Source organism: Sorex araneus, chromosome 5 (assembly GCF_027595985.1).
Source record: "Sorex araneus isolate mSorAra2 chromosome 5, mSorAra2.pri, whole genome shotgun sequence".
Lineage (NCBI taxonomy): Eukaryota > Metazoa > Chordata > Mammalia > Eulipotyphla > Soricidae > Sorex > Sorex araneus.
Window position 1 is genome coordinate 40,445,939 of NC_073306.1, and position 60,948 is coordinate 40,506,886.

Genomic DNA, 60,948 nt, shown 5'->3' on the forward strand with positions numbered 1-60,948 from the left:
TGGGAACAAGTAATGTTGGCTATGTATTTATATTACAATTCACAATATCTTTGGGTTTTTTGTTGTTTTTATAGAGGCCATTCCCAGCAGAGCTTGCAATGGCTAGAAGTCTAATATAACTATGCTGGGGTCACTGGAGCCATACCTATAAGGGTCACCAAGGCTACAATGGGTGAGGGGGCAACTCTGCAGTGCTGAGGACCAAACACAGGTGCACTCACAGGCTAAAGCATGTGCTATGCCACTTGAGCCACATACCTGGCCTTGATACGCAAAAACTTTGCTCCCTATAGTAGAAGGTCATTTTCTTTATGGTGTCTCTGGAAGCATACCACTTTAAATTTGGATAAAGTCCAACTTTTCATTGGTTGCTTGTGCTTTTTTGTGTTGTCATATCTAAGAAATCTAACCCAAGGTTATGAAGATTTATTCCAATGTTATTGAGCCCTTTGAGCTATTTCCCCAACCCAGCCTTACTGTCTTTTTAAATTGAACCAGACCCTTGGGCTGAGCCCAAGAAGCCAGAAAGAACTAGAATTCCCTGTTTGAAAAGGCTGATAATGGTACAATTTTTCCTGACTTTTCTTTGTTTAGACTTGTTTTGGGGCCACATCTGGTGATGCCCTTAGCATCACCAGCTGTGGTCTATATTTAACACTTTGTGCTCTGTGCTCAGGGGTCTGTGCTCAGAGGTCACTCCTAGCAGGGCTTGGGGGACCGTATGGGGTGCTGAGGATTAAACCTAGTTTGGCCATGTACAAGGCAAATGTTTTACCTGGATATACTCTCTCTCCAGCCATTTACTTTTTTGATCGTCCATCCCCCCAGACCATTTCTACCTTGTGTCTCCTTCATGTGACCATTACTTCAGTCATTACCTCATCTTCCATGATCTCATCTTTGTTCCTTCCAGAAAAATACCATAACTTTTGTCCTAAGAACACAATTTTGTTCTCTTTGAATTTTTACTTCCTGTATTTCCATTTTTAGATCCTAAATAAATGTGCTTTCCCTTTTAATAGCATCCTGAACTTTTAGGTTGTTTCCACCCTCAGCTTGGACACTATTAATTGACTAGAGTAGGTCACCAAACTCAAAACCTTCTTCTCCTTTCCCTCCTTGTCCTCCTCATTTTTAAAATTTGCTTTTTTTGGCCACACCTGACAGTACTTGGGAGCAACTTCTGGCTGTTCTCATGGGTCATTCCCGACAGTGCTCAGTGAGACCATAAAGGTGCCGGGATCAAAGCTAGGCCTGTATGCACAATATGTTCTCCACAACGCTCAGAAAATCATCTTACTTATTTGATTACCAACTATTACAAAGGACATTGGCGCCCGCTTGAGTAAGTTGATGAACAATGGGATGACAGTGATACAAAGGACATTAAAGGATATAAATCAATAGACAAAGGGGCAAGGTCCTGAACAAAAAAGTTCTGTCTTTAGGGAGTCTGGCACTTGGAAGCTTTACTGTTTCCCAGCCTGGAAACTCTCTGAATTATATCTTCTGGGGTTTGTAGAGCTTCGTTACATAGGCATAACAAATTGCTCATTGGTGATTGACTCAAACTCTAGCCTCTCTCCTCCTCCTGGAAATTAGGGGAGTGGCCCTGAAAGTTCCACCCTTAGATTCATGGTTGATACCTTTGGCAACCTAACCTCCAAATTACTTTATTAAAAAAATAAGACTGGGGTTTGGAGTGATAGTACAGAGGGTAGGGCGTTTGCCTTGCACGCGGCCAACCCCGGTTCGATTCTCAGCATCCCTTATGGTACCCCAAGCACTGCCAGGAGTAATTCCTGAGTGCAGAACCAGGAGTAATCCCTGTGCATCGCCGGATGTGACCACCCCCCCAAAAAAAAACCCAACCGTAGTGGGAAGGGATTTATTAAAAATAACAAGACACACAAATCACCCTTATGACTCTAAAGTGATTTCAGGAACTGAGAACAAAAAACCAAACATTGAGGCTGGAGAGATAGTATAGTGATAAGGTGCTTTAAGGCACTTTTCTATTTTTTTAAATTTTTATTTATTTATTTGTTTGTTTGTTTGTTTATTTATTTATTGCTTTTTGGGTCACACCCAGCAATGCACAGGGATTACTCCTTGCTCATGCACTCAGGAATTACTCCTGGCGGTGCTCGGGGACCATATGGGATGCTGGGAATCGAACTCAGTCGGCCGCATACAAGGCAAACGCCCTACCTACTGTGCTATCGCTCCAGCCCCCTTTTTTATTTTTTTAATGTATAAAAAAGTGGTATCTATTGATACAATTCTAAGATTAAAATTGATTAGATAAATTTTCTTCTAAGGAAATATGTTTTGATCATTCTATTAGCAAATTATTGATACTAAACAATATAAAATAAATTATTAAGGGCCTTCATGGGGGCAGGCTTAAGGGATGGTTGGTAAAATTGGAGACAATAGTGAAGGGAAGGTATAATGTTGATATCATTGGTGTTGGAATATTGTATGCCTGTAACAAACCATTGTGAACAACTTTGTAAACCACAGTAGCACTGTAGCACTGTCATCCCGTTGTTCATCAATTTGCTCTAGCGTGCACCAGTATAGTCTTCAGTGTGAGACTTATTGTTACTCTTTTTGGCATATCAAATACAACACAGGTAGCTTGCCGGGCTCTCCAAGAGTGACAGAGGAATTGAACCCGGGTCAGTCACGTGCAAGGCAAATGCCCTTCCCGCTGTGCTATTGCTCCAGTCCAGTAAACCAGTGTTTATATAAAATAAAAGGAGAAATTTTACATACGTAGTCCTTATCTATTCCATGTAAACTCAAAAATATATTAACACACAATTTCTTTAAAAATCTTATTAATGACAGGTGAGATAATTATTACTATAATAAGATCAAAGTATAAAAATAAAATTTAATTCAATATACTTTAGGTTCCAGAGTTGAAAAGGCATATATTTAAATGAGAATAGGCATTCTATTATATTGTATTAAATGGTTTTAATTTTCTCATTTCATAGGTCAAAATCATATAGCAATCACTAATTGGCTCTTACTGATTTATTTTCTGATCATTCTGTTTTCCAGTTCTTAAAGTTTTCTTGGAATAAGCAATATAAAGTAAATTTGTTATGTGCCAAAGAGGTCAGGTTGGGATTTGGAGGGAAATTGGGGATATTTGTAGAGGGAAGATCACACTAATGGTGTTGGAACACTAAATGTTTGAAACAACTGTATGATGAACAACTTTGTAAATCACAGTGTTTTTAATAAAAATTAAAAAACAAAAATATTGATTAAAAAAACAAAGTTGCAATAGATCTAGAAAATAAATTTATGTGAACATTGTTATATCGCAAGGTTGGTTAAGTCCTAGTTTAAGAATTTATTAAGGTTTTTGTTGCTTCAGGAGCTGTGGCATGGGTCCAGATACCTCCAGATCGATGATCCGGGCCAAAGAGTTGACAAAGCAATAGACATGGAAGATGGGCGGGACTGCTGGGGCTTCCAGAAGTATGGTGGCTGGAGGAGAGGCTACCCATCCAGACTCAAACAACAACAACAACAAAAAAAAAAAACCAGAGTTCTCAGTCAGGGTACCTGGAATTATTCAGAGATTTGTGTCTCTGTAGAGAATATTCATGAGGCAGTGGAGTTGAGCCCTTGGCGTAGCTGTAGTGGTGGGAATGGGTGCTGCTGCCAGAGCCTTGGTTAGGCAGGTGTTCTGCCTGCCTATCTCCCTGGGAGATCTAGGGTTTTTAGCTGCAGGGACCTGTGATTTCAGGTAAGATTCAATTGCTTGGTGTGCAACTGAAGAGTTGGTGTGCAACTTGAGAGATTTAAGAGGCATTTGGTGGAGCAAGGCAGTGAGTAAGTCAACATGTCAGCAGGTATGAGAGGTGTGCGGGGCTGCTGGGGCTTCTAAAAGTGTTGGGATGAGGCACTTTTATTACATAAAATTCTTTCATACAGCTGATCCTGGCTTGGTCCCTAGCACCTAATATTGTCCCTATGTCCTGCCAGGAGTGATCCCTGAGCACAAAGCCATGAATAAGCACAAAGTACCAAAGTGCATGGTTCAAAAATCTGCCATACTTACACCCTCAAAAAAAATTTAAAACAAAAGGTGCTCTCATTGCTATTATTTTAAAAGCTATAAGCTAGGAACTATAACCAGAGATAAGATATATTTATTTCTTACAAATTCCCAAATCATAGCCTTGCCTACTTTGATCAATAGACAACTACAGAAGTGATGCCACAAACTTTCCAAGGCCATAAAGGGTCATGTGACTTTTTTTTCGTTGCTTGCTGGAGCTGGAGCATAGCACAGCGGTAGGGCATTCACCTTTCACGTGGCCAACCCATGTTGGATTCCTCCACTCCCTCAGAGCTACTGAGAGCATCACGCCCTCATGGTAGAGCCTGGCAAGCTACCCATGGCATATTGGATATGCCAAAAACAGTGACAATAAGTCTCACAATGAGAGACATTACTGGTGCTCGCTCGAACAAATCGATGAGCAACGTGTTGACAGTGACAGTGACAGATTGTTTGCTGGAGTACTGTCTCTGGGAGCTTTGAACTGCCATGTAAGAAGTCTGGTAACCCCAGGCCACCATGTTGGAGAGGTCTTGTGTTTGAGTGCAAGTTAACCATTGCTGCTGATACCAACTTTCTAGCTATTCCTGCTTGTTGGTTAACATTGGGTTGACCTTGCTCCTCCCCCAGGGAGTTTAAGGTTTATTGAGCCACTCCCACAACAGTGCAACTAAGGCACACACAATTCCATTGATTACTAATAATCCTATACTGCTTTTCTCTTTCCTTTGTGTCATTTGCATGGTTTATTTAGCAATATCCTTTTTAGAAGTGGTCATCGAAGCCCTAGCCAAATAGGGCGTTCAAACTCAGTACATCAGGATCCTCCGCGAACTGTATTACGGATTCACTGCCAGGATCTCACCATTCTACAAGGAAGTGATCATCGAAGTAAAGAGAGGGGTTCGGCAAGGGTGATACAATTTCACCAAAACTCTTCAGTGCCATCCTCGAGAACATCATGCGATGACTGGAATGGGAAGGAATGAGAGTGAAGATAGACGGCAACTACACCACGTCTGCTTCGCTGATGACATCGTTCTAATAACACCAAATATCAGCCAACTGGCACGAATGCTGGCTGACTTCGACCGAGAGTGTGGAAAGGTCGAACTGCAGCTGAATCTCATGAAGACAATGTTGATGAGAAATGGACTAGTTCCTGACGTTCCATTTGCCCTCAACAGAAAGAACATCTCCAAATGTAGCAGTTATGTGTACGTAGGTCAAGAACTCAACATGACAAACGACCTGGCACCTGAACTGTGAAGGAGGAAGAGAGTGGCGTGGAATGCCTTCAAGAGCGTAGAAGTGGTTAAGAGGACGAAGAACCTCCGGTTCCTGTTCCAGGCACATCTTTTCAACTCCACCGTTCTTCCTGCACTAACATATGCCTCAGAGACCTGGGCTCTACCTACAAAAACAGGATGAGAACGCTGCTTGGGTCTCCCAAAGAGGAATCGAAAGAGCTATGCTTGGAGTATCATGTTTCACTCAAGTGAGAGAAGGAATCCGAAGTTCTGACCTCCGTCGACGATCAAGGATCAGGGATGTTTTCCAAATCGTCAAAAATCTGATGGGCTAGACACGTAATGTGATTTGGAGACAACTGCTGGATTAGAGCTGTTACCGACTGGATTCCACAGGATGTCAAAAGACCACGTGGCCCCCCACCTACAAGATGGTCAGACTTCTTTGTCAATACCCTGAATGAATGATATGAACAGGGACTTTAGAGATAAATAGCCCGGTAAGACCTTGCATGCAGCTGACCCAAGTTTGATCCCCTGCATCACATATGGTCCCTCAAACACCACCAGGAGTGATCCCTGAGCACAGAGTCGAAAGCACTGCTTGTTGTTGCTATTGTTACTGTTATTTTTTTATAATGTGATAAAGTACCAGAAACCACAAACAATATGCTTATAGTGGAGGTTTCCCACAGAGGATGCCCATATTATTATCCCCACAAAGGCAATTATCCATAGGTAAATCAGTATATAAATGATATATAGAGATGTATCCTATTAAATACAGATGCATACTGTTAAATTGAATATGCTATAATGTACACAATCTATGTGTCTCGTGCAACCAACAAGTACACAGTGTAGCTGAAAAGTATTTGGCCAGGGGCTGGAGAGATTGCTCAGAGACTCAGGGATCAGGTTTGATCCCTGGCAATGCCGGATCCCCAGCAGATTATCTCAAAATACAGAAAACTATCCGGGCAACTACTCAGTGTTCCGTTTACCTCATACACATTTTTAACATCTTGGTCTTTTGGTCAGGACATTTCTATGAGACCAAGGCGGGGTGTTAACTGCAGAATAATGCTTTGTTTTGTTTTAGCTTTGAATTTTTATTTGTATTTATTTAACATTATTATTTGGTTTGGGGTTCACACTTGGGAGGTGCTCAGTGGCTATTTCTGGCTCTGTGCTCAGGAGGTACTGGAGGGAGCATTATGCAATGTCAGGCATTTGAATAGGAGTTGGTAGGATGAAGGCAAGTTCCTTAACACCTATACTATTTCTCTGGCCCCTGGATTTGGTTTTTATTATTTATTTTGGTTTGGGGGACACATCCTGAGGTTCCAGAGCCCACTCCTGGCTCTGTGCCCAGGAATCACTCCTGCAGGACTTAGGAAACCATATATGGTGACAGGGATTCAACCCATGCGACTATATACAAGGCAAGTGCCTTACCCACTGTAACTAACTTTTTTTGGGGGGGAAGGGGTCATACCCAGTGATACTCAGGGGTTACTCCTGGCTCTTCACTGAGGAATTACTCCTGGTGGTGCTTGGGGGGGCCATATGGGATGCAGGGGATCGAACCCAGATCGACTGCACGCAAGGCAAACACCCTACCCGCTGTACTATCACTCCGACCCTGTACTAACTTTTGTTTTGTTTTATTTTGCAATGCTCGGGGGTGATTTCTGGCTCTGCACTCATGAATCACTCCTGGTGATGCTTGGGGGACCATCTGAGATGCTGGGGATTGAACCCAAGTCGGCAGCATGCAAGGCAAATACCCTGCCCTCTGAAATATCAACTGGGGTATTAGAAGCATAATACTTAGAGCGATGATGCTGGATGAGATCACTAAAGTAATGACTGTGAATCAAGAACAGAAAAGGTCTTGGGATTGACAATTTCCAGGAACTACATAACATTTATAGTTTAAGGCAGGAAATGCCCAGCAAAGGAGACTGTGAAAAGACAATGAGGTAGAAGGGGAGGGGACCGGGAAGTATATGAAATCCTAGAAACTAAGGAAAGCAGGAGTTACATGTTTCTTTGTTTGTCTGTTTTAGTTCTCCTTCCATATTTTTGAGATTTCCTTAAGTGTCTAGAAGGCCCTTCTTTATCCATTAACATGAGAGAGGCATTAAAAGGTTGACTTGAAAATTCTGTATCCACGTGTTGCGTATTTCTTACTAGACATTACTTCAGTTCACTTCTCTATGGCTACTCGGTCTCTCCAGAAAATTCTCTCTTTTTACATTTCTTCCTCAGACTTCTGTCAGAAAGGAGTTTTCCTCTAACAGGTCAAGACTTTTTAAAAATTCATTTACTGTAAAATTACAAAGTTTATTCATGGAGGGGGGACTGGAACAATAGCACAGCAGGTAGGGCGTTTGCCTTGCACGTGGCAGACCCGGGTTCCATTCCCAGCATCCCATATGGTCCCCTGAGTACCGCCAGGGGTAATTCCTGAGTGCAGAGCCAGGAGTAACCTCTGTGCATCACTGGGTGTGACCCAAAAAGCAAAACACAAAACAAAACAAAACAAAAACAAAAACAAAGTTTATTCATGAACCTGTTTAAAGCATACAATGTTTCAACACCCATTCCTTCACCAGTGTCCACTTTCCTCCACCAATGCTCCTCCTCCACTCCTACACCCTCGCATTTGCTTCCCACCCACCAGTCTGCTTCTAAGAGAGGCATTTTTGCTTTTTTAAAATAAAAGTGTTTGCACTGTGGTTTACAGTACTGTTGTTGATAGGGTTCCAGACATAACATTTTATCAGTTTTCAGTGCCACCTCCTCCTCCAGGTTGAGCATTTCCTTCCCCCACAGATGTTTTCTCCTACAAGCTAAGACTATAAAGGATCTAGATCCCTATAGAGCCTTCAATCAATCTTCTTGTCTTCAACCCGTTCTTCTTCCTGGTCTTTCTCCCTGGGTTTCTGGTTTCTATAGTACTTTAATTTTGCTTGAGTTCTGTGGCAGGAAATGGCTTGCTTCTCATTAGCACCACCTCTGCAGACGCTTGGTATGTTGCTTTCTCAGCTCTGCTCATTTTTCCACTTAGCTTTCTATCTTCTCATTCTCTGCTATCTCCTCTCCCACTCTTTTATCCAATTGGGCTTGTTCTGGTTTTATCCATTTGCTCTCATTTTTGTGGGACTCCAAGAAGAAGCAATAAACATCTGTATTCAAGCTACTGTTTTTTTTTCTTCTCAACAATAGCTTTTGGAGACCATCACCTGTAAAGTAATTTTCTAGGTCTTGTAAGTCAGAATTTCAGGAGAGAACCTAAAGAAGCCACATATCTTGGTATATCTGCTACCTCTTATTTTTCTTTTCTTCCAAAAGCTAGAACTGGTCCATCCATTTGCTTTCTCTGACTATGGACCCAACTCAGCTAAATCCTTTAAGGGAGCCAACTCAGTTAAATCCTTCTCTATTGTTAAGCCCTAAATGTCCGTGATATCAATACATAATGTGTATATATACATATAGGAATATACATGTATTATATATAGGAATATATACACAAATGTTCCTGAGAGTAGTGATAGTTATGCAACTTTCCAAGTTATATAAGAAAATATAGTAAACATTTGCCTGAGATGTGGGTGGAGTGGGAAGGGATGATCTGGGCCAGAGCTTTTCACTGATATCATTGTCCACATGTTTCTGACTCTGCCAACATTGATGCTAACAACTGAAAACATTTTCATAGTGCATGTTATAAATTAGTACCATTATAGTTGCTTATAAGATATGATTTTATGTTAATTATATAATCTTCAACAACCCTATGGGATAAATACTATTTTTTCCTCTCCTGATTTTTACTAAGGAGCTGCAATTTATAAGAATGTTAACAATAGAACTTCAGGCAAACAACATTCCAATATCACACCCACTGGAGTGACAGTGTCCCTCAACTAATGTCTCAAGTCCCCTCCTACATCCTCACTCCATCCCCTTGGCAGATTCTGTTGAGAAAGACAGTATTATTATCTCCAACTTACCACTAAAGAAAGTAAAGCACAGGTTGGAGTGATAGTACAATGGGTAGAATGTTTGTCTTGCATGTAGCTGCCCCAAGTTCAATCCTGGGCAAGGTATATGGTCCCCCAAACTCCTCTATGAGTAATCCCTGAGCACAGATACAGTAATAAACCCTGAGCACTTCTGGGTATGACCCAAAGGCCAAAAAAGAAAAAGAAAAGAGGAAAAGGCTCAGCTTCACAACTGATCTTAGAGAGACTGGCAGCTGAAATATTCCAGGTAGGCCTGGCCACTGCCAAACCCAGCTTTCTGGAGCCTTAGTGGGATGGGGACAGAACGAGTTCTTGCCTTGCCAAAGGCCCAGTGCTCTACCCACCCACCCTGGGCTCCCTCTGCTGCCAGAGAAATAGCACAGTTTCACATGGGTCTCAGAGAGCTACCAGCAGCTGATCATCCCAGCTCCAAAGCTCCAGAAGCAAGTGACTACATATATATCCCATGCAACATCTCCGAACTTCACAGAGCTCACAGCCCAGTATAAGCACCAAAAATTATATGTGAAAATTAGTAGAAGTCCACTAAGCTCAATGAGTGAAACCAATAACACAGAAGGCTCAACTCACACCTAACAGCTCGGTAAATCCTCAGGCAATGACTTTAGTAACATCATTACAAGATTTATGTTGTAACAAGCAATAAAAAATAAATCATTTGTGCCTGCTAAGGGAGAAGACCTGAGGGTTAGATAGGAAACAGGGGACATTGGTGGAGACCAGGACACATTGGGGGTGAGACTGGCTGGAACACTGACTACCTGAAACAACTGTATTTTTTTCCTAACAACTGTATTGTTAACAGTTTTGTAAGTCACAGTGTCTAAACAGCTTCATATAAAAAAGTAGAAAAGAAAGCATAAAGATGTTAAATACAAGGTAAAGAAACTATATGCAACTCAGGCCAGAGAGATAGTATAGGGTTTAAGGCACTTATTTGCACACAACTCCCTGCCACCAGAATATGGTACTCTGAGAACCTCTAGGAATAACCCCTGAACATCACTGGCTATGGCACTACCACCTCCATTAGAGAAAGAGAGAGAGAGAGAGAGAGAGAGAGTGACTCTCAGTGAGCACTGCAACTGATGAACAAGCACCATATAGATGTGTGACCCCAAGGAGCCTCATAATCTGGTGTGTGCAACACCTAGTCATTGAGATTGCAGCAACAAATGGAAGGTAGTAGAGGTAATAGGGGGAGAAAGCAAACCAAAGTTTTTCATTATTCTAGCTCAATATTACAGTGTTCAATGAAGCTTATGATGGGAGTAAGTGATCATATTACATGGAGTATAAAATTTCATACTTTATATTCAAGGTTGGCTGGGATCTTTCCTTTAGAGCACAAATCTCTGGTTTTTCCTGCAGAATATCACAATCTGTTCTGTAATCTGCATACTTTTTCCTCAAAGTTAGCTCTCCTTGTTCTGTCTGTATGGGACCATGTTTCTTGCTCCATAGTACAACCAGACAGACACTCTCGTAAATGTTTACTGAATTGAGTTTAATTTACTAACTGCAATATTTCCTATAACTTCCCTTCCATCATTTATACCAAAGTCACAAAATAATTCCCTGAAAATCTTTCTATCATTCCTGTCTCCATGTCTTTACCTATTCCACTTTCTCTGCCTAGAACAGTCCTCTTCTGTGGATCTGGCAGTGTGGCTAAATGGTAAGTGTCTTTCTGGCGAATGTAAGTTTCAAGTTTGATCTCTCCACCTTGTATTATGAAATAAATTTGCAATGAAAACAAATAAAAAGAACTATTTTTAAATAAAATGCTCTTCCTCTTTGCTCATTTCAACTTCCCTCCCTAACTACTTCCTTCCTTCCTTCCTTCCTTCCTTCCTTCCTTCCTTCCTTCCTTCCTTCCTTCCTTCCTTCCTTCCTTCCTTCCTTCCTCCCTCCCTCCCTCCCTCCCTCCCTCCCTCCCTCTCTCTCTCTCTCTCTCTCTCTCTCTCTCTCTCTTTCTTTCTTTCTTTCTTTCTTTCTTTCTTTCTTTCTTTTTACTTTTCGGCAATACACAGGGGTTACTTCTGGATCATGCACCCAGGAATTACTCCTAGCAGTGCTCAGGGGACCATATGGGATGCTGGGAATTGAACCCAGGTTGGCTGCATGCAAAGCAAATGCCCTACCCGATGTGCTATCACTCCCTTTGGTCTTTCTTTCTACAACTTTCTTTTTGGCTTTTTGGGTCAAAGCCAGCGATGCTCTCCTGGCTCTGCACTCAGGAATTACGCCTAGCAGTGCTCAGAAGACCAGATAGGATGCCCGGGATGGAACCCAGATCAGCCATGTGCAAGGCAAATGTCTTACTTGCTGTACTATCACTCCGACCTGCCTTTCTGTTGCTTGACTTTTATGTGCAAAGGGCTTACTCCTGGTTCTGTACTCAAGGGTCATTTCTGGTGGGGTTCTGGGGACCACATGTGGCGTGGAGGATTTGAACTGGGGTTGGCCACATGGAAGAAGCTTAAGCTCTGTTCTATCTCTTCCCCTCCATGACTTACCTTCTTAATGATGCACACCCCCACTTTAATCGACAGCTGCATAGTTTACACTCTCTAAAAATTCTAAGCACAGTATTTTCGATCTTTTGCTTCCTACCTAACTTTCACCCTTTGTTCTGGCCATTCCTCCTCCTACCCCAAACGTTCTTTGCTCTAGTAAAACCAACCTACTTTCAGTTTCTCAAACACAACATGCTTTATCAAGTCCTTACACATGCCTGAAATGCCTTTTCCTCCCTACTTCTGCCTGGAGGACTCCAATCCACCTTGGAAATTTTAAAAGCTCTGGAGTCATCTTGCCAATGATTCCCTCCAGGCAAAGTTCCCGTCCTTCTCTTTTAGGAGCTCACAATAGCTGCACACTTTTACTATTATACTTTTATACATGCTTGTTTGCTTTCCTGGCTCCAAACAGCAATGGGAAACTCTGAGAACAAGAGGTATTTTATTAGACTTTATATTCCCCGTGTTTAATATAAACTGAAAATAGGTGCTCTAATTTTGTTGAATGAACATTATTCATATTTTTAAATTCCCATCTCCTTTCCCTTTGATATATTGTTCAGCTGACTGGGGATTGCACACATGCTCAGCTGTGGGTTTTGCATATTTTTAGCTGTGGTGCTTGCCAGGGTTTTTAAGTCAGGTTGAGGTATTCACATACTTGCTCATGGTGCTAAGAATTGTGGTACTTACCCATAGGCTAGCCACTTTCTGGCTATGGCACATGCTTTTTTTTTTTTTCTCTTTTTGGGTCACACACAGTGATGCACAGGGGTTACTCCTGGCTCTGCACTCAGGAATCACTCTGGCAGTGCTCAGGTACCATATGGGATGCTGGGAATCGAACTCGATATGCTTTTATTTTTTGAAAAATAGTTTCTATTGAAAGAAATTGAGAGAAAGAAGGAGAGAGGGAGAGGGAGACAGAAAGCTCCAACAAGCAAACAAGCCATGTGCACATGTTTTAGTTGTGGTTATTGCCAGGGGTCACATGACTTTTTGAACAATGTGGTGCTTGAACACAACTGGTTGTGATGTAGCCAGAAATCATTTGTGGCACTAGGGAATCACAGATGGTAGAGCTGCCAACATCATATATAGCATTTATAAGATACTAGGGAGTTGAACTCATGAGTATGAGTTCATATTTGCAAGTCAGATTTAAGTCATTGTACTATTCCTCTGGGCCCAGAAGACAAACACTTAATGGGGGTTGAGGGAAGGGTTGACCCACACTGAGCCACACTAAGCCCCTGGGCATCACTGAATCAAACTCAGTGGTACTTATGATTGACTGTGTTCAGGAGTGACCCCTAGCTATACTTAGGGGACCATTACACAGTGCTGGGGAATTTGAACCAGGGTGAGCAGAATGCAAGGCAAGTGTCCTAAAGCACTATATTCCCCCGCAAAAAATGTAGTAAAGGATCTGCATTTAATATAGCTGATAGGAGCCAGAGAGATAGTACAACCGGTAACCTTACACAGTACAACCTTACACACAATTGACCCAGGTTCAATCCCTGGTATCCCATATGGTTCCTGAGCCCACCAGAAATGATCCATGAGTAAGGAGTAAGCCCTGAGCACAAAAATAAATAAATAATAAAACCTCTTCATAGCACAGATTCAGTCTGATCCTAACTTTATCATACTTTGAGAAAGGGCCTCCCATGCTGCCCGGGGAAGGGGAAGGATTTTCTCTCCCAACACTTTCTTTCTATGGGGAAGATGGCAGCAGTAGCAGCAGCAGCACCCACGTGGCATCCGCCATTCTCTAGAACTCATAACCCAGAGGTACGAGCTTATAGTGACGTGGTGCGCAAGAGATCATGGGATGGGGGTGTTACCGCCACGCTCTTCGCCCAGATGAGATCCGGAGCAGCTGCGCATGACATGGCCCCTCTGCTCCTTAAAGACTATGATCTGGGAGGTCTACTAACCCATTTTGGCACCCAGAAACTTATAGAAATGCATCTAGACTGTAAGCTGAGCTAAAACAACAGAAATTGAAAACCGCGCGGCCGCAATAGCAATGTGAACCTCCTATAATCTTCATTCTCAGCAATGGAAAACAAACTATCAAATGATGCTTTTTCAGCAGGTTTGATTGTTGGGGGAAAATTCCAAATAATAATAGTCAGTTCTCTGTTGAAATATTGAATGTATCCAAAGTATAGAGAGAATAAAGTGAAGATCATTAGCCACTCAGGTGCGGGGGCGGGGGTATGGGAGGGGGGTATATTGGGATTTTTGGTGGGGGAACAGGTGCACTGGTGAAGGGATGGGGGTTTGATCATTATATGACTGAGACTTAAACCTGAAAGCTTTGTAACTTTTGTCACGGTGATTCAATAAAATAAAAATTTTTAAAAGAGAGAGAGAGAAAGGGCCTGGTGAATTTTATTTGTTTTTTATAAAGCATTACTTAATAATCTAGGAGGCTGAAGCAATAAATAGTACAGCAGGTAGGACATTTGCCTTGTATGTGGCTGACCCAGGTTTGATCCCCAGCATCCCATATGGTCCCCTGAGCACTTCCAGGAGTAAGTAATTCCTGAATACAGAGCCAGGAGTAACCCCTGAGCATTGCTAGCTTTGACCCAAAGAGCCAAAAAAAAAAAAAACCCACAAACAAACAAAAAAAAAATCCCAAAAAACCCAAAGCCTAGAAATTAATTCAGAACTGGAGAAATAAATACAGGGGTTAGGAATTTGCCTTGCATGTTTTCAACCCTGGCTCCACCGATGGCAGCAGCAGGTATGAACCCTAAGCACAGAGGCAGGAATAGCCCCTGAACACTGCTAGATATGACCCAAACTTTGCCCCCCACAATTGATTCAATATTTATTTATGAAGTATCCATTATGTAACAAGTCCTTTGCCATGTTTAAGGGTACAGGGCACTACATCAAGCAGGAAAACAGCACTGACTTTTAATCAGGGCTCTCTCCAAGGGAAGCTTTATAACTATATGAAATTGTAGTATGAGACAATTGTTTTTAGGCCTCACTAGCAGTGTATGGGGCCACTCCTGGTGGTGGTGGTCAGATTCAGTTGTGCTAGGTGCCACCCTGTCTGTGCTCTAAGACAATGTGGATACAAAAGTAAAATTTGCAGCCTCTAGCTCTTTGAGCTATCTACCCTGTGCATAAAATGAATTTTGGAGGTTATGAGAAATGCAATAATTCACCACATTAAAGAAAAAGATTGGACACTTAAATAATTTTAAAATATTTTTAAAAAAATTGTGAGACTTGTCGTTATTGTTTTTGGCATATCAAATACGACATGGGTAACTTGCCAGGATCAGCCATGCGGGCAGGATACTCTCAGTAGCTAGCTTTCTGGGCTCTCTGAGAGGGGTGGAGGAATAGAACCTGGGTCAGTAGAACAAGTCTCACAATGGAGACGTTGCTGGTGCCTGCTTGAGCAAAGCGATGGACAACAGGACGACAGTGCTACCATGCAACGCTTTGAAAAAATAGAAAAGAAAAAGAAAAGAAAGGTTTTAGGCCAGAGTGGCAACACAACAGGCTGAAAAAGGTATCTTTAACCAGACCATGACATGCCACATGGTGGCAGTGTTTCTCTAGGAATGATGGTTTAGGTGTCACTGACTAGAAAAGCAATTCTCTCTTTATCCTCTAGAGTGATACTAAAAATTTAACATGGTGGGCTTTCTAAATTTGTAGAAACAATTTTGGGAAATATACAATTTAGCAACTTTCTCCAAACTTTCACAAGTCTTTAGGACCTATTTTTGTTAAGAAAAATATATATACATATATATAATATATATGCATATGCTGAGAGCAGAGAAAATACAGTGGGTATTCTTGCCTTGTATGTGGCTGACCTGGGTTCAATTCCATGGCACTCCATACAGTTGCCAGAACTCTACTAGGAGTGACCCTGAGCACAAAGCCAGGAGTAAGTCCTGAGCACAGGCAAGTGTGGCCCAAGCAACAACAAAAATGCTATTGTATTTTAAGCTAATGATATATCAGAGTTTCTTTAAAAGTATTGGCAAAGACGGGGGAAAGTCAAGATAGTAAATTATGATATATAGATTTTGTCACAATAAAAAGAATGAGGGGTTCAGGTATATTGAAGACAAGGTTGGCAAAACCCTCCACGACATTGAAGCTAAAGGTATCTTTATTTTTTTTTATTTTTTTTTCTGAGTATATGAAAATTTATTACTACTGTGCTTTCATCATCAAAACTTATGATCTTGGTCTTTCCTTCTTGCCTTTGTATAAGGCCAAGAGAGACACGTTGGCTACTTTGACAACCTTAAAACGGACTCCGGGAATGTCACCAACAGCATGCCCTTTGCGACCAAATCCAGCAACCAGAACTTCATCGTTTTCCTCAATGAAGTTCAAGCAGCCATCATTGGGTACAAAGGCTGTGATTTTTTTTTGCCGTTCTTGATCAGCTGAACACGGACGCACTTCCTAATAGCAGAATTTGGCTGTTTAGCCTCGACACCAACTTTCTCCAGCACGATGCCCTTGGCGTGGGAGGCGCCCCTGAACGGGTTGGCCTTCAGCGCCGTGCCCAAGTGCGCCTTCTTGTACTGCTTGTCATGCCACTTCTGATCCCGCCGGTGGCTGCGGAGCTTGCGGGCAGTACGGAGGCCGCCGCACTTACCCATCCTGCTGGCAGCGCGGCCGGTCCCGAGCGAAAAAAAGCGAAGCTAAAGGTATCTTTAAAGGTGACACACCATTGTCCAAGTAAGTGGGAACAGATATAAACAAATGGACTACCTTAAACTGAGACACTTTTGCACCTCAAAAGATACAGTGACCAGAATACAAAGACAGTCTACAGAATGGGAAAGGACATTCACCCAATACCCATCTGATAAGGGGTTGATATCAAGGATCTACAAGGCACTGGTTGAATTCCACAAAAAGAAAATATCCAGCCCCATCAGAAAATGGGGTGATGAAATGAACAGAAACTTTCTCAAAGAAGAAATTTGAATGGCCAAAAGACACATGAGAAAATGCTCCTCATCATTGGGCTGGAGCGATAGCATAGCGGGTAGGGCGTTTGCCTTGCACGTGGCCGACCCGGGTTCTAATCCCAGCATCCCATATGGTCCCCTGAGCAACACCAGGGGTAATACCTGAGTGAAGAGCCAGGAGTAACCCCTGTATATCGCCGGGTGTGACCCAAAAACCAAAAAAAAAAAAAAAAAGAAAATGCTCCTCATCACTAATCATCAGGGAGATGCAGTTCAAAACAACAATGAGATACCATCTCACACCATAGAGACTGGCCCACATCTGAAAGAACAAAAGCAACCAGTGTTGGCGTGGATGTGGGGAGAAAGGGACTCTCCTTCACTGCTGGTGGGAATGCTGATTGGTTCAGCCCTTTTGGAAAACAGTATGGACATTTCTCAAAAAATTAGAAATTGAGCTTCCATTTGACCCAGCAATACCACTTCTGGGAATATAACCCAGAATTGCAAAAAAGCATAGTAGAAATGACATCTGCACTTATATGTTCATTGCAGCACTGTTTACAATAGCCAGAATCTGGAAAAGACCTGAGTGCCCAAGAACAGATGACTGGTTAAAGAAACTTTAGTACACTACACAATGGAATACTATGCAGCTGTTAGAAAAGATGATGTCATGAAATTTGCATATAGGTGGATCAACATGGAAAGTATCATGCTAAGTCAAATGAGTCAGAAAGAGAGGGATAGACATAGAAAGATTGCACTCACTGGTGGGAATATAAACTAACAGAATGGGATACTAACCCTCAAGAACAGTAGAGATAAGTACTAGGAGGATTACTCCACAGCTTAGAAGCTGGCGTTGCATGCTGGGGGAAAAGACAGCTCAGATAGAGAAGAGACCACCAAGTAAAGGGTGCTAGGAAGGTCTGTTCGGGATGGGAGATGCAGGCTGAAAGTAGACTGTAGACTGAACATGATGACCACTTAATACCTCTACTGCAAACCACAACACCCAAAAGGAGAGAGAGAGCAAAAGGGAATGCCCTGCCACAGAGGTGGGGTGGTGGGAGGGATGCTGGGACCATTGGTGATGGAAAATGGGCACTGGTGGAGGGATGGGCACTCGACCACTGTATAACTGAAATGCAAGCATGAAAGTTTGTAAGTCTGTAACTGTACCTCAGGGTGATTTACTAATAATTTTTTTTTTAAAAGGTGGGGGAAGAATCTATTTTTGTCTGTCGGCATACTAATAAATAAGTACAAACAAAACTTGAGAAAAGGTTGAGCCCTATCTCCCAGCCCTACTTGACCAGGCTGAAGTGTGTCAGTACTACAAAGTATTTCCTGTTGAGTGCCATCCTTCCAAGTGCTCTGCCAATTAAACCCATCTGAGAATTATGAGCTAATTCAAAGGTTTCTATGTATTTATTTATTTATTTTTAGTTGAATCACTGTGAGAATACTTGCAAAGTTTTCAAGTTTAAGTCTCGGTCATACAATGATCAAACACCCATTCCTTCACTAGTGCACATTTTCCACCACTAAGAACCCCAGTATACCCCATCCCACCCCTCCCACCTGCCTGTGTGGCAGATGATTTCCACTTTACTCTCTCTCTACTTTGATTACATTCAATATTTTGACAACAGACCCACCATTATTATTTGGAACTTCCCCCAACAATCAGACCTACCGAAAAGGCATCATTAGAAAATTTGTTTTCTACTGCTGATTATAAAGAGTATTTGATGATATTGCAGCCGCACAATTTTGGATTTCTGATATTTTAGTAATTAAGTCTGGAGGGATTTCTGCCAAAAGCTGCTGGTTTCCGAGATTGGTTTGTGTGCCCCTGGGATCATGGCTGTTCAGGAGCCGGAGGAGCCCTTTGTGGGCAGCAACTCAGGTGATCTTCTCGGGGCGGGGAGAAGGGTTGGTTCCACCTCCCATCTCGTGAGGCCCCGAGTGTCTCGTCACTGCACTCTCATACCTGACTGTCCAATAGCCTTTGAAAGATGGCGGCCACTGTGCCTCCAGGGGGAAAAGGCGGAAGGGACAATGCCTTTCCCCACCCGGGGTGGCACAGTGCTATAGTTTAATGCACAGTCCAGATGCATTTCTGCCAAAAGCCTCTGGGTTCCGAGATTGGTTTGTGTGCCTGTGGGATCATGGCCGTTCAGGAGCTGGAGGAGCCAGTCATGGGCGGCAACTCTGGGTCTCGTTGGGGCGGGGAGAAGAACGTTTCTATTTTAAAATAAGGAAAATAGGGCCAGGTAGATAGTTCAATACACTGAGTGCATGCTTTGTGTGCTGGAGCCCTGGGTTTAATCCTTGTATCACATGGTCCTCTGAGCATCACTGGAAGCAACCTCTTAGCACTGAGTAAATAGCCTCACTGAGTGTAGCCAAGAAAATAAGGAAAACAAAGCTCTTAGAAACTGAATGATATACATAAGGTCACAAACTCATCTTCTGGGACAAGTTCAGGATAAATTTTATAGGGTTATCTTAACTTTCCCTTACTGCCATCTATCAGCCTCATAAGCAGGACCTGTTATTTTGGGGTTCCTTTTTTTGTCACAGCCAGCTGTGCTTAAAGCCTTCTTATGGCTCTCTGTGCTCAGGAGTCACTCCTGACAGTGCTCAGAGGACCACATTGGATGCAGGGGATCAAACTCAGGGTCGGTCATAAACAAGACAATGCCTTACCTGCTGTTCTGTCTCTCTGGCACCCATTGAATGGTTCGTTCACCTTGAGGAACAAGGGAAAGAGAAGCATCAAGGAGACTCTCAGGTTTCTGAATTGGTAAGAGGTGGGTAGTAGCACCATTCACTAAATCTGAGAACACAGGTCACTAATCCCAAATGCAAGTTTACTTTAGCTGGGCATAAGCAAATATTAAATCAGAGGTTTCCTCTCCTAGCTCACTTCATCCCTAGTCCAAATCAGACCTCTCTCTCTTAGCTTCGTAGTGACGAAGAGATGCTTCCCCAAAGAGAGAAGAACGCTAATTAGTTCTGAAAATGCTAATAGCTCATTTATGCACTTCCAGAGAGAATTTTAAAAAGAATAATATAGTTGTTAAGTGACTGAATTAATCAGTTCAACAAATATTGATTTCCCTACCATGAGCCAGGTATGTTCTAAGCCCTTGGTTCTCAAAGTGTGAGGAAAGCAACATTAGCAGCATTAGCACCACCTGGGAACTTGTTAGAAATGCAAATTCCTGGGATTCACGTCAGATATACTGAGTCTAAAACTCTAAGAGTGGGATCCAACAATCTGTTTTTACCAGCCCTTCAGATCATTCTGATGCATGCTCAGGTTTGAGAGCAATTTTTCTAGATAGCAAGGATATAGTATTCAGGACAACTGGTTGCTTATCCTCTTGGAATAATAATAATATTCAAGGCAATTTAAAAAATTATATTTTTGTGGGCCATGCAATAATACAGTGGGTAGGGTGTTAGCTTTGTAAGTGGCCGAACCCAGTTCGATCCCTGGCATCCCATATGGTTCCCTGAGTACTGCCAGGATTAATTCTTGAGTGCAGAGCCAGAAGTAACCCCTGAGACTTGCCAGGTGTGACTCAAAAAGAAAAGAAAAGTACATTTTGGGGGCTAGAGTGATAGTACAGCAGGTATGTCATTTACCTTGCATGCAGCCAACCTGAGTTCGATCGCCTGCATCCTATATGGTCCCCCAAGCACTGCCAGGAGTAGTTTCTAAATGCAGAGCCAGGAGTAATCCCTGAACCTTGTCAAGTGTGGCCCCAAACAAACAAACAAACAAAAATAACATTTTAGGGGGTGGGGATATAGGTCAGAGATAGAATACATTCCTTGCATAGATGAGATCTTATGTGTATTCCCAGAACACACCCCCCACAAATCAAAGAAGTGCTGTTGCATTTCAGGGGTGACCACAGGGGCCCTCAAGCACTGCTAGGAGTAGGCTCTATTTTAAGAAAATAACATTCAGGGAAAAAAAAGAAAATAACATTCAGACTGGAAAGACACAGTGGGTAAGGTGCTTACCTTGCATGCAAGCCAACTCGAGTTTGGTCCCTGGCACCATATACGGTCCTCTGGTCCTGCAAGGAGTTATCTCTGAGTGCAGAATGTGGAGTCAACCCTGATCACAGCTTGTGTGGCCCCAAACCAAAACAATAATAAATAAGTTATATTTCATGGAAAAGTGTTATCTGAAAAACCAAAAATAGAAGAGAGAGGGAGAGGGGCCCAAGCAGGTAGGGTGCTTGCCTTGCATGCAGCTGATCCAAGTTTGATCCCTTGTATCTCATATGGTTCCCTGTCCTGCCAGGAGTTACCCCTGAGCACAGAGACAGGAGTAAACTGTAGCCCTCCCCACCCCCGAATGACAATAATAGAAGGTAGAAAGAGAATGTTGAGGAACTTAGGCCATGTCTCAGGAGGATGATCATATAGAGCAGGGCATGAATATTGTTACCCGCATTTTAAAGATTTTCTTTCCTCATTGGCTAAATGGAAATATTGAAATGATTTACTTTACTAGATCACTGAAGATAAAATCAGGTTATGTTTACAAAAACTTCTGCAACTATTTCTGTTAGAGGATAATCTGCTGATAAATATTAACCCTGAAAGTACGAGGGAAGGGTGCTGTGAATATACATTTGGGGATCCACATAGAAATTAACAGTAAGGTGGCTGGCAAGATCTTGTTGTTTAGGGCAGATGTGGTTGAAAAGTGCTAAGGAGCAGAGTAAATGAATAAGGAGACTTGCTCTATACCCAGTCAAAGCTTGAAGCTTGGAAAGGAAGGCAGTGCATAAGGTGAAGAGCTACCCTGCTCTGCTTGGGACCAAGGAGATTCCCAAGGTATGTGACTCTCAATAACAAAACTGAAAAAGTCCTGGGAAAATTGGGATGAGTTTGTCACCCATCCAGCCCACAGAACTGTGAGAAATGAAATAGGAAGTGGTAAAACACTGACCTTTCTTTCCTGGTGCCCTTCAAACTCCTCCTTACCGTAATATTGGAGGTACTGTCCAGCAGTTTGACCCAATCCGAGATCAGAAGACAAGGGAGCTCATGTTTTGCACTTGGGAGAGATCAACTTTGCTTGGAAGCCCAGATGAGACAGAGACTAAAGATGGGAACTCACACAGCTAAAAAGCAGGCATTGTGACAGCTGGAATCAGAATTGTCTGCGATTAGTCTGACTGCAGACCTTTCTTTTTTTTTTTTTATCTTTTATTTTTTTATTTTTGCCTTCATGGCACTTATGTTATGATAAGGAGATACACACATTCAGAAAGCAAACAAGTGAAATCAAAACTATGTCCAGGAGGGCCAAGGCCAAAGATGATTACAGGTAGTGGCAATGCCAAGTCCAAAAGTTTGCAGAGCTTTCTTTTTCTTTCTTTCTTTCTTTCTTTCTTTCTTTCTTTCTTTCTTTCTTTCTTTCTTTCTTTCTTTCTTTCTTTCTTTCTTTCTTTCTTTCTTTCTTTCTTTTTCTTTCTTTCTTTCTTTCTTTCTTTCTTTCTTTCTTTCTCTCCTTCCTTCCTTCCTTCCTTCCTTCCTTCCTTCCTTCCTTCCTTCCTTCCTTCCTTCCTTCCTTCCTTCTTTCTTTCTTTCTTTCTTTCTTTCTTTCTTTCTTTCTTTCTTTCTTTCTTTCTTTCTTTCTTTCTTTCTTTCTTTCTTTCTTTCGTCCTCTAAGAGTGGGGTGGGCATTTTCTGCATCCTCCAATTTAAATAAAGTTATAAAGGTTAACCAGCGGTAGTCTTTGATATCTAAGAAGTCCATGAAACTTTTCGTTTTTAAGGTTCAATAGTGTGAGTAGCGTGTATAAAGGGCAGATAGTGTCTAACTACTCCCGGGGATGGAGTTATTGGAGAAAATAACTCCTCTGAGGCTCAAGTACAGGACCTGTCTGGGAGTCCAGAATCGTCTTTCTCTCCCCTCATTTCCGGCCTTAATAGCTTACTTTTCAGATTGCTTTTGATAGAAATGTGTCACATTTTCTGGTTAAAAAAAAAAAAAAAACTACCCGCCGAGTAGTGTCTTGCAAAGCCTGAGGAGCCGAACGCGGGACAGCGAGGGCGCTACCAATTTCCTCCAGGCTCGATTGACAAGAGGAGCCCAGACCCGCCAACCCAAGTCAGATTACTCTTGTGGAGCTGAGCTGCGGAGCCTCGTGATTGGCAGCGAGGAGGGCGTGGCAGCGTCTAGAAATCCTCCACCGGATTGGTGCGATTCGCCAAGGGCGGGGCCTCCACTCCGGCTGGGCGCGAAAGCTCGAACGTCGCAGCGGGGCTGGAGACGGCGGGAGCAGCTGCTCCGCGACTGAAGGAGCCCGAGCACGGCTTTGTCGGGAGGGGAGCGCCGGGAAAGTTAAAGTTATGACGGGCGAGGTGGTTTCTGAGGTGAGTTCACGTCCCTCCCTTCAGCCCCGGCTGCCCGGTGCCGGGGTAGGTGGTGGCGTGAGGGGGAGGGGAGCAGGTCGTGTCCCGCTGAGGAGCGCACTAGACCCTCCGGGAACTACAGTCCCCGGCGTGCCCTGCTCTGGCCTGGCCTCGCCGCCGGGTGGTCGAACTTCTCGTCACGCACTCGCGACCCCGGTGAGGTCTGGACGCTGGACTTGTCGGGCCGCGGTGCCCTGGGTGTTTGCGGCGCGCGCAGCCGGACGCCGGTCCCTCCTCAGCCCGCGCTCTCCTTTGGCGCGTTTCCTGCTCTTGCTCTCACAGGTCCCCCAGAGCGGCTGGGCTGCGGGGCCGGGGTCTGTAAACCGGCCAGGGGGGGCGGGTCTTCGGGTGTTCTGGAGGGGCTTCTGGCTCGTGGCAGGGTCGGAGAGAGGAAGTGACAGTCCTTCGGGGTCCCCTCACGGGAGGAGTCGCGCATCCGAACGTCCGGCGTATCCAGACCTGTGTTCTGGGGCCGGGCGGAGGGGGAGACCCGCCTTGCGAGCAGAGTTCAGAGGGCCGCCAAAAAACGGTGATCCCGAAAAAATATTTTAATGCACCATTTTGAAAATAAAAACGCAAAGAAAAAAAAAACCCTATGGCTTCAGAGTTTGCCCAAATTTTATTTAAGAGATAGAAACGTGTATTGAAGAGTAGAAGAGACCGGAGTGATAGTAAAGCGGGTAAAGCCTTGCACAAGGTTGACCCGGCTCCGATGCCCGCCACTCCAGAGGGTCCCCGAGCTCTCCAGGTGTGATCCCTGAGTACGGAGTCAGGAGTAAGCCCTGAGTCTCGCCGGGCGTGGCCCCCCCAAACAAAACAAAAAAAGAAAAGAAGAAGAGAAACTCCTGGCAGGAGAGGAACTTAATTTAAATGAAGATTGGCTGCCAACCCTGCATTTGCCTGTCTCCTGTTTCCTCACTCTAATTCTAGCTTTGGTTCCAATAAAACTTTATTTACAAAACCCAGGTGGTTGGCCTTCTGAGCCATAACTTGCCCATTTGATTTTCAAAATAATTATTATATTAAAATCTCTTGAAGGCCAGAGAAATAATGCAGCTGGTAAGCGTTTGTCTTGCTTGCAACTGACCTTGGTTCAATCCCCGGCACCAGATATGGTTCCTCAAGCACCACCAGGAGTGATCCTTGAGCGCAGAGCCAGGAGTAAGCCCTGTGTACTGCCAGTTGTGCCCCCCAAACCACCCACCAATATGTATATCGTCTTGACAGTATTTTGAGACCCTGCCCTCTGCCTATGGAGCCTTACCCGTGATCTGCTGCATACTACTTAACATAATGTATTTAAGAGCTCCCTCTTGTTTTGAAGTGTGTGGGTGCCTTCAGTGTCTTTATCCACAAACAACTGATGGTCTTACTGCTTTGGACTCTTGGGAGAATCATCAGCTTGCCCCTCAGTGACTCATCAGTACATGTTATCTTAGGCTATTGTTTTGATAATTTATTTAATAATTGTTGAAGAAACTATTAGAGTGAGGCATGTGCCCTTTTTTGTTAGGGGTTGTGGGCAGTGCCACATTAGCTGTACTCAGGACTTATTTCTGGTTCTATGCTCAAGTCTTACTCCTAACTCTGTACTTGGAGATCATTCATGGCAGTGGGTGATTGGGGGACCATATATAGTGCTGGGAATTGAGCCAGAGTTGACTCAATGCAAGGTAATCTCCTTACCCATTGTATTCTCTGGTCAGGTTTTGGGCCTTTTTACGTTATAATTGTTAATATTTTCACTCTTGTTAATAAATTACACCCTAATTGTAAGGACACAGGTGGCAGGCATCTAAGTATGTAGGGTCAGCTTGGATACTGTTCAAGTCGTGTAACCTACTTCTCCTTAGATTTCTATTTTTTTGGTGCTGTGAATTGGACCAGTGTCTGACTGTGTGTGAGGCATGTGCTTTCTTTTCAGCCACATCCGCCACCCTTCTCCATAGATTTTTTTGTTTAACCTGACTTTTAGAATGCTTTTATTTGAAAATATTTTAACATACAAATGTAGACTGATCTATCAAACCCATCACCCAGGTCCAACAATTATCAAGTCACGGGCTGGAGAGATAACTCAATGAACTGGATCACATGTTCTACATGGAGGAGGCCTAGTATCGATCTCCAGTACCACATGATCCCCATCATGATCAGGAGCAACCCCCAAGCACTAAACTTGGAGTAGTCCTGAGTATCTCTGGGTATGACCCCAAAAGTAAAAACCAAGCAAAATAAAATCTTGCTTGTATGTTTTTTTAAAAAATCTACGTACCCACTCATTTTCCCCCATTAGATTTTTTTGAATCAAATTCTAGACATTTCTTCCATAAACAATTACCTCTAAAAGATAGGAGCTTTCAAAATAGATAACTACAATATATATACCATGCCTAAAGAATTTAGAATTTTCGTTTAATATCAGATGTTTAGATAATGTTCATATTTCTTTGTCTTGTACATATATTTTGTTTGCTTGAATCCTGATTCAGTTTGCTTGAATCAAGATTCAAAGTCTGTATGTTAGACTCGTTAATATGTGTCTGCATATAAATTCCATTTTTTTATAGGTCCCCTCTTTTTTTCTCGCAATTTATTGTTTAAGATGCCACATAGTTTATACTTTACAGTTTCCGTATCTGGATTATTCTCTTCTCTATTATCTAATATGACATTTGGATACACTAAGAAACAGTTCATCTAGTTATCGTTACTCAAAATAAGTAGTTGGTTTTGTAGCACATTTTTTTATTTTTTATTTTATTTTTTTGTTTTTGGAACCAGAACTGGTAGTCCTCAGGGCTTCCTCCTGATTTTGCACTCAGGAATCACTCCTCCAGGTAGGGCTCAGGGAACCATATGTGGTACCAAGATTGGCTGCATACAAGGCATGTGTCCTACCTGCTACATCATTACTCCAGCCATTTGGAGTATTTTTCTTTTTTTTTTTTTTTTGGCTTTTTGGGTCACACCTGGCGATGCACAGGGGTTACTCCTGGTTCTGCACTCAGGAATTACACCTGGCTGTGCTCAGGGGACCATATGGGATGCTGGGATTTGAACCCGGGTCGGCCGCGTGCAAGGCAAACGCCCTACCCGCTGTGCTATCTCTCTAGCCCCAACCATTTGGAGTATTTTAAAAAATGTTTGTACAGACATTAAAAACTGTACTCAGGGCTTACTTCTGACTCTGTGCTCAAGGATCACTCCTGGTAGTGGATAGGAACCATATGTGGTGCCGGGGATAGAACCTGGGTTGGCTACATGCAAAGCAAGCACCTAACCTGCAGTACTATATCTTGGGCTCTATAGACTCCTTTAAAGGCAAGCAATTAATTTTTATTTGTCCAGTTTTTCCAGTGATTCTTTATGTCATCCTTTGTTGGTCCTTTATATTATGGTTCTTCTTTATTTTAGCCTGGTGATTATGTATCACTATTTATTCAAAGCTTTCTGTCACCTACTGGTTAGTGAAAACTGTAATCTACTTTTCTAGGTACACTTAGAAATCAATGATTCAAAACTTACTTCACAAGAAGCAAATAGTCTTTCTGACAGTGGACAGGAGAGCTGTGAAACAATTGGACTCTTGAGTGAAAGAGGTTTGTAATACTCAATGCTTTTATTTTTAGGAATAGAATGTAGGAGGTTAGATTGTAAGAGAATTGGATTGATTTTATTATTCTCTTGATGTATTAAATTATTAATGCCAGCTTTATTGTTTGCACCTTTTGAAAACCATTTCTATTATATTATTGAATCTCTAAAATGTCTAGCAGCTACTACTTTGCCTGATAGAAAGCATTGATTCTATAATAAAAGTATTTTTAACACCTGTCAGAAGGATTAGAACAACTTTACACATTGTAAATATATATAATTACATTGCTCAGTAAGAGATAGTTTTCTTTGGAAAATGTTTTTCAAGAAGTATTTTTAGATTTGCTTTGCTGCAGTCAGTTCTTAGTGGTAGTTATATAATTTCACAAGGTAACATATCACTTGGATAATGGGGTGTATTTTTGAGGAGTAGTAGGACTAGAAGAAAGGCCAAATGACAATCTTTTTAAAAACATTGTGTTCCTCACAGATTCAGATGAAGAGATATGTGTGGGTAAGAAATCAAAAAGCAGGAAAGTGCTACAAGAGAGTGATTCTGAAGAAGAGGACATAAAGGCCTCTTCAAAGAAAACTACCTATGACAGTGTCGAGGAGGAAGATAAAGAGAATTTATATGCTGGAAAAAATGGAAACATCAGAAGGATTTACAAAACTCTGGGGAACAGTGATGAAAGTGACCTTGAGGAGTCTTTGGATAAGGAAAATCTTGAGAGTCAAGTGACATCTTGCTTAGAACTGGGTCTCCAATCTGAAAACATGGTGGACTTTACAGTTGACAGAAAGAGTGTAAAAAGACCCATACCTTATAAAGAAGGAACTGGAGGAAAAACAAAAGTAAAATCAAAAAGAAGGCTTGAGAAAGAGGAGAAAAAGATGGAAAAAATTAGACGGCTTAAAAATAAGGAAACAAAAAATGAGGTATGTCTTAAAGAATAATTTTCTATTCCCAGGCCCCAGATTAACATTTTAGAAAAAGATGCATCTAGTTCTTCAGGGTTTTTTTTTCTGTGCACAGAATATTGCTTTGAGTTGATTGTTTTGTATTGCAAGTAATGAAATCACTGTATCACTGTCATCCCATTGCTCATCGGTTCGCTGGAGTGGGCACCAGTAACGTCTCCATCGTGAGACTTGTTACTGTTTTTGGCATATTGAATACACCACAGGGAGCTTGCTAGACTCTGCCGTGTGGGCGAGATACTCTCAGGAGCTTGCTGGGCTCTCCGAGAGGGGAGGAAGAATTGAACCCAAGTTGGCCTTGTGCAAGGCAAATGCCCTACCCTCTGGGCTATCACTCCAGCCCAAGTAATGGAATAGCACTGTAGCACTGTCGTCCCAAGTAATGGAATATGTGATTTAAAACTTGTTGGTCTCATTTTCCATTTCAGATACACAAATAAATGGGTTTATGATTTTCATTGATCACTTGAAGTAATTTTTGTGTTTCTCATCTGATGAAAATATTCTGAGGTGAATTTTTCAGGCATTCATCAGTTAGAAGTCTTGTTTGCTACCTTGAAAAACCACACTTGGTACATTTTCCATCCCAGGGGTTGCCTACATCTCAGCTTACAATGGTGTAGTCTAGACTCTCCCCTTTGGAGAAGCTCATCTTTTTCTCTTTTTTGTTTTTGTTTTTTGAGTCACATGCAGCAGTGCCCAGACTTAGTACTGGCTCTGCACTCAGGGTTTACTCCTGGCAGGCTCGGGACCATATGGGGTGCCAGGGATCAAACTCGAGTTGGCTGCTTGCAAAGCAAGAGCCTTTCCTACTCTATTATTTCTCCAGTCTCCATCTTGTCTTGAGCACATATCACTTTCTCCACTCATGTTTCTCTAGATAAAACTATTTTACTAAAGAAAGGAGAAAGAAAAAAAAGCCATGCTTAAGTTTATAAACCAATTGATTTATAATTTACAGGTAATTTTATTTTTCAAAAAATATTTGCTGTTAAGTTAGTTTTGGACAGTTGTGTAAAATTACAGTCTGAACTGTGTGTTAGAAACTAATGAGAGTTTCATCTACCACCTATTGATTAAATAACATCATCATCATCATCATTCCTTGATAATTGAATTTCTCGACTGGTCTCAGTAACTTCTCCATTCTTTTTAGCCCTGAGATTTTAGAAGCCTCTTTCTACTCGTCTTTCCCAATGATGCTGCATTAGAGGCTCTTTCAGGGTCAGGGGAATGAGACCCAGCTTGTTACTGGTTTTGGCATATTAATACATCATGGGGACCTTGCGAGGCTCTCCCATGTGGGCAGGAAACTCCTGGTAGTTTGCTAGGTTCTCCCAGGGGAGAAGTAAGCTATAAGATATCACACAGCCGAGAATCTGCCTCATGTTTCTGGGAGCTTGCTTTTAAGTCTCTGGATGCTGTCCGTGGATGGGATTACATGGCGCTGGGGGGCAGTCCTTGGCTACTGGGAAATGGGAAATCTGGGCGGAGGAGTTTCGAACCGAGCAGGCTTGGAGGTCTCAGCCCCAGGTCCCACACACCTGGGTTCCTCTGCCTGGTACCTTCATGCGTGAGGCTCATCTGAATGTGTGCAGAGGGGCCTTGAGCATGGCTGTGGCTAGGCTCTGGAGGTCTTGGGTCACCAGGAGCTCTGCTCAGGGTGGGGAGGGAAGCTGGAGCCCATCCTCTCCGAGGGGCCCCAGGGAAGACAACTATTGCTTAAATAACCTACTCCAAATTATTATAGAATGTGGAATATTTCAATATTTCATTATTTTAATGATTGAGTTTTGCTTTTTTCTTTTTGCATTTGTACAGGAAGATGAAGTGGAAAAGCCATTTAATGACAGTGGCTGTCTTCTTGTGGATAATGATCTTTTTGAAACTGGGTTGGAAGAGGAAAATGACTCTCCACTGGATGATGAAGAGTCATTAGAATCAATAAGGGCATCTGTGAAAAACAAAGTGAAAAAGCACAAGGCAAGTAGATACTAGCATTGTAACTAACCAACTGTTTCTAACCTTTATTTTAAATTTTTATTTATTTTTGTTTTGTTTTGGGTCACACCCGGCAATGCCTAGAGGTTGCTCTGGCTCTGCACTCAGGAATTATTCCTGGTGGTGCTCAGAGGACCCATATTGAATGCTGGGGATCAAACCTGGTAGGAACTCATACAAGGCAGTTGCTCTACCACTGTATTATTGCTCTGGCTCCTTTTTTATTTATTTATTATTTATTTATTTGTTTTTGCTTTTTGGGTCACACCTGGCATTGCACAGGGGTTACTCCTGGCTTTGCACTCAGGTTACTCCTGGTGGTGCTCAGGGAACCACATGGGATGCTGGGAATCAAACCTGGGTCGGCCACGTGCAAGGCAAATGCCCTACCCTCTGTACTATCACTCCAGCCCCTGACTCCTTCTTTTTTAATTTGTTGTTCAAACCTTAATTTTTTTTTTAATCTGAAGAAAAAAATACCTCAATTATTTAGGTTTTTCATTTTAAATTTTGGAATCTTGCAATGTAAATGATAGATGCTCTCTTGTTTGGATACCAGTATTTTGATAGTCCTTATAGAAATATCTGATAGTCCTTATAAGATAGTCCTTATAGATAAAGTAAGACACATTATCTTATTTAAGAAGCAGGTAAGTATTGGGTAGATGTGTATATTTTTAAATTCTTCAGCCTCTGAGAAATGAGCCCACAGGGTCTCACAAAGGATATTACAAAGCTTTATTGTTCTGATTGTTTGGAAGCATAACTATTCTTCCTAAGAAGACATTGTCTCTGCTAATGAAAAGATGTAATAGGGATTCAACCTTATTTGAAACACGTAGTTTGTTTTCTATGCACTGTAGAATATTTGTGGGGGTGTTTTGTTTTGGTTTTGGTTTGTTTTATAATTGTTGGTTTATTATTAATACCGTCTGATTACAGATTATTATGAAAATAATCTTTTGGGAGGGAAGCAATTAAAAAACGAGTAATTGTGTGTGTGTGTGTGTGTGTGTGTGTGTGTGTTTTGCCTGGGATTTCAGCTCAGAGCCTCTTACACATGAAAGTTACTTACTGTTATATACACACTGAGATACATCCCCAGGTTCAAAAAGCGACCGTGCATGTGTGTGTATATATGTTAGGGAGGACATTCTTAGGAGACCACTTCTATTGTGGTGCTGAGGGATCCATGTAGTGCCAGGGATTGAATCCAGGATTCCTGCATGCATGCTCTCCAACCCTTTGAATCATTCCTACAGGTCCAAAAGCAATTGTTTAGTATGCAACATCCTCTTGGTTTAGTTTGTTGGTTGGTTTGGTTTTGAGGCTAGCTTAGAGGTCACTCCTGACAGTGCTGGTGACTATATGGTGACAGGAATTGTACTAGAGCCTCTCATATTAAAAGCATGTATTCCAGTTCAGTGAGCTATTTCTCCAGTCCTTCAGTTTAATTTTTTTATTAGTTTTTTTTTTGGTTTTTGGGTCACACCCAGCAGTGCACAGGGGTTACTCCTGGCTTATGCACTCAGGAATTACTCCTGGAGTGCTCGGGGGACCATATGGGATGCTGGGAATCGAACCCGGGTCAGCCACGTGCAAGGCAAATGCCCTCCCCGCTGTGCTATTGCTCCAGCCCCTGTTATTAGTTTTTTGTTTTGGGGTCATGCCCAGTGATGCTCAGGGATTACTCTTGGCCCTGCACTCAGAAATTACTGTAGGCAGTGCTTGGGGACCATATGGGATGCCGGTAGGTCAAGTGCAAGGCAACACCCTGCCCACTGTACTATCTCTCCAGCTCCCTTAGTTTAATTTTTGTTCATATTAATGTCTTTGTTTTTCTTTCAGGAAAAGAAACTGTCTTTGGAAAGTGGCATCAGTTCCTTTGAGGAAGAAAGTGAATTATCAAAAGGCACCGTTAGGAAGGTGAGACAGAGTCTGATGTAGTTGTCATGTTGATCTGTTTTCAACTCTTGAGATCATGGCTTTCTGGAATATTTTATTGTGTTTTTTATATTTTCCTGGTTCCTAAGATACTATTTTGTACATAGTAGCCATCTGAATACAAATTCAGTTAACTCTGTGTACCTTGCAAATATAACTGCTTAGGTTTTTGTTGTGCATTAATGCTTACTGTACCTTTTTCATCTTTTTTTCAAAAAGAGAAGGCTCTTGAAATATGTATATTTTATATTTTTGGATAATAATCTAATCTCACCTTTTGTTTTATTTAAGGAAAGGAAGGCAGCCAAATTAAGTAAGGAAGCATTAAAAAAACTGCACAGTGAAACGCAGCGCCTTATTCGAGGTAAAGCAAACCAGTATACTAATTTAGGATATCTTGTATAAGCATACTTGGAAGTTGGAAAATTTGTAGTGTTTTTTGATTATTATTTAGTTTGGGGTCATACGCAGTGGCACTTAGGGCTGTTCCTGGCTTTGTGCTCAGGGATTTCTTCCATCAGTTCTCCAGGGATCATGTGGTTCAAGGATCAAACACTGTCTTCTGGCTTGCAAAGAATGTGAAATAGCCCATTGAGCTATCTCCCTATCCCCAAAATTTTGTTTTTTAACACTTCTAATATGAATGGATTATAATATCAAGTTTAGGTTTATCCTGGTGAATGGCTATTCTAAAGCTCTTGGAATGTTCTGTTTTTGTTGTTATTTGTTTTGGGGTGACATTCAGCTTTTGTTGTTTGTTTTGGGGTCACATTCAGTGCTGCTCAGGGCTTACTTCTGGCTCTGTGGTCAGGGATCTCTCTTGACAGTGCTCAGGGGGCCATATGGTGTGTCAGGGATTGAACTTGGGTTGGTCGATTGCCTGCAAGGCAAGTGCCCTACTCATTGTACTATTTTTCTGGCCCCAGGAATATTCTTTTTAATTTTTTCTTAAAGTTTTATTGAAACACAAACAAATTTCTAGTTTTTCTAGGGCAGAGAAGGTATGGTTCTTCTTTTTTGCTTTTTGGTTCATACCCAGCAATGCACAGGGGTTACTCCTGGCTCTACACTGAGGAATTACTCTTGGCGGTGCTCGGGGGACCATATGGGATGCTGGAAATCGAACCCGGGAGGCCTCGTGTAAAGTAAACACCCTGCCCGCTGTGCTATCACTCCAGTCCCCCAGGAATATTCTTAAAGAAAAGAAAATTCCCAGGATTATGGTGGCAGTGGGAGGAAGTTATTTTTTTTTTGTTTGTTTTTTTGTGGTGCTGGGTATTGGACCCAGGGTAAATATTCTACTGCTGAGCTTCCCTCAGACCTGGAGGGAGTTTTCTTCCTACCTGCTGTATGTGCTACTTCTCCATATCTCTTTCTTTTTGTTGTTGTTGTTGTTGGAAGGCACACCCAGCCATGCTTAGAGCTTTCTCCTGGCTCTGTGCTCAGGGATCAGTCCCTGGTATGGCTCCAGAGATTCGGGGTGTCAGGGATCAAAACCAGGATTGCAAGGCAAGCACCCTGTGTATTGTACTATTTCTCAAGACCCTGGAGAGAGTTTTCTTAGTGGTTGTCTACGGACCAGCTTTATTAGGATGCCTTTGGGAATTTTGCAAATATATAAATTATAAGCTCCAGAGAAATTCTGATTCAATATGTGGTTCTGAAATTTATTTATTTTTTTTAATCTCTGGGGGCTGGAGAGATTGTACAGTGGTTAGAGTGCCTGCATCTCATGCAGTCAGTCTGGTTTTGATCCCCTGCATCCCATAATTCCTGAGTGCAGAGACAGGAGCGAGCATTGCCAGGTGTGGCCCAAAATACAAAAATTTAAAACTTTAAAATAATAAGATAAATAAAGCCACTGGTCTTCATAGAATCATACATGAAATGATACCTTTATTACCAGCAAGATAGTTTTCATTTCTGGTGCTAACTTTATACTATTTGTTGAATATAAAGTGACTCTTCAGAGTATACAATGTATGTATTTGTTTTATCTCATTTTATAGAGTCTGCACTTAATCTTCCATATCATATCCCTGAGAATAAAACCATTCATGATTTCTTCAAACGTAAACCCCGACCCACTTGTCCTGGAAGTGCCATGACGTTATTGAAGTAAGAACATCTTTCTTTATGGTTATGTATTTTTGTAAACATTCAGTTTTGCAGCAGACATCTAGTATAAAAAATTCATATTTCTAACTTCTGAAAGTTTTTTCATTGGTTTCATGATGTGAGGGATGAGAATATTTTACACTTAAGTAAATTTTTCAATTCTAGCTCATTTTCCTTTTCTAGGTCATCTAAATATCAAAAAATCATAGACTCGGCAAACTCATCGGGAGTGAGTTGTGACCAGCATAGCAAAGACTCTGAGCAGACAACAAGTGCAGGATATGAAATGGAGATTAATACAGCCCCTTCAGTTTCAAAGGAAAGCCATCTCATTACTGAGTCAGCTGAGTCGTGCAGTAAGAATTTGATGGGAAGTGAGGAGCTAGAAATTCAGGAGAAGCAGAAGCAAAATGATGCTGCAGTTTCATCTGGGGACAGCTCAGCAGGGCAACAGGAACTCACTTTCGTTAGAAATCAGGACAGTGAGGTGTATGAGGCAGGAGGACTTTCAGCACCTGAACCTCATGCCCTGGAGGGAGAAGAAGTACTGAAAAAAACAGAAGAGGTGGATAACCCTAGGCAGCAGATTAAATCAGCTGCAGGAGTGCCACCTGAAAAAGTGAGACGGTTTACACTGGATAGACTCAAGCAATTGGGAGTAGACGTTTCCATTAAACCTCGGCTGGGAGCCAGTGAAGATTCTTTTGTGATACTTGAAGAACCTGAAACCAACAGAGGTAATCTTTTGAGTTGTGGGGAATCTCTCTAGAGTGATTTATTTTGACAGCTTTTGATTATTTGGGACTGTGAGGAACAGGGAACACAAAATAACCACAACAGGACTTTTTTCTATAGGTATCTAGGAATGAGTAGAATTCCATTAAACAAATTTGGCAGGGTCGCAGAATGATCTAATTCTTGTTTGTTTGTTTAGGTTTATTGAAGCCACACCTGACAGTGTTTAGGGCTATTGCTACTTGCAGCTTTGTGCTGAGGTGGGGAAGAGAGTAGTGTACTGTCTCCTTCAGTCCTCTAGGAACTATATGATGTGATTGGGCCTTCTGCATGCAGAGCATGTGCTCAGCCCTTGAGCTATCCCTTGTGGCTATCTAATCCCTGTTTAAAATGAAAATATAGGGTCTAGAGATAATACAGAAGGTATGGTGTCTGCCTTTCATGAATCCTACCTGGGTTCCATCCCTGGCATCCCATATGGTCCACTGAGCATCACCAGAAGTAATTCCTGGGTACAGAGCTAGGAGTGACCCCTAGGCATTGCTGATCGTGGTCCAAAAATCAGCTGAACAAACAAACAATATAATTGGCCTCCTAGTGGAGAGATAAAATAGGGTTTAAGCTCTTGCTTTGCCTGTTGCCCTACCCAGTACTGCATCTGTTCTCTGTAGCACTGCCAGAAATAAGCCCTAAGCACAGGTGGGTATGCCCCCAGAACACTGAGAGCCTTGGCTCTCCCAAGCAAGCTAGGAAAGCAAGAAAGTCCCCCTACTCTAAGTAGTGAAATTTACTTTTTTTTTTAGGTGAAATTTACTTAGGAAGCTATTTGTAGTTAATACATAGAAGAGATACCTTGATATTGTGTTATAATACTTAGGAATTTGTTCCTGTTTTTCAGCCCGAAATTCTAGACCCTCTCTTGGTAGTGTTCAGAGTATAGTACAAATCTTACAGTTTGGTGCTTGGGCTGATGGCACTAGTGGGTCACCAGCACTACCCCACCAATGCTGCAGGGTAGGAGGCATGCATTGCTAATGACTGAACTCAGGGCCTTGTATATTAGGCATGTGCTCTACCACTTTGAGATATCTTCCAGACCTTATCTAATATTTTTACTAAAAGAAGTGCATGTAGGGGCCTGAGTGATGTACAGCAGATAGGGAGCTTGCTTTGCATGAGGCCAACTTGGATTTGATCCCTGGCATCCCATATGGTCCCCAGCACTACCAGGAGTAAGCCTTGAGTACTATTGGTGTGACCCCCAAATGAACAAAAATATATATTTAGAAACATTTGTTGTAAGTCCCTCCCCTAAAATGATTGTTTTGAAGGGTAAGTGGGAATCCCAGTGCTCATACTTCCCAAAAGGGCCACTCCTAGGGATTTGGGCAAACTGGGTGGTTCAATGCTCAGTTATGCTGAGGGCCATCAGGGCAATACCAGCAGTTCTTAGTGGCCCATGAGGTTTTAGTGCTCAAACTTTGGTCCTTATGCATGCAAGGCCTATGCCCCTGACCACTAAGCTATCTCTCTAGATCCTCTAAAATAATTTTTGTATATGAAAAAAAGGACAGTTGGAACATTCATTAGTTGGTGTGTGGGTTGAGTTGTAGAAATAGATACTAGTAACAAAGGAATTTTTGGTGTTTCTGTGGCTTTTTCCCTTAGACCTTTGTTGAACTAAGAAACTTAGTTTCTAATTCCTGTTAGGAATCTTAAGGAAAGAATGTGAATATGACACACTCATGATTGGTGTTTGGGTTTAGAATTGGAAGCCTTAAAGCAGCGATTCTGGAAGCATGCTAATCCTGCAGCCAAACCCAGGGCTTGTCAGAAACTGAATGTGAACATCATAGTGAAAGATAAAGGCACTAATGGAAAGGAAGAGCTAAAGACAGATGTGGTACCTGTAACTTTGGCAGCTGAAAAACTGGATGAAACAGGCCACACAAAACCAGGTATGTCTGTCCATCTTTTTTTGACTCTACACTTTGTGGTTACAGATATTTATGACTACTGAAATACTATAGTGAACAGTTGTAGAATTCTTTTCTTTGGAGACTTTAGAGATTGAATAGCTGTATCTCTCAAATGATTCATGTATAACATAAAACAATTCATAAAACAATAACTGCCCACAGTAGAAATTGCAGATAATATGAATCTTTACATTATATTAGTTTTTTTTGTTTGTTTGGTTTTGAGTTTTTGTTCTGTTTTGGGGCCATATGGGTGTTGCTCAGGGGTTACTCCTGGCTTTGTGCTCAGGAAATCACTCCTAGCAGTGTTTGGGGGGCCATATGGGATGCTGGGGATTAAACCTGGTCAACCACAAGAGGTTACTTACTTACTGTACTATCTCTCCAGCCCCTACATTGTAGAAACAAGTTATACAACCTTCTATCAGAGACAGTAGACAATATCTACAACCATATTATCGGTTCTTCACAAACTCTTTGTATGCATACATATGCATATTAAATGTGCTATATCTGAACCTTTAGTGATGGTTCAGGGGGAGGTGGTTTCAGTACTAGGAATTAAACTGTGCCTCACACATGTGACACAAGTACTCTTCTGCTGAGCCACATGCCTAGTCCCTGATTTTTAATTTTAAGAATAGTAGGATCAGGTTATTAATCCACTTTTCTCTTTAAAAATAAAAGTGGTAGGGCCAAAGAGATAATAAAGGGCTTAAGGTATTTTCCTTGCATGCTGCTGACCCTAGTTCAATCCCTGGCACCACATATATGGTTCTCTGTCCTGCTTCAGAAGTGATTCCTGAGCTGAGAGCCAGGAGTAAGCCCCAAATATCACTGTGACCCAAAGACCAAATAAAGAAAATACAAATAATTTATATTATATAAAATAAAAGTCAAAACATCTGAGGAGTGCCAAGGGCTGTGTGTGTTAAAGTGCTAAAGTATGTGCAAGGTCCTGGGTTTGATTCTCAGCACTGCATGCCCCACCCTGTAACCCTGGTCCAAGCATCATTAGACCAAGCACTGCTGGGTGTGGCCTCTGAAAATGAAATAAAATTGCTAGGGATCTAACCCAGAGCCTCACAATTGCAAGGCAATAAATAACACTGGTATTCTTATTCTATATATAAGAAAATTGAAATACCTAGCATTTAAACAACTTGCTCAAGTTTATACAAGTAGCAGGAAGCTACGACTTACTCTATACCATCTCTCTACAGAGCTCAGGTGTACTTTCTTTTTCTTTGTTGTTGGACCACACCCAACTGACCCCAGAACATACTCAGTCTCTATGTTCAGGGATCATTACTGGCAGGGCTTGGAGAACTACATATGGTGTTGGGGATCAAACTCTGGTTAGCTGCATGCAAGGCAAGTGCCTAACTCACTGTACTACCTCTCTGACTCATCAATTGTGCTCTCTATTCTTATATTATTGTTTTCTGTTTGTTTTCTCTCTCTTGTTTTTTAAATGTCTGGAATCAAACCCAGGGCCTCACACATATAAAACAAGTGCTCTACCACTGAGATATTTTTGTTTGTTTTTTCTATTTTGGGGGGAGGGTGGGATCTTGGGGCCTATACCTGGTATTGCTCTGGCATCCCTCCTATCAGTACTCAGGGGAGCATAGGCAGTGTCAGGGAATCTAATTGGGGTTGGATGAATGTAAGGCAAGCACCTTAATCTTTGTATTATTTCTCCAACCCTTTGTTTGGTTGGTTTGTTTTGGGGGAGCAGAGTCTGGGATTAAACCAAGGATCTCACACATGCAAGGCAAGTGCTCTACCACCAAGCTATATCCCAATCCATTGTTTGATTTATTTATTTTTAAGTTTGGTTTGTTTTTCTTTCATTTCCTACAGTGTTCAGGGGCTATTCTTAGCTCTGTATCAGGGGTTGCTTCCAGTGGTTATTTACATTGGTGTTTCGGATTATGCTGCACAATGCATTGAACCCAGGCCTCTCACATACAAAGCATACAGTCAAACCTATTGAATTGCCTCTCCATCCCCATTGATTGTTTTGTTTGGTTTTGGATTTGGGAGCCTTACCCAGCAGTGTTTACACCTGGCTCTGAACTCAAGGATTATTCCTGGCAGGGCTTGGGCATCATATGGGGTGCCAGGGTGGTAGGTTGCATGCAAGGCAAGTGCCCTACCACCATCCATCACTCTGGTCCTCTCACTGATGTTTTATCGAATCTACATCCAGAGGTTTGCTGTACTTGGAGGCCACTTGGGCCACGTGCCGTGGCATTATGATAGGAAAGTCTACTGCTTTTGAGATTTTTGTTGTTGTTGTTGTTTTACTTTTCAAATGTATAGCAATGTATTGTATGAGTACAGTCATAGTTTGCTTAAAGTCATGATTTTGGTTCAAGTCAACCACATACGTGACAATGGTCTCAATAGGCTATATTTAATATATAACCTAGCTCTACAGTAAACTATGCCAGCATTCATTCAACCCTTTAATTTTTGTAGGTTTTGGGCCACACTTGAATGTGCTCAAGTCTTACTCCTAGCAGTGCTTGGGGGACCATATGCAGTACTGGGGATCAAACTGGGGTTGTCCATATGCAATGCAAGTGCCTTACCCCCTGTACTGTCTCTCCAGCCCCCAACCTTTATACTCTGTTGGACTGGCACTTGTTCTGCATACCCGTTCTTTGAACCACAGTTATAACTAAGATAGTAGATCAGTGATTTTCAGCCTTTTTATACCTGAGACCAGCACTAGTCCATGGACTGATTGTTGTAGACCACTGGGCTATACTGTCTAGGCTGTGTGATTATACTCAGACTTTCTTACAACAGCAAATTCATATAAAGTGGGCTAGAGGTATGTCACAAAGTGGTGGAGATAGATGCCCAGTATGTGCGGGGATCAGCATTCCGTTCTTGGCAACATACCTCTATACTTCTCTAGCACTACCAGCCAAGTATAGCTCTGGTGGGCTCCTGGCTTCTGAGCACCACTGGTCGTGGCCCTGGTAGCTTCCAGCACCATTAGGCCCAAAGCACTGCAGTGTCAGGTTCAAACCATTGGGATGATTTTCACCAGGAGTGATAATCCTACTTCAAAAAATACAAAATCACCTAATGATGCATTTCTTAAAGTAATTTCCTTTGTTAAATGACATTTGGCTGTTGACGCTGGAGGGATAGTATAGCAGTTGGGTGCCTACCTTGTAAGCAGTCGACCTGGATTCAATCCCCAGAATCTCATATGGTCCCACTGAGCACCAGCAGAAGTGATCCCTGAGTGCAGAGCAGCCAAGAGTAAGAGTAAGCCCTGAGCATCACCAGGTGTGGCCTAGAAGGGGGAAAAAAAAAAAAAAAAGAGCATGGTTATATAATCAGACTCCTATTAATGTGTATCTTGATTATTTTGGTTTTGGGCTATTTTAACAATATTTCTGTTTTTTGTTTTGTTTTGTTCTGTTTTTAGCTTTTTGGGTCACATCTAGTGATGCACAGGGATTACTCCTGGCTCATGCACTCAGGAATTACCCCTGGCAGTGCTCAGGGGACCATATGGGATGTCTTGAATTGAACCCGGGTCGGCCGTGTGCAAGGCAAATGCCCTACCCACTGTGCTATCACTCCAGCCCCAATATTTCTGATTTTTTAAATATATAAATCAATATTTTTCTTCATGGTTTCTGGCTTCTGAGCCATAAGACTTTTTACTCACAGTAATTATAGGGTGGTAGAAATGCAAAGATTTAAAAAAATTAAAAAGATTTACAACAGGGGCTGGAGTGATAGCACAGCGGGTAGGGCATTTGCCTTGCACACGGCTGACCTGGGTTCAATTCCCAGCATCTCATATGGTCCCCTGAGCACCACCAGGGTAATGCCTGAGTGCAGAGCCAGGAGTGACCCAAAAAGCAAAAAAAAAAAAAAAAAAAAAAAAAAAAAGGAAAAAAAAAGATTTACAGCAAAAGGGTCAAAAAAAGGGAAAATACACTAATTTATAGTCATACTAGTTTTACCTAATAATAAAGACCATATTGAGTAATATTTTAATAGTAAATGGGAATTTAAATTTGTTAGAGAAGTGGCTCAATTGATAGTACAGAAGTTAGGGTGCCTTCCTTTATTCAGTCAACCCAGGTTCAGTCCTTGCTACCCTATATGACCCATGAGTCCTTCCAAGAGTAAACCCTGAAACAGAGAAAGGAGTAAACCCTGGTTACTGCTGGGTGTGGTCCCCTGCAAAAAAAAAAAATGTTGGGGAATAGCCCCTGAGCCCTAGTGTGGCCTAACTGCCTACTCTACTAAAAATAAAGGTTATTTAGATTCTTACAGTATGTAGTCTAAAACTTTTCTTTATATTTCTGCTTAGGTGAAAAACTTCAGGTGCTAAAAGCCAAACTACAAGAAGCAATGAAACTCCGAAGGTTTGAGGAGCGCCAAAAGCGTGAAGCATTATTTAAATTAGATAATGAAGAGGTATTTGAAGAAGAGGAGGAAGAAGAAGAAGAAATAACGGATGAGTCTGAACAAGATGGAGAAGAGGAGGAAGAGGAAGAATTAGAGGAAGAAGAGGCCAAAGTAGAAGAGGAGGATGAAAGCAATCAAGAGGTTTCTGGCAATTATGTAATTTTGTAATTGGTCACAATAAATAGGAGAATAGAAAATCATATTTGAATAAGAATATGATAAGCATATTTGATTGTGAGAAATTTTAGAATTAAAGATAAATGTAGCTAATTCACAGTGAATTCATATGTACTTAAAGCTTACTGTGTTCAGTTCTGTCAGTATTATTGAGCACCTACAGACTTGCAAACCTTGGCTTCTACCTATTTACCTATAGTAATATCACTGTGATCGTATTGAAATGGCTTTGTATTAATAGAGACTTTGTTTTTGTTGTTAAGTTTGTTCCTATCCAAATTTAAAAGCAGAGGGCCAGAGAGAAAGTACAGTGGGTATGGCGCTTCCTTCCCCAACATCCCAAATGGTCCCCTGACTATTGCCAGGAGTGATTTCTGAGTGCAGAGCCAGGAATGAGTTCTAAGTACCACCAGATGTGGCTCTCCTACAGCTTTTTTTTTTTTTTACCTTAATCAGGTTGAGGTTGGAATAAATTCTCAGGCAGGCCAAGATATTCCTAAGTGAATTTCATGCTTCATTGAGAAGGATATTTGTAAAAGATACTCTTGTCTTTGTTCCATAATATTATTTTCTGCCTAGGAAAATAGATGGTAATAAGATTTTTGGCATAAGAGAAAGGGAAAAAATTCTTATTAGAATGTGGACTCACTTGGAAATAATGGCTAATATTTAACCAGGATCAAAGGAGAAGGAAATAATAACTGGGCAGCATATTGTAGTCTGATTGGCTGGATATTATTAATTGTTCTGTAAATCTCAGGCTAATTAATCTATTATTGCCTCAATAAAATGATAATTCTGTGAATCCTGTAGCAACTTTGATAAAGGTATAACAACAGAAGTATGAAGAGTTCTTCCCCCACCCTCCCGATTTATTCTTTGTGGGGGAAGGGAGCACACCCAGTGATGCTTAGGGGTTACTCCTGGCTCTGCACTCAGGAATTACTCCTGGCGGTACTTGGGGAACCATATGGGATGCTAGGGGTTGAACCTGGGTTGGCTGCATGCAAGGCAAACACCCTATCCACTGTACTATTGCTCCAGCTTCAGGTATGGAAGTGTTTTAAAAGTGTCAGGGAAAATTGTTAGTAATAATGGTTAAAACTGAGCTTCCTTTATATCTAAGGATGGAACCTGCATCCTTAGATTGCATCTAACGATGGAATCTAAGTTGGAACCTGCAACTTAGCACCATCCACACATCCTATATGATGTGTTTACTTTAAATGGTGTGTTTACTTTTAAATGTTTTGACTTGTGTTATTTTCTTCTGGGTGTAATGTGATGGTGAAGATCACAGAATTCCTCAGTGGTGAAGAAATAGAAACCAAAGATGAAAAAGAATTGGACAAAGAAAATAATGACGGCAGTAATGAAACTGGCAAGTCAGTTGATCTGCTTTCTATTCCCAAACCAATCTCATCAGATTCTACCTTACTTCTATTTAAGGACAACTCTTTCAGGATGGGGTAAGTAATTCTAAGGAAAAATAAAAATTTCTGGGACTTGCCCACTCACTAAGAAGCAGAAACGGATACGTAAACAACTTATTTTCTTATTTTGTAGTTACTTTCCTAGTGAGGAAAAATCAGAAACAGATGAAAACTTGGGCAAACGACCTAGCAAACTGGGTAAGTTTTGGGGCTATACTTGGTATGCTTGGGGAATACTCCAGCTCAGTGCTCAGAGCTCTCTCTCCCAGTGGAACTATATGGAAACCATATAGTTCAGGGTATTGTACCCAGGCTCCTGCATGCAGAGCAGGCATGTTGAGCCATTTTCCTGACCCAGTTTGCACTTTTTTGTTGTTTGTTCTGGTGCCATAGTCTGCATTGCGCTCAGGGCTTACTCTTTGTTCTATACTCATGGTCACTCTTTGTGTTGCTCCTGGCACCATATGCAGTACCAGGGATTGAACTGGGGTCAGATGCATACAAGGCAAACACTTCACCCCTGTATTATCTCTCCAGCCCCCAGATTGTACCTTTTTGGTGTTTGATGTAGGAATCCCAAATAGCAGTATATAGAGAGTTTGCATGTTGCATATGGAGTGGTGTCAGGGATCAGATTCAGGGCCTCAGGCCTATAGTGCAGGCTTGTAGTACATACTCGACCATTAAGCCATATTCCTGGACTCGAGTTCCAGTTTTGCACCCGTGTGTACTTTTTCCAGTCTTAGATGCCACAGTGAAGAGTGTTTATAAATTAAAATATTTTTCTTAGTCCAGTTTTTAAAAACTAACATTCAGTTTCTTTATAATTGACATGGGGATATGATAAATAATTCCTTTAATGAATATATGTTGATTGTGTGAGCAGTGAAACATTCCCAGCATATGTAGATCAAAAGATGTGTAAGTGATTAGATAATGGAGAGAGAATCATAGGTCTTAACTGAATAGTGGGTGACTCAAAGGACTGGAGTGTATGCTTTGTTTGCAGGAGTCCTAGTTCCAATCTCTGACACCAAGTGGTCCCCTGCCACCGTACTAAATATGCTTGCCTCTCCCCAGGGGACCTTCCTCCAGTGCTCACCCCCCCCAAAAAAAAGATAAAAAAGTAAATTTTTGGTATCACTTAATTCAGAAATAAACTGACTGTATAATCCTATCTTAATACTATAATTTACCTTTAACTTAATGTTTTAGAACATATAACTTAAGAGGCTTGCCTATGAATGTTACTTAACAGTTTCATTCTCAACTCTTTTTCCTAAACAAATCCACCCTGTTTCTGGAATCATGCACTTCAAAGTTATTTCTCTTTCTTTAGATGAAGATGATTCATGCTCTTTGCTAACAAAGGAGAGCAGCCACAATAGCAGCTTTGAACTGATTGGCTCCACAATTCCATCCTATCAGCCTTACAATAGACAGACTGGCCGAGGGACTAGTGTTTTCCCTACAGCAGGAGGATTCAGATCTCCTTCCCCTGGGCTATTTCGAGCCAGTTTGGTCAGCTCAGCGTCTAAGGTAAAATGATAATGGTTTTCTAATCTTCTCCCTCCTTTTGCTTCCCACATTGCTAAATAAAGTGTGTTCAAGCCAACAACTCCCACCACATTATGTGTGTTCAGTTTTTAAAATCCACCCCCTTTGTGTATTAAAAACAAGCCTCATCCAGTGTTCTTACTTTCTTGGAGATATTTTTCTTTATGCTTCTCTTTGCTATGCATTGTCCTCCTTAACTGCAGTTGCCTGAGAGTAGATTAAATATTGCAAATAGCAGCTTCTGTTGTTGTCATGACAGTGAATGACATTTGTAAAATGTTTTGTTTTTGTTTGGTTTTGTTTTGGTGCCAGAGTTCAGGAAAGCTGTCTGAGCCTTCACTTCCCATAGAGGATTCCCAGGATCTGTATAACGCCTCCCCAGAACCTAAGACACTTTTCCAAGGAGCAGAAGACTTCCAGTTCTGTTTAGAAGATGACACTCAGAGCCAACTGTTGGATGCAGATGGGTAGGTAGTTTTATATTTCTGTGGGTGGAAATGGTGCTGGGCTCTGCTTAATTTTGTTTTAAAAATAAACCAAGCTTCTGTCACTCCATCTGTGCTTTCTCTTCTGAGAAAGAAGGTGTACAGGCCATTAGTATTGCATTCTACAAGTTTGAACAAAGTCTCTGGAAAATAAAACGTAAATAACTCTTGCTGGCATTCTGATCCTTCACTCTGCCTTATTTGAAATGCATAGCTCTTGTAAGCCTTCAAATTTTTCATTTTTCATCTTACTATTGTAATTATTGGGTAGAACTGAGAATTAACAGACTAGAACATCAGCCTTTGCTCCAGTACTTTATAAAGCCAGAAGTTATTCTCCACCCTTACTTTTTGTAGTGTTTATTCTTTTATAATTTCCCCCTCCCTTCTATTGTTACAGGGGCAAGTTTCAATCTTTTGCCTTCTGGTTTGGGATTCTGTTTTCAAATCTGGTATTGGAAATAAGTTTAGCTTTTCACTCCTGCCTTTTGTTTCCCCTAGTCCTTATGATCTTCACTGTGTTTTTAGGTTTTTAAACGTTAGAAATCATAGGAATCAGTACCAGACTCTGAAGCCTCGCTTGCCATTAGCCAGTATGGATGAGAATGCCATGGATGCTAACATGGATGAGCTATTGGACTTGTGTACTGGAAAGTTCACATCTCAGACTGAAAAACCTCTGACTGGGAAGAGTGATAAAAAAGAGAACATGGAGGAACTTCTGAATCTTTGTTCAGGAAAATTCACTTCTCAGGGTAAAATATCTAACAGAACATCAGGTTCACCACAATCACATATCTGTTTTTGTTGTTGTTATTTTTGGGGGTCACACCCAATGATGCTCAGGAGTTACTCCTGGCTCTGCACTCAGGAATTACTCCTGGTGGTGCTCAGTGGACCATATGGGACGCCAGGGATCAAACCCTTGTTGGCTGCATGCAAGACAAATTCCCTGCCCACTGTACTATCACTCTGGCCCCACAGCCAAAAATATCTTAAAGTCAGGTCCTTAACTTCTTTTTTTTCTTTTTGGGTCATATCCAGTGGTGCTCAGGGGTTACTCTTGGCTCTGCACTCAGGAATTACTCCTGGCTGTGCTTGGGAGACCTTATGGGATGCTGGAGATTGAACCCGGATCAGCCGTGTGCAAGGCAAATGTCCTTCCCACTGTACTATTGCTCTAGCCCCAGGTCCTTAACTCTTGCGTGAATATTAATTTCACAGAAAACAGGATTGGTGAATTCTTATGTGTTGATTGAATATACTGCTTAGCTCCCTGACATTTAGAGCTCTTACTTTCTTAGAATGATAAAGTATTTGGCCATATGATATGTCATTTAAGGTTTTGTATGTGCAAAACTTAGAACATTGTCTGACATTATTAATATACACGTTAACATTTTTGTGTCTGCATACCTATTATTCTCTGCTCCTTCTCCCTGCTCTTTACCAAATGCAAGATCTATAGGAGCTGGGATTTTTCTTTAGTTCACCACTGTATCTCAGGTGCCTACACATGGTAAACAGTAAAAATTTGTTGGATGAACAGGTGGAAAATTCAGAACTGTAATACACTGGTGTGTCTTTAGATTGCTGTTATTTCTTGGTAACAAATCTTCTTTATCGTGATATAGATGCCTCTACTTTGACTCCTTCAGAATCAAATAATCAGGAGAAGGAGGGTAGCATGGGTGATCCAATGGAAGAAGCACTTGCACTTTGCTCAGGCTCTTTTCCAACAGATAGGTGAGTCTCAATGATAAGTGGGAACTTGGGAAGGCCTGGTTTTCCAATAGGTTCTTTCTTTAACTTAGTAATAATAGATCATATTAGGGGCTTCATACCCTGCCAGAGATTTTTATAGTGGATTTGAGCTTCATATTTACATAGTAAGGAAATTATAACGCCTTTGTTTAGTTGATGATGTACAGGTTTTTGTTGTTGTTGTTGTTTTAAAGTCAAGAAGGGGGTCGGAGAGATAGTAGAGGAGGTAAGGTGCTTACCTTGCATGCAGCTGACCTGGTTCAATCTCTGGCACCCCAATATGGTCCCCCATGTCCCATCAGGAATGATCCATGAGCAGAGAGCCAGAGGTAAGCCCTGAGAACCACTGAGTGTTGCTAAAAAATAATAAAATTCAAAATTTAAAAGAAGACAAGAAGAGGCCAGTGAGATAGTATAGGAGGCAAGGCACTTTCTTTGCATGCAACTATGGCAGCTGTATCTGGTTTGAATCCCCAACGCCACATGGCACCACCAGAGGTCTCTTCTAACACAAAGCCAGTAATAGCCCTTGAGCATCACAGCATATGACCCTCTACCACGGGGCGGGGAAGCTTACTGTCTAATGATATTTTAGGACTGGAGAGATAGTACAATGGGTAAGGTACTTGCCTTGCTCATGGCCAATTCTGGTTTGATTCCCAATTCATACATTGTCCCCCGAACTCTGCCAGGAGTGACCCCTGAGTACACAGCTAGGAGTAATCCCTGAGCCTGAGTAACACTGGGTGTGGGCCAGATTTACTCCCCTCAAAAAAAAAAGGGGGGGTGATGGGATGGGTGGGAGGGATGCTGGGGTCATCGGTGGAAAAGAATGGGCACTGGTGGAGGGATGAGTACTCAAACATTGTATGACTGAAACACAAGCACGAAAATATGTAAATCTGTAACTATACCCTCACAGTGATTCACTAATAATAAATAATAAATTTTTATAAATAAATAAATAAATGAAACCAAAAAAAAAGGGGGGGGGTGCCCAATAATAGGCAAATGAAAGTTACTTAACAATACTAGTAATTAGGAAAACTGAAATCAGAACTGCAAGATACTTATGCATACCTTTGAGAATAGCTATTATCAAAAAGGACAAATAGGAGCCAGAGAGACAGTACAGGGCTATTGCTTGCCCTGCTTGGCCAACCTCAGTCCCCTACACTGCATATCTCCCAGGCAGTGCTAGGCATCACATTTGAACACAGAACCAGAATTAGCCCCTGAGCACTGAGTGTGGCCCAAACCCCTTTGTACCACCACCCAAAAAAAAAAAAAAAACCTAGAGACCCAAGGATAGTGCTTAGTGGTAAACAACATTTGCTCATGGAGGCCTCAATTTCAGTCTCTGGCACTGCATCACACGCTGAGTACAATCCCAATGGCACTACTTTTTGGAATATGGTGCCACAACAAAAATGTGCAATCTCTGAAGGAGCACCAAAACCCAGAGTGTATGAGCACCACAACTTAAAGGGTGTGACCTTTGGGCAATAAGATAACAACAAAAAAGGGTTATTTTGATTTTAGAGAAAGAACAAGGAAGGACATTTTTATACTACTAATGCATTGGTGAATTCAGAGAACATTATGCTAAGTGAACTTAGCCAATCACAGAATTACAAATGAAGTATGTTCCTCATTTAAATGAAGAACCTTAATAGTTGAATTCATAATAGAAAGGCTTTAGGAAGGTTTGCTAAGGGCTATGAGAAAAGAATGGAAATTTGTTATTTAATGCATACAAGATTCCACTTTTACATGATGAAAAGTGTTCTGAAGAATGGTTGCACAATGTGAATGTACACTTAACAATTAAGGAGTTTGAAGAGACAGTACAGTGGGTAGGGCACTTGCCTTGCACACAGCCAACCTGGATTCAGTCTCCCTGTCACCCCATATGGTCCCCCTAGTCCCAACAGGCAGGACCCTAAGTGCAGAGTTAGGGATAAGCCCTGAACACCACTGGGTGTGGCCCCAAAATAAACAAAATGAAGAGATTGTTGGTACTATAAAGTATTTTCAGTTCTTAAGTTAACCCAACTGCTTGTAATAAAACAAGTTTATAATTTACATTTTAGGGAAGAAGGTGAAGAAGAAGAGTTTGGAGACTTTCAGCTTGTCCCAAATGATACTGAGTTTGATAGCAATGAGGTGAGTTTGAAGGGAACAAACTAATCTTACTGAACTTCATGCATTGCTCTTGACCGTTTCCCTCCTGGTCTGAGTTACTGAGAATTCTAAGTGTAACACCTTACAATTATTCTAAGTAATATTCTGTAATGAGATGTTTGGCAGAAGTTTGTAATTTACTTTGTAGTTGAGTCCACATTTGTTCTGTCTAACTTTGGGTATGATACTATATGATTTTACAGGATGAACAAAGTGACTCTGATAATGAAGATGTGGAAGATCATGAAGATGATGATGAAGAAGATCTCCTGCAGCAGTCTGAGAAGTTGAAAAGGCAAATGTATGTGTTGTGTTCATTCCTTTGATTACTAGAAAGTTCTTCTAACAGTTGAGTTATAGTTTACGACCTTTTAAATTTAAATTTAATGGTTCTATTTTTGCGTTTTGTGGCTGGCGGATTTTTTTTTCTTTTTGGGTCACACCCGGCGATGCACCCCTGGCAGTGCTCCGGGGACCATATGGGATGCTGGGAATTGAATCCGGGTCAGCTTCGTGCAAGGCAAACGCCCTACCTGTTGTGCTCTCACTCTAGCCCCTGGATTTTTGTTTTTAAACAAGCATTTTTATTTAGTTTATTTGGGGGTTTGGGGTCACACCCGGCGATGCTCAGGGGTGTTACTCCTGGCTCTACGCTCAGGGATCACTCCTGACGGTGCTGGGGGACCCTCTGGGGTGCCAGGAATCAAACTCGGGTCAGCTGAATGCCAGGCAAGTGCTCACCCCGCTGTTCTCTCGCCCCAGCTCCTGGTTGACGGATTTAAAAAATTCTTTTCACTGAGGAGATAGCTCAGTGGCCTAGAACCCCTGTTAAGTATTCTTTCCAACCCTATGGCTATTTTCTTTTTTTGTTTGTTTGTTTTGTTTTTTTGCTTTTTGGGTCACACCCAGCGATGCACAGGGATTACTCCTGGCTCTGCACTCAGGAATTACTCCGGCGGTGCTCAGCAAACCATATGGGATGCCGGGAGTTGAACCCGGGTCGCCGCGTGCAAGGCAAATGCTCTACCCACTGTGCTATTGCTCCAGCCCCATTTTCTTTTTTTTTTTAATTATTTTTTTTTTTTTCGATTTTTGGGTCACACCCAGCAATGCTCAGGAGTTGCTCCTGGTTTTGCACTCAGAAATTACCCCTGGCGGTGCTCGGGTGACCATATGGGATGCTGGGAATTGAACCCAGGTCAGCTGTGTGCAAGGCAAACACCCTACCTGCTGTGCTATCGCTTTAGCCCCCCCCCATGGCTATTTTCTTTGTCCTAAGATGTTGTATAATTATGTCTGTATGATTGTTACAACTTCTGTCCTTGTGTTGGATGCATAAAACCTACAGAAGCACCAAACATTGTGGAAACTAAGTGACAACATCTAGTAAACAACTAAATCTTTCTGGTTTGTTTTTCCTAAGAATTTTTGTTCAAGTTTTTCCTCATCGTGGTCTTAGGCAAATGATATTTCCTTCCTTCCTCCCTTTTTCCCCCCTCCCTCCCCCCTCCCTTCCTCCTTCCCTCCCTTCCTCCTTCCCTTCTCATGAAAATGAATCATATACTTTAGAATATTAAAAAGAAAAAGGGGGCTGGAGCAATAGCACAGTGGGTAGGGCGTTTGCCTTGCACGTGGCCGACCCGGGTTCGATTCCCAGCATCCCATATGGTCCCCTGAGCACCGCCAGGAGTAACTCCTGAGTGCAGAGCCAGGAGTAACCCCTGTGCATTGCCGGGTGTGACCCAAATAGCAAAAAAAAAAGAAAAAGAAAAAGGGGGCTGGGGGCTGGAGCAATAGCACAGCGGGTAAGGCGTTTGCCTTGCTCGTGGCCGACCCGGGTTCGATTCCCAGCATCCCATATGGTCCCCTGAGCACCGCCAGGGGTAATTCCTGAGTGCAGAGCCAGGAGCAACCCCTGTGCATCGCCGGGTGTGACCCAAAAAAAAAAAAAAAAAAAGAAAAAGGGGGCTGGAGAGATTGCCCAGTAGCTAAGACATTTGTCTTGCATGTGACCAACCTGGGTTAGATTCCCAGCACCCCATATAGTCCCCCCACAGTGATCTCTGAGCACAGAGCCAGGAATAAATCCTGACACCACCAGGCATGGCCCAGAAGAAAGGAGTTCATTCATGTTCACCAATTCGAATATTTTGTGAAGAAAAAAAAAGAAGAAAATATTTGTTGGTCATTATTGCCTTGTAACTTTTGTGTGTGGTATGCCAGGGACTGATTCCAGGTCTCACACATGTGAGGCATGTGCTGTACTATTGAGCTGCATCACTGGCTTTAATCTATATATTTAGTTGAGATCTGTATAGGTTTTTTTATGTACAGTTTTGCATCTTGCATTTTTCTCTAGTTATTTCCAAAAGCTTTTTCCCCATGATATTAGACATTTGGGGCCAAGGGTGTGGCTCATGTGGTGGGACACGTGCTTCGCACTGTAAAGCCTGGCACGGTGCAGCCCCCGACCTGCCAGGTGTGGCCCCACAACATCACTACAGTGAAGGTTTATAGATAGTATTTTAATAAATATTCAGTTGTCTATTACATCTGAATTTAATATCTATTTAATATAAGATTCAGATTTCATAGATATAGATATATAATATGTATTATTTTTTGGAAGTGACTTTTGGAATTTTATATATATAGGACATTATATTGCTCTCTATTATGTTTATGTTTTTAGTCCATTCCATTCTACTAAGATTGGCTTTGGATTCTAATTTGTCATCTGTCAAATTAACTATCGCATACAGCCTTGGGTCATCAATTGATTTTTTTCTATGTCAAAAATAAAAATTTTCCCCCAAAATTTGGGGGGGGTGTCCTTCCAAACAGTGATCAGGGCTGTACGAGCCATTCCCGACAGTACTTTGCCAACTTTGCTATGTGACTGATTCTGGGATCTGGTGATGCAGAGCTGCGCGGGCCCAGCAGTACTGGGGGTCACTGGGGCCACCCTGGTTATGTTCAAAGGACTACCAGGGACATAGCCAGCAGCACTCAGAAAACCACGCAGTAGGTACTAGGGATTGAATCTAGGCCCTATATATGCTAGGCATATATGTTCTAGGTTCTTGAGCTATCTCCTCAGCCCAGGTAATGGTTCTTCTGTTGTAATTAATTATTTATTGTTGGGGGCACACTCAGTTTGCCAATACTCATTTTCCTCTCCTGGCAGTTTTCTGGAAACCCTGTGGTTCTGGGGTTTAAACCCAGGGGTCCCACATATAAAATATGTGCTCTAATCCTGTGAGCACTCCACATCCCCTTTAAACCTGAGTGCAAAATCCTCTGCTTAAAGAAATTTTACAAAGAACGTCAGCTAAAATTTTTACTGTTCAAAGAGAGGTGGTTGAGAATATTGGGAAAGTTTAGTAGCCTCTTAGGCGTAGTCAGAATCTTAAGATCTAAAGGAACTCAGCTACTTTTTTGATTTGGATTTGTTTTTGTGTCATACCTGGTGGTGCTCAGGGCTTATTCCAGGCTATATTCAGGAATCATTCCTGGCAGGCTCAAGGCACTATACGGGGTGCCAGGGATCAAAGCCAGGCTGGTCACATGCAAGACAAGTGCTCTACCCACTACATACTATAGCCCTAGTCCAGAACTTAGCATTTAAAAAGTAATTTGATGGGGCTGGAATGATGGTACTAGTGGGTAAGGGCACTTGTTTTTCAGGCTGCTGACTCGGGCTTCATCTCCAGCACCACATATAGTCCTCTGAGCCCCGCCAGGAGTTTGAGCCCTGTCATTCCATATTGTTCCTCAAGCCCACAAGGAGTGACTACTGAGTGTAGAGCCAGGAGTAAGCCCTGATGAGCACAGCCAGATGTGACCAAAAATAGCAACAACAAAAATTCTTAAATATAGAAATAAAACAATTGGAGGTAGGATACACAGGCAATAGTATTTAGAGCTTACCCGTGGCTCTGCTCAGGGGATACTCCTTGTGGTACTTGGGAAACCATATGCAGTGCTGTGGATCAAACTGGGTCAACTACAGGCAAGAAGGCAAATGCCTTACTCATTTTACTATCTCTTCAGCCCCAAAATGACATAAATATTTTATATAAACAATCTTTCAGCTAGCCACCAAATTTTTCCCACTCATGACCATACATAGTAGGACTTTGAACCCATCATACTTGTTCTCTATGGGAATTAACTAGTTCTGATTATCAGTGACTTTTTTTTTCTTTTTGGGTCATACCTAGTGGTGCTTGAGGAACCATATGGGATTCTGGGGATCAAACCCAAGTTGCAAGGCAAACACTATACCTGTTGTACTATTACTCTAGTTCCTATAAGTAACTCTTAAGCTTCAACCATCCTTCTCATTTTAGCTATCATAGAATTGGTGGGCTATCACAGATCACAGTCTATTATTTTAGAATCTCCTGGAATATATATTTGGGCATATTTGGGGTTTTTTTTTGTATATTTGGGTTTTTTGGGGGGGGTTGGGGCTGTACCTGGAAGTACTCAGGGCTTACTCTTAGCTTCACACTCAGGAATCACTCCTGGCAGGCTTGGGGAACAGTATGGAATGAAAGGGTTCAAACCTGGGTGTGCTGCATGCAAGGCAAGTGCCTTACACCTGTACAGTCTCAACAAAATAACTGAGCTCCTCACCCTTCTCACCCTAAAATCTACTTTCTGTACGTAAACAAACAGAAAATGTCCTCCAGTTGCACGAGAGGCTACTATCTCATCCCCACACCTCCCTTCATTTCAGTGCCTCTCTGAAGGGATAATATCACTCACTTTGGAAAACACTGATCTAATTGAACCCAAGCTCTGCTGCCTCTTCTCTGTGTGAACCTGGATAAATTTGCTCTCTCAGTCTCAGCCACACCTTTGAATTGAAGGGAGTATCAGTATCTTCTGAGGTAATGTGAAGATACCATATAGCACAATTATTGGCACACAGTATGTTTTAAGTGACAGGCTTAAGTGTTATCAATTTAACTTCTTATTTTTTAAAATTCCATATTCTGTGTATATTAATTGTTATATTTTCTAATCTTCAAAATTATTTTCCAGGAGATTGAAAAAATTCCTGGAAGATGAAGCGGAGGTGTCAGGGAGTGACGTGGGAAGTGAAGATGAGTATGATGGGGAAGAGATTAATGAATATGAAGAGGACGTAATTGATGAAGTACTTCCTTCTGATGAGGAGCTACAGAGTCAAATCAAGAAAATACACATGTCAGTGTCCCAGCAAGCCCTTCTGAATAATGGAAATTGTCTCAAGGGAGGCATGTAACCAGACTGAATGGCCCTAGTTTCAATTACCAAATCTCTTCCATTGTAGGAAAACAATGTTGGATGATGATAAGCGACAACTACGTTTATACCAAGAGCGTTACCTTGCTGATGGGGATCTGCATAGTGATGGTCCTGGACGCATGAGAAAATTCAGATGGAAAAACATAGGTATCTTGGTTTTTACCTCTAAAAGCAAATGGCACACCAAATATGTTTGTCCAGTGTAAACTGGCAAAACCATAGCAGGCTGTTGTGGAGAGCCTGGTTATAACCATTACTTACTATTAGCAGATGGGAAAAGTTGGTGTCTGTTTACGGTGAATAATATGGGTTCATTTGTGTCTATCCAGGCACCTTCTCCTGTGGGGATTGCAGTATACTGACAGCCTTAACTTTCCTTTAGATGATGCCTCCCAGATGGACATGTTCCACAGAGATTCTGATGATGATCAAGTTGAAGAACAGATTGATGAGACCGAAGCCAAATGGAGGAAGGAGCGAATTGAACGAGAGCAGTGGCTTAGGGACCAAGTAGGAAGTCTACACTAAATTGACCTTTTCTGGCCATAGTTTATGAGGAGAGGACCCAGTCATCCAAATTAGCACTTTCAATGCTAATTTTTAAATCTTGGACAACATATTGCTGTTCCTTGTAATTCTTGTGTTTTCTTTTATGCTTTGAGAAGGTTACCATAGCCAAGTCTCAGCATATTTTTCCAAAATCAAATAATCTTTTTGTGCATGTTTTAGAGATATAAAGTTGCAAAAGAGTAAACAAATGATTTTCCAGGTATAGAACCTGGGCTGTGCTATTTATTTTGGGAAATTCTAGGCTTTTATTAATTCTGTCTGATTTCTCTCCTCAGGTACAGCAGGGGAAAATAGCAACTGAAGAAGAAGAAGAAATTGGGGAAGACAGTCAGTTTATGATGCTGGCCAAAAAAGTTACAGCCAAAGCACTGCAGAGAAATGGTGAGACGTCCTCCATCCCTTCTCCTCTCTATAGCTTTGTGTTTGGGGCTGCACCTGTTGGTGCCTATGGACCTCCTCTCCTAGCCTTGTTAGTGCTGCAGCCTTGCTGGCAACGCCAGCCTTCAGAAGCTCTTGCAGCATAGTCATAGGCCTGTGACTAAGAGGTCAAAAGAGACTATTTTTGGATGCAAAACTATTGGGTAGTGTGTATCATACTTGTTAAGTGTATATTAATGGCTTTCCTTTGTGTTCTTAGGCAGCTCAGAAGAGTGGATTCTGGCTTCTTTATATGGTTGACCAGGATTAATATACCTGTTAGAATAAGATCTGAACCAGATATAATTGACTTCTAAGCTGAAGCTCTTAAACACATACCATATTCTGACCACTCTTATTTTTACTTGTTATAACTAGTAATTACTGGCTGCTAAAGTTCAGCTTAGTAAGCTTAAGTTATCTGTCTTCTTGTAGCCACTTGGTTATTTGGTTTGTTTTGGGGCCATACAGTGCTACTCAGGGGCCATTCCCAGTTTGGTGCTCAGGGGTTGATTTCAGAGGTATACCTCAGATCCTGAGGTACCAGGGATTGAACCCAGGACTCCTGCATGCAGTCCTTTGAGCCATCTCCCTGGGCCCACTTCATATGCTTTTTTTTAATGAAGTAGAATAATTTTTATTGAACAAAATTTACTTGGAAAGATGTGAAGGGAGAGAAAGAGAGGACTATGTGTTCTAGAGAGAACACAGACTTCTCCAAAGTGGAAAAAAGCAGTAAGAGGGAGATACATGTTGAAGGGAGAACATAGACTTGAAAAGACAAGGAAAAAAACAGAGAGAAATAAATATTCAAAGGAGAACATATTCATGGGCTTCAAAGAGCAAGCCCCACTTCATATACTTTTAAGTCACATTAAAATTAATCACTTAATAAGCTTTCAATACTTGTATTGCAAATTATAATGGCCAAAAGGAGAGAGAGAGAGCGGGAGACCTGCCATGGAGGCAGACTATGAGGAAGGTGTGGTAGGAGGGAAACTGGGAACAGTTGGAGGGATGGTGTTGGAACATTGTATGATGGAAACCCAATAATGAACAACTATGTAACTGTATCTCACGATGATTCAATAAGAATAAAATTAAATAAAACTAATCAATCTTGGATGGAGAGATAGTATAGGGGTTAAGGTATCTGTTGCATACAAGTCAACCCTGGTTCAATCCCCAATATCACGTGGTCCCCTAGCACCACTGATAACAACGCCAAGCACAGAGATTGGAGTAGTCCTTGAGCACCGCCAGGTATAACCCCCCAAACAATATCAAATCAAAAAGTTAATCTTAGGGATATATAGAGACCTTGTCTGGCATGTGAGTTGCGGGATTAGATTCCCACATGTCCTCTCAAATATTGTCACATGTAGTTCTAGTGGCCCCCAGAACCACATAGGAAGCTCCAAAACAAAACAAAAAAATTAGAATTCCTATAGCTTACTGGTTTAGCTAATGTCTTCTTTTGATTTTTTTTTTTCTTTTTGGGTCACCTGGCAATGCTCAGGGGTCATTCCTGGCTCTGTACTCCTGGTGGTCCTTGGGGGACCATATGGGATTCTGGGGATTGAACCCAGGTCAGACGCATGCAAAGCAAACTTCCTCCCTGCTGTACTATTGCTCTGGCCCCTCTTATTTCAATTTTAAAGTCATTTTACCTAAATATGTAGTCCAATGATTAAGTACAAGATTTCCATGTAAGAGACCCAAATCCTCAGCGCCAAAAAAGTTATAAGTAATTCTACCCAGTTTGCCTGGACAAACCTCTCTATTTTCTTTTTCTTTTAGTAAATCGAACTGTGGTTACCCAAGAATCAGAATCTCTACTCAGAAATCCCTTTGAAGCCATCAGACCAGGAACTACTAACCAGGTTGGTTGGGAACCTTGTAGTATGACTTCATGATCAGCAGTGCTATAAAGGCCCACTTCAAGCTAAGGGACAACTGTCACAGAGGGAGGGAGACTGCCACAGAGGAAGGGGAAGTCAATGTAATCAATGTGTAAGAAGTCTTTTTGTTGTTGTTGTTCTATATGAATAGAATAGGAATGTGTTCCCTCAGCCTGGGGTAGGCAGGGAGGAACTGGCTTCTTATTCTTTTCTTGGCCCTTGGAATTTGATACTAGATGATTCTTTTTTCTTTAGGTGAAGATGGGCTCTTTGCTAAACCAGCCCAAAGCGATGCTTCAGAAACTGGCTGCCCTTTCTGACCTCAACCCCAGTGCTCCTCGAAATTCACGAAACTTTGTCTTCCATACACTTTCTCCTGTCAAGGCAGAAGCAGAAAAGGAATCATTGAAGCCTCAGGTGGGGAATTTGAGAACTGATTTGGTTAGCTTTTCAAACCAGAGTTTATATAATTATCTGTGTGTGTTTGTATTTCCAGCTAACAGATTTATTCTGTAGTGTTAATCCTTTACTCCCCAATAAAGTACAAGGGGATTGCTGCCCCCAATAGTCACCTTGAAACTTGCATTTGGATATATTCCAGGGATTGTTTACACCAAGTGGTGTGCAAAACCAGGGCTCTCAGGCAAAGCATATGCTTCAACCCTTTGAGCTATCTCCCTAGCCCAAAGGTTATATTTCCTTCCCCCCTCGTTAACCATTCATAATTTAACTTTGAATTGCTAAAATACTAATTAAAGTAACTGTATGAGGGTCATGAGCTGGGCCTGACTCTTTGTTTTGTAGGTGAGGAAAAAATGTTCATCTGCAATAACAACAACTCCTTCACCTAAACGCCTCAAAACAGATGATAGCACTTCAGGACTGAAGCGAAGTGTCTTCAAATATTTGGAAAGCTAGCATCATTAAGAATGTCAATACTACTGTGGAGACTGAGAAGATTCTGGCATTGAAGGTTGGATAAATGCTCATGTGGGTGATACCACTTTTCTGTCATCATCAGTGTATTACAGTTGCAAACGGATTCAAGTTCGTTCCACTGCATGCCTCTGGACATCTCCTTGTTTTCTTAATATTATTTTTCTGAGTTGGTCACTAATTTTAATTCTGCAGTGTTTACAACATTAACTCATAGGGTATTTGGTGACAGCTCATTTCTCCATTAGTGTATTTTATACTTTATCCTAGCATCTTCCTGGGTTGACACCAGGAGTCGTTGCAGTGTTTTGGAGTGCTTGCAGGAGTAAAAGTATGGCTTTATAGAAAGCAGTGAATGTCAGTACCAGAATGACCCCTCATGACCCAGAGATCTGTACTGTGGTAACCAGGACTTAGTGAGAATGAGGCTTCCTAGACAGAGAAACTAGGAACCAGCAAATGAGCTATTAGTTTTTTTTTTTTCTTTTTGTTTTCATTTTTCTGTCTTTTCCCAAAGAAATTTCTAACTAACTTTTTGATTTTGAGTCACGTTTGGAGGTGCTTTAGGAAATATGTGGTGCTGGTATTTGACCTCTGGGCTACGATGTGCAAAGCATGTGCTCCAGCCCTTTGAACTTTCTTTCTGGTCCTTCCGATCCTTTTTTGCTTTCTTTACAATAAGGACTCAAACTGAAAGTTAGAAAGACCTTGGCCTTTATTTTCTGAAATGTAAGGATGAAGAGAAAGGGTGACATGAGCCCAGTGTCTGTCTACCTTAGATATTCCACAAGAAAGAGCTCTATCTCATGATTAAATTCTCTACTTCAAACACGGTTGTTTAAGGAGACTTTTCATCCTAACAAGAAGAAATATCAACATCTATTGCATTCAACTGGTTGAGTGTACCCTCACTAATCAGGATAATTTTATATTTTGGTACTTTTTTTGAGAGAAGACTATCATGGATTTATTAAAAATTTTGTTGAAGAGAATTGCCACCAATGCCAAATCATCTTAACCATCCACATCCAAATCATGCACTATCACAGGCTCTCAGAATTTTAGATACTTTTTCCCCCCTCCGAATGGAAAGCCACTACTGCTTTGGACAAACATTCCATACGCATATTGAAGTTCCTTCTCAAGAGCTGGACTTTAAAAATTAGATTTATTGTGTCCGTTTTTAATGGAATTAGGATGTAAATTTTTGACAGTTTCCAATGCATAAAATGCTAGCTTTGACAGAAACCATGTTTGTATATTTGTAATCATGTATTGGGAAAAATGTATATAAAGATGTTTTAATATGCATGTAGTATTTTCAATAAATCTAATCCTTAAGGGTGAATTTAGTGTCTGGAGTGAATGCTCATTCTTAGTAGGTGTCTGTCTAATATCTCAGCTGCCTCTTTCTCAGCAAGCCCTCTCTGGCCTAGAGTGAGAGGCTGCTATTAGTCCCTTTATTGACTTCTCAGCTCTACCCCGGGATCAGATGAATTTAAGTGGTTTGATTCAGGGGCAGGAGAGATAGTATAGACTTAAGATACTTGTCTTACACATGGCTGACCCCTATTTCATCTCTAATCCCTCATGTGATTTCTCAAGCACTGCCAGGAGTGACCTCCAAACACAGAACCAAGAAAACTGGGTACAGCTGAGTATTGATTCCCCTCCCCCTGCCCCCCAAAAAACCCCAGGTGGTTAGGTTCAGTGCAGGTGAGGAGAGCTTATATAAAAGGCATTTTTTTTTGGTAGAGAATCTAAGATGATGGTGCAAAATACACCATACAAAAATGATGGTGCAAGGTGAGAGTTACTTTCCCTCTTTCTGCACTCCTACAGTGCCCAAGGCAGTCCTTGCTGGGCAAAAGAGAACTGGGAGAGAGAACTAGGTATTTCTCCTCTTTTCTCATATCCTTTCTTATGTGGGAAAATGATTCAGATTGATCACTGAAGATAAGAAAGTAATGATGGGATTCTGGGGTGATGGTCTTTTGTTTAGGCTTCAGAAAGAGTGTACAGTGAGAAGAAAGAAAAGTCGAGTCGTGGAATGGGAGGTGGTTCAGTGGGACAGAGCACATGCTTTGCATGTTGGAGCCTTGGGTTCAGTCCTTGGGAGTGTATGATTCACCAAGCACTCCTAGGAGTGGCTCCAAAATAAAACACCATTAGTAGCTCCCAGATCCACTGGTGTGTCTTTCCCCCATTCATCTGCCCCCTCCCACCAAAATTAAATCTTACATACTAGGTCACTTTTCCACGTACTAAAATCACTCTCACTGTCATCCCGTTGCTCATCGATTTGTTCGAGCGGGCACCAGTAACAACTCTCATTGTGAGACTTATTGTTACTGTTTTTGGCATATCCAATACATCACGGGTAGCTTGCCAGGCTCTGCCGTGAGGGCAGGATACTCTCAGTAGCTTGCCAGGCTCTCCGAGAGGGGCGGAGGAATTGAACACGGGTCAGCCTCAAGAAAGGCGAACGCCCCATCACTGTGCTATCCTCCATCCCACATACTAATATAACTATCATAAAGCAAGCTAAGCTTTGACCTTGGTAACAGGATGGAAGTCAAGACTTGCGACTGACCCTTAAACCTGGTGTCCAAAGCACTGAGCCATCAGTTCAGACATGTCTACATGAGTGGCAGCACCAGAGCCTGCTGCGGTGGCTCCTGCAAGGACTCAGTTTCCCTGTAGCACTGTCACCATAGCACTGTCATCCTGTTGTTGACCAATTTGCTTGAGCGGGCACCAGTAACGTCTCATTTGTGAGACTTGTTGTTACTGTTTTTGGTATATCAAATATACCCGGAGAGCTTACCACGCTCTCTGAGGGATGGAGGAATCGAACCCGGGTACACTGCGTGCAAGGCAAAGACAAACACCCTACCCACTCTGCTATCGCTCCAGTCCTTCCTGATGACTAAATTTTAAAAGATAAAAAAAATTAAAGATTAGAACTAAAAAAGCTTTACAGCTGACAAGAGTGCAGGAGTCACACACCGGCCTTGCGCGTGGCTGCTTCGATCACCCCTGGTCCTACCGATGTTCC

At 41.8% G+C, this 60,948-nt stretch overlaps 1 protein-coding gene and 1 pseudogene across 1 annotated transcript; one reads left to right on the top strand and one right to left on the bottom strand.

The window, feature by feature from the left end:
• Positions 1 to 16,091: 16,091 nt before the first annotated feature.
• Positions 16,092 to 16,594, bottom strand: LOC129404931 (40S ribosomal protein S23-like; annotated as a pseudogene).
• A 6,645-nt stretch (positions 16,595 to 23,239) lies between these two features.
• Positions 23,240 to 59,232, top strand: CLSPN (claspin). Its single transcript, XM_004614254.3, has 25 exons — positions 23,240 to 23,319; positions 26,855 to 26,960; positions 27,449 to 27,897; positions 29,761 to 29,922; positions 31,789 to 31,866; positions 32,176 to 32,248; positions 33,894 to 34,002; positions 34,186 to 34,739; positions 36,504 to 36,695; positions 41,071 to 41,309; positions 42,639 to 42,814; positions 42,912 to 42,976; positions 44,118 to 44,317; positions 44,648 to 44,802; positions 45,349 to 45,575; positions 46,455 to 46,566; positions 48,678 to 48,750; positions 48,972 to 49,069; positions 53,821 to 53,985; positions 54,092 to 54,213; positions 54,449 to 54,576; positions 54,912 to 55,017; positions 56,854 to 56,936; positions 57,210 to 57,371; positions 57,759 to 59,232. Exons 1-25 carry the CDS (start codon positions 23,296 to 23,298, stop codon positions 57,870 to 57,872), a joined length of 3,972 nt encoding a protein of 1,323 aa, XP_004614311.2. The 5' UTR covers positions 23,240 to 23,295; the 3' UTR covers positions 57,873 to 59,232.
• The last annotated feature ends 1,716 nt before the right edge of the window (positions 59,233 to 60,948 follow it).

Excerpts from the sequence above, each read along its gene's own strand:
- CLSPN (XM_004614254.3), top strand. The coding sequence starts at position 23,296 with ATGACGGGCGAGGTGGTTTCTGAG. Across the intron at positions 34,740-36,503 it reads AGAACCTGAAACCAACAGAG|AATTGGAAGCCTTAAAGCAG; the intron begins GTAATCTTTTGA and ends GTTTGGGTTTAG. Across the intron at positions 45,576-46,454 it reads AGGAAAATTCACTTCTCAGG|ATGCCTCTACTTTGACTCCT; the intron begins GTAAAATATCTA and ends ATCGTGATATAG.